The 62,621-nt window shown below is 39.7% G+C and overlaps 3 protein-coding genes across 3 annotated transcripts; 2 read left to right on the top strand and 1 right to left on the bottom strand.

Moving 5' to 3' along the window:
* Positions 1-18,894: 18,894 nt before the first annotated feature.
* Positions 18,895-21,964, top strand: LOC119242306 (mucosal pentraxin-like). The gene is made up of 2 exons (XM_037508034.1): positions 18,895-18,961; positions 21,369-21,964. Exons 1-2 carry the CDS (start codon positions 18,895-18,897, stop codon positions 21,962-21,964), a joined length of 663 nt encoding a protein of 220 aa, XP_037363931.1.
* A 1,778-nt stretch (positions 21,965-23,742) lies between these two features.
* LOC119242304 (olfactory receptor 10J1-like) lies at positions 23,743-60,690 on the bottom strand. Its single transcript, XM_037508033.1, has 3 exons — positions 60,671-60,690; positions 59,078-59,598; positions 23,743-24,683 (listed from the first exon to the last, which is right to left on the bottom strand). The coding sequence occupies exons 1-3, from the start codon at positions 60,688-60,690 to the stop codon at positions 23,743-23,745; spliced, it is 1,482 nt and encodes a 493-aa protein (XP_037363930.1).
* On the top strand, positions 44,232-49,769 carry FCER1A (Fc epsilon receptor Ia). Its single transcript, XM_037504475.2, has 4 exons — positions 44,232-44,318; positions 45,729-46,013; positions 47,756-48,013; positions 49,430-49,769. The coding sequence occupies exons 1-4, from the start codon at positions 44,264-44,266 to the stop codon at positions 49,615-49,617; spliced, it is 786 nt and encodes a 261-aa protein (XP_037360372.1). The 5' UTR covers positions 44,232-44,263; the 3' UTR covers positions 49,618-49,769.
* Positions 60,691-62,621: the final 1,931 nt, after the last annotated feature.

Genomic DNA, 62,621 nt, shown 5'->3' with positions numbered 1-62,621 from the left:
TCAACCCTTCTCGAATGTAATATGTTTACCAGCATGAACCAAAAGGACTAAGGAAGATTATACTAGGAAATGGGAGACTCAAAAATAACACAGTAGCATGGAAACCAGTACAGAGAGTTCTCAAAATTTCAAAACTAGAAATACCACATAGTTTACCTATTCCACTGTGGTTATCTATCTGAAGAATATGAAAACACTAATTTGAAGAGATATGTGCACCCTCTTCCTCTTGTTCATTTCAGTGTTAGTCACAATAGCCAAGAGTTGGAAACAAACTAAGTGCCCAAGGACTGATGACTGTGTAAAGAAGATGCAGTTATATACACAATGGAATATTATTCAGCTATAAAAAAGATGAAATCCTGCTATTTGCAATAACATGGACGGCCCAAAGGGCATTAAGCTTAGTGAACTAAATCAGACTGACAAAGACAAACACTGTATGATCTCAATTATATGTGGAAGATGAAGTAGCAAAACAAAGTGAAACAAAAACAAACCTTTAAATTCTGACAACAGAATGGCCATTACCAGAGGGAAAGTGGGGCAGGGGCACAGGTAAAATGGATAAGGGGGCTCATTTGTAAGGTAGAGGATGGAAACTAGAACTTTGGTGGTGATTTTAATGTGGTATAAATACAGATGTCGAAATATAAATCTTTATACCTGAAAACTTACATTATGTTGTAAATTGTTACCTCAATTTAAAAAATAACATAAAATAAGTACAGTAGATATTTTTACATACCGAAGGAGCTGGCTTATGGAGTAGCAAGTAATCAAAGGCCCAAATAATCCTCCAAATGTGTTTATAGGCCTGTAGCCTACAGCACCTAAGCCTGGTTTGGGGGATGCTAAAAGGAATCTAAACTATTAGTAAATAAGAAAGGCACACCTGAGAACTGTAATTGCTACACTGACTGCTTTTCAGACAATAGGGAAAGATCAATGAGCAGTCAATGGGCAAAGAGAATGATGAAACCATGAAGAGAAAAGTAGTAAGAAATAACCGATCCAGGTTATTGAAAACGAGCAAACATGTTTTTGCTAGGTAACAAACTGTCTGTTAATTTTATGGGATTTATTTCGGAGGAGGAAATGGCACTTGCTTAAGATATGCTGAGAAAGTCCTTCAACATACTAAATAATCATTTTTGCCATCTTTATTGTACTATAATGTGATCTGGAATTATTCTTCTATAATGATAATTTAATTTAACATTTTTTCCAAATGCCTACTGAGTTTGCTTAATGACATTCAGTCTCTCATGTCTCATGGTTAGCAATTATATTATTTTTATTATTCACTTCATTTAGTTACTATTTTATTTACTTTGGGAATTCTGTAGAATTCGCCTATTTTATTATTAGCTCTGTTCATGCACCACACAAGGAGTTTTAATATTATATATTTTTAAATTATCTTGATTTTATGCCAAGCTAATACAGAATACTAGGACATTATTTATAAAAGTAAGGATACAATGAACTCTCCTCCTGATTTAATAAGTGGGGTAAAGAGAAACATAGCAAAGGGTCAGTCAAAACCAAACCAGAAATAGGGGCCTCCCTGGTAGCCTAGGGGTTAAGTATCAGCGCTATCACCTCTGTGGCCTGAGTTCCATCCTGGTCAGAGAGGTGACCCACATGGCACAGTAGACCTCTCATGTCTCCCCCACTGCTTCCCTCAGCAGTGTATTTCAGTCCATCTGCCTGTTCTGCTCCCCACTCTGTCTCTGGTGAATCCTCTCACCCCCGCCACCCTTCCCACCTTTTGGCTTACACCCCAGTCCTTTTATGCAAAGAAACAAAACCCAGAAATACTCTTAACATCTGCCTGTAAAACTAGCCCAACTAGAGGGAGAGGGTGTCAGGGTGGAAGTGGTGGACTAAGGGGCCTAATGGAACATGGAGGAAGATTGTTGGGGGGCGCTGGTGTGAAAATATACACATGTACAGAGGTTTAAGTCTGTAACACGCAAGCAGATACAGTGATGTAAACCTACTTTACCTCAATAAACATAATGTGGGGAAGAAAAAAAAACAGCTAGCAAATACTCCCCTGGCCCCATTCATTTGCTTTGTTTTGCTTGAACTGGCAATGTAGGGGGGAGGGGTGGTGAAGCATTTTAGGGTTAGGAGTCAGTGCTCCAGGCTGGGGACCTGCCTCGGTGGCGGCCTCACACACCACCTGTAAGATCTTGAGCAAGATGCTTAAGCTTTGTGAGCAAATACGCCCTCCCTTGTAACCCTGAGGATAATCATACACACCTCAGAGAAATTAACAAACGCTCCAGACCTGGGGAAACCTCGTGAGTTTCCTGCTCCATTCCCTCTTCAATCCGCTGTCCCAGCGACGTGTGTGGTGTGGAACACAGTGCAAGTACATAAAAGCATGAGGCCAGAAGCCAGGCAGGAGGGAAGGTCATGTATTCTTTGGAACACATTAGTTATAAATGACAGAAATAAAACTGGAATTAGATAAGAAAAAGAGACAAGAATAAAAGGATGTAATTGTTCGTATAACTCAAAAATTCACAGTAGGCGAGGCTGGATCTGGAGGCTCAGAAGTCTTCCTCTAATCTCTTGGCTCTTATTCCTCCGTGTTGGGTTTTTTCTCCAGAAGGCATTCTCTAGTCTGTAACGAAAATAGCTGATGGCATTTCTATGCTTACGTGGCCCCTAGAGCTCATCATTTTGAAGTGAAGAAACGTCAGAGGTCATATCGGTCTCTGAAAAACCCTGTTCCTTCCGGGGCTGCTCTCCCTCTCCCATCCCTGAGCGGAGCAGTGGATCTGAGTGGGGAGGGCGACTCTCAGGGCATCACCTGCTCATCTTTGTAGGACTCTCCTCTCCCTCGTCCCTGTCTCTTCTAGTTACAGGTGGCATTTGAGGTAAAGCCCAGAAGGCAGCGTGTCTTTTCATCACCAATCCCCTGCTAATAAGTTCAATTGAATGTTTAAGACACTTGCTAGAGTCAGCAACACTGATTCTGGCACAGAGATTCCTGCCCAAAAGCCCCATAATTTAGGGAGGTTCACTTATGGTAAACACACCCCAAAATGAATTTATTAAAAAGCACACTGGTGCTCCTGCCTTAGGGCTCTGGTGTCCAGTGTTGCTCTAAGAACATGCATAGAACCCTGACATCTGCTCTAATACCCAGAACAATACTTCTCCATGCCTCTTGTCCTTTGTCCTCAAAATATAAAGCAACTGTGTCCAAATAACATTAAGTCCGTTGGTGGCAGCACTAGACGGTGGATGCCGCCTAGCAGGAGAGCAGGTTTGAATGGCAGGAGCTTCTAGGACAGAAAAAACAAATTAATTAACTTGTCAAATTTGTCCTCTTCAATAATATGAATGCAGTAAGTTCTTGTATAAAAGATGATCATTTCCCAGCAGTGCCCATTGTCCATTTCCTTCTTCTCTTTGCATTCCAATTTGCATTTCCACAGAGACTCCCTGAGTAGCACAGCTTACACATGCAGAAGAGAAATGCTTCTCAATGTTAAACAATTCACATTACTCTTTTTTTTAAGATTTATTTATTTATGCATACAAGAGCTGGGGTACAGGCCAGAGATATGGGGGGTGAGGGGATCCACTAGAGACAGAGTGGGGAACAGAACAGGCAGATTGACTGAAATACACTGCTGAGGGGAGCAGCGGGTGAGGCACATTACTCTTAAGTCTAGATATTTATAGCCAATATAACAGACACAGCACTGAAACCAAACACTGGCATATAAATAGACATTGAACTCTAGAATTGTGGATGGTATTAATTTTAAAAAGAGATTCAACATTATTTAAGTCAAGTTTTAAATATTAAATAAAACTTTCTGTTTAAAAATAGTTTTGAATTAAATTACTGATATTTATTAACTATAATTCATATTTGCCTTTTAATTTTGGCAGATTTAAATATTTTAGAAGAAAAATAACTTTTTTTTAAATAATAAATTTTATTTTTATATTCCCCATATATTTGCAACCCCCCCATTCTGACCCCAATCCCTCCCCTTCCGCCCCCCACTCCCCAAAAACTGTCTCTGGTTCATAGTTTTTTGTTGATTTTGATTTTCACTTTCTTATAGTTATTCATTTTTCTGGTCCCTTATTTAAGTTCTCTAGATTCCTGCTATGAGTAAGACCATCTTGTATTTTAGAAGAAAAATAACTTTACTGAAAACAAAATGATCTTGTTTGTAAAATCTATTCTTACTTAATTTCCAGTTTTTGGTGAAAGCCTGTTCAAATTTTGTACAGTTGAAAGACATTAAAAAATTCTTTAGATCAATGAGTACAAGTCAAAATGTGGTAGAAATAAAAAATTAAGAAATTTAAAAGTGTCAGCGTAAAAACGGATAAAGAAAATGTTGATACACTCATACTGGAATATTATTCAGCAATGACAAAGAGGGAATTTCTGCCTTTTACAACAACTTGCATGAATTTTGAGGGCATTATGCTAAGTGAAATAAGTCAAACAGAGAATGTCAATAAGTGTAGGATATCACTTACATATAGTATCCGAAAAGCCAAACTCAGAGGAGCAGATAATAATACCAGGGGCTGGGAGAGGGTAAGTGGGAGGATATTGGTCAAGGATACAAACTTCCAGCTTTAAGATGAGTGCATTCTGGGGAATCTAATTCCAGCATGGTAATAATAGCTAGCAATACTGAATTTTTACTTGAAAGTTATCAAAAAAAGTACATCTTATACGTTCCCACCACAAGAAAGAAATGGTAATGCGGTGGCACAATGGAGGTGTTAGCTAACACTATGGTGGTGATCATTTTGTAATATAGGTCACGTGTGCACCTTAAATTATAATGTTACATGTCAATAATAGCTTAATAAGACTCGGGGGAGTGCAGCAATTTGAGTTCATGAAAGAAAGAAGTTGATATAACCAAGATGAAAATGCATACATGTTGCAAAAATGAAAAATGATGTATGAGAAATATATAAAAAAATAAAAAAATAAAGAAGTTGGAAAGAAAGAAATGAGATGAACTATTTAGAGTTAAAAAGAAGTTGAACACTTTCCTGACATGCGCGACCCACATGAAATTTGTGATTTTATTACAAAATTTTATTAAAGATTTAATTATTCATGTAAATAATACACATGAATAAGAAAGCTATTCTCATCAAAACTGCAATTTGAACAGGTGAAATAAAATGCCTACCACTTCATATCCTTGACTAAATGAAAATCTAATTACTAGTACAAACAGTGAGAATGCAAAAGAGAATTACTCAAATCAAACTTACAATTTGGAAACATTAAATGTAATTTGAACTGCCCATTGGAAAGTGAATGATGAAGTTTGAGGAAGACTGAACCTCTTGAGCTTTATCAGATGAAAATCTTAGAATATGGCCATCATTTCCTTTCAATAACATGTATTTTTCAGCAAAACCAGAATTCAACTCAAATTGATGTGTCTGTACCAAAATTTTAACTTCAAATTCATAAGATTGTTTTTGGTGCAATACCAACTGCATAATTTAAATTTATCACTAGAAAACGTGTCCTCAATTGTGTTAATAGAAATGGCATCTTTGGAACAATTCAAATATTTCATACAATAATTTCTAGATCCCCTAAAGATTAAACATCTTCATGGAACACTTATCAGATTAGCCTTACAATCACCACTGGGTAGATGATGGTAATGTTACTAACTATTGTGAAAACAATTATAGTTAGGTTAAACAAGGTAAGATACTAGAAGAATTAAATGAAGCAATAGAAGATCCTTAAATTATCAATCATAATCTTAAGCAGGAAATAAAAATAAGTTTGTGGTATCCATAGTTATTTGTTAAGAACTGGTGCTTGGGCCTCCCCGGTGGCGCAGTGGTTGAGTGCTGGGTTGTGAAGCTGGCAACAGCCTATGCAGCGCCGGTTCGATCCCCGGCTGCTCCCCAGCCACCACAGGAGGGTCCCACATGGCGCACAGACCTCTCCTGCCTGCCGCCCGCTGCTCCCCTCAGCAGTGTACTTTGGTCCTTCTGCCTGCTCTGCTCCCTGCTCTGGCTCTGGTGAATTCTCTCACCCTCCCGCGCTTCTGACTGTACCCAGTGCTTGTATAAATAAATAAATAAATCTAAAAAAAAAAAAAAAAAGAACTGGTGCTTGCTATCACTATATATTAGCAAAATCTTATAAACAACATCACCAATATAAAATATTTTTAACAGAGTAAAGAAATATTTCTCATAATTTTAGAGAAAATGTTTTTCCTAAGTCGAAAGAAACATCATGTGAAATATTCAACAAACGTAATATTCCAACAGCACAAAAAATATTAAAAGGAAGTAAAGGCATTTCCATAACTGAGGAAAAGGTTCATATAAAAATTCTGAAATTAGGGCCTCCCCTTGTGGCGCAGCGGTTGAGCGCTGGGCTGTGAGCCTGCCCGCAGCCTCTGCAGCGCTGGTTCGTTCCCTGGCCTCCAGGGACACACACACACACACACACACACACACACACACACACACAAAATTCTGGAATTAATTTCTATACACACTATTTTAAGGCCATTAGAGATAAGGGTATAGTCTCAATTAAAGAAATAACTACATGTTGTTATTTTGGGCTTTCTTTGTAATATTCCAGCCCTAAACTTTTAAAAGAGCTTAAGTAATATTATACCAATTGAGATACTGCTTTAAGAGATAGCAAGAAATTGTAATATAAGCAATAGTAATTTATATGATGAAATCTAAATATTTTGCAATGTACCTTGTGGTAAAGATAATTTATTATGTTGTTTGCCCCATTGCGATGTTTAAACATAATAGGTAAAACCTACTTGTTCATTTTCAGTTAAATATTGTTTTAAACATTGTCTTGCCAGTCCCAGTTGCTAGTATCTTAGAAAAACAAATTTTTTAAAAAACTAATAAAAAACTAACTGAGAACCACAATAACTCAAGGAAAATTATCTAATTTGGTGTTGATTTCAACAAGACAAATATTTTGTGAAAATATCGATAAAAGAACATAATTAGTGATTTCTCTGAAATGAAGGCATGAAAACAAATTTCTTAAGAGAAACACATTTTATGAATTGTGTGTTCATTTCATTTCTTATCCAAAGATAACTAATCTATAAACTGAACCCCCAGACATATGCAGCTCTACATAATTTTGGACATCTTTGATATTTTGTCAGCTTTCAGTCATTTCAAAATCATAATTTCATACATATTTTTCAGTATCTAAATTTGTTTAGGTAAGATTTTAGAACCTATTTTTTTTACAATTTTTCATTTGACTTAGTGCTTTTCTATATTTAAATACATCATATGGACATCCACTCACTGTCACACAGCCACATCTGCTGGTTCATGTAACAGGGTTCTGGGTTGGCAGCTCTTGCTTTAAAAGAATTTCTCAACCCCAGCTCATAGTTAATGCAAAGTCCATGCCTGATCCATGATTTCCTGGCATTCTCAGAGGTGTACAGTCTCATATTCATCTGTCCCAGCATTAGTTCACTTCATAAATGGTTTGTGTCTAAGACACGCTGCCCATTTATTCATTCACCCCAGTGCAAAGTCCCCTTTTCTTCTACTCGTGGTGTGCATCAGACTTGACTAAGAGCTCAAGATGGCGGGAGGGCTAAACTGTACAGAAATCACTGTGCATTGCACACTTCCAATGAATGCTGGTCATCTCTGCCCTAGAAGTTGTTTAAGCCACATACCCCAAAAGATGCTTAAGTCGATGGTACCTAGATGGATTCATGGCTTCTCCATTTCTCTCTCATCTCCACCTCCTCATGCCCATCAACTCTGAATTCTTTTCAAACTATAATGCAGAACAAACCTCTCTACAGTTCCTCCTCTGAAACTTGGTTCCAGGTTTTAAGGGACCATCTATTACATTACAGCACACAAAAACACAGAGTCCCTGAGATTATCTTTAATAAGATCCACCTCCTCACCTTAGAAGGCAGCTTTTGTTTTAAGCAGCAGCATTCTTTCTTTTCAGTTTCACCACATGTAGTTTAATGGCAGCACAAGGATATAAACTTGCAACCTACCAGGACAGGGGGTGCAGCTGGTGGGTGTTATATCCTTTCAGAATCATGTAATAATTAGACTGATAGCTTATTTCTTTTTCTCTCTTTTTTAAAATTTATTTTTATTTATTTATTTTATATATATATATATATATATATATATATATATATTTTACAACATAGCCCCCTGTGCTCCTTCCTCCTTCCCTCCCCCTGGTCCCTTGCCTCCTCCTCCCCTGCAGGATATGTATAATTGTCTGTTGTTTTTGATAGCTAGTTTCAAGTGAATCCTCTTTGCAGCAGAAGAATGAACAAAGTTAAGTCAGATGTAGCACTGTGGACCTGAAAACAACTTTCATGGGCTTGTGGGAGTGGGGAAGAGCCAGTCCATGGGAGAAGGGTGAAAACTCACTGGTTGGGGAGACCTGCACAGGACTCAGCTCTGTAAAGGGAGGGAAGAGGAACTATAGTGCTGTGTCTGCTTCATAATAGAGACCTGAGCTCACCTGAGAAGAACCATTTCTCTCCTTCAGTCCCCTTGGCAGAGCCATCAGAGCTAAGAGGGTGGAAGGAGCAGGAGAAGGCGGATAAGACACAGTCTCACACCAGGGGACACAAACCCACTAACAGACTGGCTTCCATAGGTTATAAGTGCTCCTCTCCCCACCTCACCACTGGATCCATGGGGCTACAACATGGCAGTGAGTTATAATAAAAAGAGCGGCTTCTGAGGAGGAGTTCTCAGGGAATCCCAAAGTCTATACAAAAACAACGCTACGGGAAGAATTTGAAGTTTTCGGTACCTTCAGATATGGCAAACATCACACACACTCATAATTAACATAAAACATCACTTTAAATGCTTACATATCTCAGTTTTCATTATCCAATATATCTTGTCTAGTACTCAACTGAAAATTACAAAGTATGTTAAAAGGCAAGATAAAAACATAGTCTGAAGAGACAAAACACAAATACAAAGGAGGCTCATGTATAACATAATCTTTGAAATTATCAGACAGGATTTAAAATAATTAATGGTGATGCATTAAGAGCGCTAGTAGAAGCCATAAACAAAGTTAAAAGACAGGTGTGAAAGCGAGAAAACATTTGCAAACTATATTATATGGAAAGGAGCTAATACCCAACATATATAAAGAACTCATACAACTCAACAGCAAGAAAAATAAACAAATAAATAATTAAATAATTCAAACAATCCAATTTTAAAAATGAGCAGAAGGCATACAGAGGCCAGCAGGTACATGAAGAGATGCTAAACATCACTTAAAACCACAGAGCTATTACCTCACACCTGCTGAATGGCTGTTACCATGCAGACAGCAGATACTAGGTGTTGGTAAAGATGTATATGAGCTTGCTGATAATCACCAAAATCACAATTCTTTAAAGTAAATACCAATAAAATTGTACTTTATTTAAATTTAAAACTTCTACTATTTAAAAAGCTACAATTAAGAGAATGGGGCAAAAAATCCATATATTGAGGAAAAGTGATTGCAAAGCACATATCTGATGTAGGGATTGTATGCAAAATACACAGGAAGTTCTTAAAACTCTACAATAAGTAATCAAAACCTTCTTATAGGGGAAAATATATCTGAACCTTTCCTCTAGCAAACGCAGTGGAACACACTTCCCTCATTAAGTGTGGGCTAAGCAAGTGACCTCCCTCCAAAGACCAGATTTGTAAAGAAAGGGTGAACAAAGAAGTGCATTTCACCCTAAAAAAAAGAAGTGATTTTACTTTGGAGAAACTTGACAAATGCTATCTCGTCCAGGTGACCAAGGTCAACTCAAGAGCAGTGTGTCTGGAAATGATGAGAATGACATTTTCCTCTGAGGCCTTACCTTCCAAAATGCATAACCCCAGTCCAATCAGAAAAACATCAGACATATTTAAACAGAGACAGTTTGCAAAATATCTGACCAATACACCTCACAACTGCCAAGGTCATAAAAAAGAAGAAAGTTTGAAAAAAATGTCACTGCCCAGAGGCATCTGAGGAGACACGATGACTAAATATAATGAAGTGACCTATATAGGATCTGTAAAAAGAAAAAGAATAGGAAGTAAACCACATAAATCTGAGTGGAGTGCAGCCTTTGCTAACAATGATGTGTCAATTATGATTCATTAATTGTGACAAATGTACCTACTGATGTAAGCTGTCAGGAGCAAGGGAGACTGACTCCAGGTATATGGAAACTCTGTACCATCTTCCCAATTTTTCTGTAAATGTAAACCGGTTCTAAAATGTTTTAATTACTGAAGAAAGAAAAAGACCCAGCGTAGCTTTGAGGGTGGGACATCGAATAAAAAAGGGTGAAATGCACTGTGATGTTCATTTTATTGGATGTACTCTGTGGTGTGCTCACCTCAGGGACATCGGTGGTCAGCAGGCTGGGTGTTTTTGTTGTGAAGTGGGGCTATGAAGTCTAAACAGCTGAACCCAGGAATCAGATGGAGCTATTTGAGGCTTATCTTCGGAAAATTTCTCTGGAAATTTCTGTCTTATCAAAAAATCTCAGTTGCTAAAACTGTGGCCTGGATTTTCTCAGACATCTCTGCCTGGAACCCTAATTTTAGTTTGGTTGATGTCTCTTGATTGCACTAAGAAATGTGGGGGATGCATCGAGACCAGAGAATAGCTGGTCCTATGTGCATGCTATGCCCCAGAAGAAAGGCTCCCTTGGTCCTTTACTGGACAACCTCAGCTCAGCAATGGCACCTCGGGCTCCTTGGTCATGTTTTCTCATTCCCAACCATGCAAAGCTCTTACTAGTAAACTCCAACAAGGTTATTATATTAGTTTTCTGACTCTATTGTAAGCAATCATCACAATCTTAGTGACTTCAAACAGCAGAAATTTATTCTGTCACCAATGTGTAGGTGAAAAAAATCTAGAATCCAGGTGCTTGCCATGGTGTGTCCCCCCTTCTTTACTTCTCCCCTGTATCCCTTGAATGTGGCAGCATAACCACAGTCTCCATGCTGTCTTCACGGAACTCCCACAGAGTGTGTCTCTCTTCTCTTGTTCTGTCTTGGGTAAGGACACTCGTGTTTAGATTTAGAATCCACCTTAATGCAGGATGAGTCTCATCCAGAAAAGCTCACCTAACTGTATCCACAAAACCCCTTATGAGGCACTCTGTGAGGTTCTGTAAAGGTGGGCCTTAACCTTGGATCCAGGGGGGCTGCCTGTTGAAGGCCACCACGTTTTTTCCTATATTGCAAAGAATTTTTTACCTTCTGTCAGGTGTCCTGGCTTCATCGCAGGTCAGCATTCATCACTTTTGCTTAGAATTACTTCAATTAAGTTGGGGACTTTTGTTCCGAAGGCTTTCATTTCTTTTTTAAAAAATGAGATTGTGAGTTATTTAAAAAATAATTCATTCCAGCACAAACCATAACCTTTAAAAAAATATGCCATTCTGGGAAAAAATAATAAAAGGGACCCTTTCTAAAGGTAATAAACTAAAGATATGAATCTGATAAGCAGCCTATCTAAAATATGCCACCAGCACTTAAGATCTAACTTGTTTTATAAACGTGATATCTATATTACACTCTCTTGTAAACAGTAATTAATATACTCCTCTGATAAGCATGCTATCTATATTACGTTCTCTGCTAACTCTTCTGATAAGCATGCCATATTTATTATAGTACCGGCACTTAGTATCTAACGCATCTTATCAATGTAAACAAACAGAAGGGAACTCCCAGTAAAATAAAACCAGCTACTTCAGACAATTGGAGCTGCTTCATCTTAACTGCAAACCCAAATAAGACAATGTTTATTTAACTGCAATTCCTGTAAATTTTGCTCTAACAGATGGGAAGTCATCAGCAATGTGTTTGTCAGCCTACTCCAACCTCATTTTGAATAGTTCCTGACCCTTATGCTCCCCGCCCCCAAAAGTCAAAGAACTCATTGGAAACAAAATATTATGTAGGCATTTTTGGATAGTTGGAAAAAGTAGTTGTCTCTACAGAGTATGCTACTCTACGAAGGGGAGTTGGGGCAAGGGCCATCAATGATTAGGACTTAATTATAATGAGGACTCAAGGATCAAGGTAAAAGAGAAAGTCCTATTGACAGTAACCAAGAACACTTTTAGGGAAGGAACAAAGTCAATACTTGTAAATGACAATGGCAACTAGGGTATAAATAGAGTTAGTAAAATCATCTCTATGGTCATCTCTATAATCGATGACCAAGATCACAGACCAACCCTGAAAGGAAAATAAAACAAATGTGGGTTTCCTATTAAAAAAGAAAGGAAGAGGGCCTCCCTGGTGGCGCAGGCAGTTGAGAGCCACACCGTGAAGCTGTCTGCAGCCTCTGCAGTGTGGGTTCGATCTCTGCCAGCCAGCGAGAATCCCACATGGTGAAAAAGACCTCTACTGTCTCGCCCGCTGCTCCCCTCAACAGTGTATTTCGCCAGTCTGCCTGTTCTGTTCCCCACTCTGTCTCCAGTGAATCTTCTCACCCCACCCCCACACCTGTGGCCTGTATCCTGGTTCTTGTATAAAAATAAATAAATCTTAAAAAAAAAAAAAGAAAGTATGAAGGGAATTGATGTGTCCAGTCCCAAGAAGCTGGCCAGCATCGAAGACAGTGATTTGAAGTGTATAAAGAAATTACAAAGCCCACTTCTTGTCCAAAGTCACACAGAATGTGTTGGGAGAGCAGGACTTCAACCAAGGTTCAAGTATATCATACCTTCCATGGCCCTTTCTGCTTCTCTGTGGGGAAGTTTATTTCTGTCCTTCCCCCAAAGAAAACCAATTGGAGGCACACATGGAGTAAGGATTACAAGCTTCCCTGACCCCCGAGTGGTCGTTGGTTTCCCCTTAGTACCATAATAAACTAATCTCAATATTTACTAACATTCTGGCGTCAAATTCTTGCTGATTCTTTCACATACATAGCATTCCTAGATGTCAGTTAGAGTCCAACTGATTTTTGACATACACATAAAATTGTTTAAAATGGCTTGAAATTTACCATTCTACGCCTGATGTGGAGTCCCAAAACCTCTTACAAATTCTGCAAATTCACTAGGATTTCTGTTTTATGATTTTTTTAATTCTGATGTATTTTTTTCTCAATCTTTGCTATTTATTTAATCACTTTTAAACACCCAATATTCCATCACATCCCGTAACATTAATTCTGGTTTCTTGATTCTGTTAGATCTCCCTTGCCCTTCCTTTCTGTGTCTGCTGTCTTTCCTTGATTCCACATCAACATAGAAGAATCAGCACTGTTCTCTTATCTGCCACAAAGTAGCCCTCAGCCAGGTCCTTGTTGTTTTGTTTTGTGGCAGAGCTAATAACAGAAAGAGATGGAAAAAAGTGACACTATAGAAGCTCACAGGAAACTGTATAATATCTGATAACTCTAAAGATTAGCCAGTACTCGCCAGTCACGGCATTCTCCCTACACCTTTTCTCCATAGAACAACAGTATGGCTGCCAAATGGCTCAACCTCTACTGACAGCTCCTATTTGCAGAAGCTGCCCAAGTTCAGGACATTTCTTATGCACAGCAGCCATAAATCTCTGCTTATTTGTGTCTCACCAAACAATGGAGTGTCTAGGAAGGAAGAAAAAGTGGGAGCTCAATATTGTGACATAAATTGGCCTAAAAAGGTAGGTTGTAATGGAAAAGATCCCCTTGTTCCAGAGAGAAGGGACAAGTGGTCAAGGAAAGAAATTGCTTTTGGTGGCACCGTTTTCTGCCATTATGTTTAATTTGCGATATGTCACACCACGGAGTTCTGAAAGGAGTCTGAAATGAGATCCTAAAACTAGGATTTTCCATCAAATAAACCAGCTGACCTGAGTTCTCTAGACAGTCATCTAACAAGGGGAGGGGTCAGGCTTTGCCTGAATGAGAAAAATGGTTTCTTGTAAGAAATCTGTGCAAATGAGAGAGAAGTTTAGGTTTTACCAGCTTTCCAGCAAATCTACCTTTGTTCCTAAACAGAACCTTAATACTCTTCTGAGTTCAACTAAAGCTTAGCCAGGTCCATCAACATACCTAGAATAGAAAGGAGTCATACTTCCAACTGGCCTGAGCCAGGGCACCCAGAAGTTGCACTTATAGAAACTGTTGTGCCTGCAACCTTGACATTCACTCACTAAATGTATAAATTTATAATTGCTGTAGTTGAAGTATAGCTTAATAATATTAGTGCAAACTTCCTTCCGAGTTTACCTTACTTTTGAAAGTCTTATTTAGTGAACTTACTTGTTGAAAAATAATAACTTCATAATCTTTTTTTCAAATGTACAATGATCAGTAATTATTAAGCTTTTAGAAAATACTAGGCATAGCATTTCCTGTATTACCACTTTTAATCTCTATAATAACATTTCAAAAAGAATGTACTGTTTTTATTCTGTAAAATGTTTATATTTTACAGATCTAATGAGGCTGATTAGAATTTATATTTTTCCTGGAGTGTGGAGAATAGGTCATTTTCAAAACAAAGGGATCTGTCCTGACAGAGGTCAAATGTTGGTTCTTGTAATAGACTGTCCTTTGAGAACAAGAAATTCAGCATCTCCACAGGAACCCAGTTCATCTCTAGGATTCTGTGTGTATGAGTGAGAGTTCTTCCCCATCAGACTTTGTCCAGTTGAATGGGACTAAAAAGAAGAAGGCTAGCCCTTTCCAGTGTTGCCACAGTCATTTCTCCTGTGAGCAATCCTTTCCAAAGGTGTGCAAATTCCGTCCAGAATATCCATTCTCTAAGGAGAGAGCCCTTGTCTCAATCTGCACTGTGATTCCAGTGCCTGGTATAGTGCCCATATGGGGAGGAAATATCCTAAATCTGGTTACAGGGACACATCGGGGGAATCTAAGAGACATTCTACAATACTCTTCAAAATAGCATCTCAAGAACAAAAAGGAGGACTGGGGAGTTGTTCTGAATTTCAAAAGAAGCCTTGAGAGACATAGCAATAACATGCCAGGTGTAATCTAGGGTTTGCTTTGAACTTGAGAGATACAGTAACTCCCCTTGATCCATGATTTCACTTTTCATAGTTTCAATTATCTGTGGTCCAAGAATACTACAGTAAGATATTGGGTATTTGGGCCTGACAGAATGTCTCCTGCAAGAAGGGTGGTGAGAAAAAGGGCCCTTCTGCCATCTGTGAATGACCAGAGGTGACACCATCCGCATGATGAGCACATCAAAGGAGCAGGTTGAACACCCAGCGAGATCTAGAAATTTCCATGAAGGACATGGGCACTCCAGATGTGTCCATTGACACCACACTTTACAAAGTTGTCTAAGTCAAAGGAGTAAGGAATGCCCTATGCTGTATCCTTGTGTAGTAAGAAAATGTAATGAGGATGAAGTTTCACAAAAACAAGCTGTATATGTTGGTTACCTATGTACCTGTCACTTAGTTGAAAAATCTACAATGTGGATAAGAATTAACCATTGATTGTCAAAGTTTTAACACTACCCAAAAAGGGGGTATTTTGGTATTTTTAGAGAGGAAGAAAAAGAGACCACAATCATGTAACGTTTACTATAGTATATTATTACAATTGTTTTATTTTATTACTAGTTATTTTTGTTAATTTATTACTATAACTAATTTATAAATTAAACTGATAAATACACAAATATGTATGCAGTAAAAAGATGGTATATTTAGGATTTAGTATAATTCTTGGTTTTAGGCATTCACTGAGGGTCTTGGAGCAACTACCATTTTTCAAAACCTTTGGCATAAAGGTAAAGAATCTCAGCTATTTCACAGACTTGGGAAACTAAGAATATAAAACATTTTTCTCAATTATTACTTCCCAAGACAATGACAACTTTCTATTAAGAGCTACACAACTTTGAAGGAACTGTTAAGGATTTTGGGGGTTCCCTGGTCTCTATCACCCCTGGAGATAAATGTGGAGGCGAGTGGAAATGCTGAGGTCTGATCCAAGAGGGACATGAATCCCCAAGTAACTCCACTTGAGACTGAGTTCTTCCATAATCTCCAGACCAGTGAGTTGCAACATCTATATTATAAGCACAGACTTGGAATGAGCAAATAACCTAGGTGTGTGGTTGTGTGTCTTTTCTCTTCACTTCGCAGGGCTTTTTTGTTTATTCCCAGAAGGTGACTAGGGTGCACTTAGAGACCCAGATCCCAGGGTGACCAGGTTCCTGCTGTTCTCTCGTAGCACATCCTTGCACAATTCTGCTGAGCCTGGGGCAGGCATTCCTACCCCAGGGAGAATTCTATGGTTTATCAATTCTCTGAGTGTTAGCAGTCCCCAAGAACATTTCCTCCTCCTCCTCTTCTTCTCCAGGTATCTTTCTCAGGTAAGATTATGTTGAAAAATCACACCTGTATGTTGAGAATATTTTTTAAAGGTGCTAATAGAACCTCTTCAGCCATGTTATTGAGTCTGTGGTATATTATTTCTTTGCAAGTTTATATATTAGCACATATGTCTGTATTTATAAATATATAGTATGATTTTAAAGTTACTTCTGTATTCTATTTTTTAAATTGATCCATAGTGATTGCCAAGGAGTTAGCAATCTAATAAATATTCTATAGCACATCATGTCCTTAGTTTCCAAGTAAGTACTTGGAAGCTAAACAGGAGTATTTTTTTTTTAAAGGTGTGTGTGTGTTTAGACTTAAACATCAGAAACACAAATCAAAATTATCACAGAAATTTTTGTACTCTATTTCTGATTTAGTGAGTAGTTAAATTTCAATCTTCATTTTAATGCATTTATTTTTCTCCCCAAGTAAAATATGATCTATAAAATGTCATTCTTACTCTTTCCATAAATTATGTTCTTTTTCTTTTATAATGGTTTTAAAGTTAATTCAGTAATATGGAGTACTTATTCAATGTAAGTCAAGTTTGTTTTTTTAGATATATAACTAACACTATGCAGCTTTTAATTGTAATATAATGATCTAAAGTAACATTTTATGAAAATAGCTTGTTTGTTTTATATTATTCAAATTTAGAAAACCCAAATAAGGGAACAGGAGAAAAACAAATTTCAATAAAGTAAAAATCAAAATCAACAAGCAACTATAGACCAGAGACACACTACAGTGGGGGGTGGGTGGAGGAGAAGAGGAATTAGGGTCAGAAGAAGGGGGGTAGGAATTGTATGGGAAATATAACCAAAATAAAAATGCATACATTATGCAAAAATGAAAAATGATGTAAGAATTATATAAAATAAAATAATTTATAAAAAATAAATAAAAAAACAAAAGTGCTAAGAAAAATTATTTTTAAAATTCTTTAGAAAATTCTTAATGTTATAATACTACGGATGTAGTTTTAAATTTAAAAGAAAGAGAAATCAAGATTGATTTAGCCAATTTAAAATTACACAAATAGACCAAGATCTCAAAATTCGGGTCACCCCTTTCTGACTCATATGATTTCACTGTCCAGCAAGTGGCTAACTTGCTATTTATCACCCAGATATATGAAAAGAATCATTAAACCCAAATCATCAACCCACAGACTCATGAACTAAATGCATATTTTTTGTTTTAAAATCTGAATTTTGAAGTTTGTTGCATAACATAATTAAGTAGAAATATGCCTTTTATTGCTAACCACTAAGAGCCTTAACTTAGACAACTTCCGTTAGCTCTTCTCATCAACTAGAAATACCCCAATTAGTTCATTTCATAAGTAGATTTTGGACTTTTAATATAAAGTAATCATGGTGATAGATGCTGGAGATTAAATTTTAGGGAAAACATACATGACCCATATGTTCATAGATTTAAAAGTTTTATAATGTATGATGAGTAAAAAAAGTTACAATAACTTAAAAATAGTTGTTATTAGGGACAGAGAATAATATTCCAGGATAAAATGTTTATAAATTGTCAGGTTTGAAAACCATAGATTTAGTTTGTAGCATAGCTATACTGTTTCCAGATCCCAGGTACTATCCCAAGCTTTTCTGGGACGTGCTCAGTTTATAATCTTCAAAGTCACCTTCTCTGAGTTCCTAATCTCCTAGCTGATGTCCTGATCCCGGTAAAGGGCATCATCTTAACCTAACACCCAGAAATGACTTTATGGACAACCTGGCAACTTAATCAAATGCAGAGTTACCTCTCCATTTCTGCCATGGGCAAGGCAGTCTCCATTTCACTATTTTTTTCTTCAGAATTCTCACAATATTCTGGAAGAATGATTTATTATTACTATAATGTTAGAATTGTCTTGATGATAACCAAGATGAAAATGCATACATTGTGCAAAAATGAAAAATGATGCAAAAAAATATATTAAATAAATAAATAAAACGACAGGGTAAAAATGTAAATACTATTCATTTCACTATTTTAAAGCTATTGTCACTGGAATCAGGAAATGTCCTTAGTCTTGGGGTGACCCCAACCCCTACACACAAAGGAGGTGGCTCCAGCAGCAGTTGACAGGTGCACTCATCACACAGAACTAACAAGAAATGCCACAGCTTCTTATGCATATCAGGTTATTAGATGTCCCCTTAAGAAAACACAGAGACCCTTTGTGGGACATGAATAGTATGACTCAGTAGGAAACAGAGCCACTAAAAGAAAAAGAAGACCCTCCGACTGAAACAATAGCCCAAAAAGCAAACACATTTCTAAATAATATCTTGGTTTGGTTAATGTTTACCATTTATAACTTTGCCTTCTGCCGCTGGATCAGAGGCCATGCCCCCAAAACACAATATAAGCAGCCAACAGGGCACATCCCTCCATTGCTCCAGCTACCCTCTCACTGTTCCTGAAACCAAGAAGGACACAATGAAGACGCTTCTTCTGGGCACCCTGCTCCTGGCCTTTCTCTCAGAGGTGGCATCACTTCCAGGAGGTTGGTACTGAACTTCACTGGGAAAACCTTCCCTCCAAGTCCCCAGAGACATGGGGGACAGCACCCTCTATTGTTTTCTCTGATGCTGTTTAGAGGAAGATGTGGATGAGGAGCTAAGTAACTTATGGCTGCCCCAAAATTTAATACCCAAAACACTTGTTATCTCACACAGCTGTGATCAGGAGACAGAGAGACCCTCATACTTCCTGTGGTCGGGAACCACATGGCATCTCACAGTCCCTGGGAGAACTCAATTCCTGTGGGTCAGAACCAGGCAGTGTCTGAACTGGCTGATTCTGACTCAAGGTGTCTCACTGAATCAAGGCGGCCATTTCATGTGAAGGTTTGCCTGAGCAGGATCTGCCTCCATGCTCACTTGCCTGATGATTACCAGAACTCAGTTCTCATAGGTTGTTGGGGTGAGACCCTCCATTCCTCGCTGGCCTTTGGTCAGAAGCTTTTCTTGGTTCCTATTGCAAAGGAGCTGGCTTCTCCAAGAGAGAAGTGACCCATGTAGAGGGAAAGTGCCCTATACATAAGTAAGTCTCCCACATCTAATCTGAGGAGTCACAGTTCTGCAGTCATCTATTTGTTAGCAGCAAGTCAGCCTGCAATCAAGGAGAGAAGCATTATTTTCAGATATTTTTGAAATCAGCACAGATGCTGATGAGTAAGGCTGTGCCTGGCATAAGGAAGCCCCAGGGCTGGAGGAGGGAATCTGGCTTTGCTGATGACATGGAAACACCTCTCACCCAAGAGACTAAGAAGAATGTGAAGCATATATTAGAAAAATGGAAGCTATTACAGGGGCTGGTAGTTCATGTTCTGATCCTCCTCCATCCTTAGGCTGCACACGAGAGGAAATCATAGAAGGATCTTAGACTCTAAATGAGAGAACCAGTTTCTCCCAAACTTTGTGAAGTTGCTGAGCACTGATGCCCAGTTTCTTCATCTATGAAATGGGGATAGGAATAACTTCAATCTTACTAAGAGTTGTTATGGCCAGGTAAAGGTAAAGTGTACTTTATGAATGAGGCCAGGTAAATGTAAAGTGTACTTTATGATGTGTTAATGTTATGAAAAGTTAATTTTGATTGACAGCAAAAAGACTTTAATATTCTGGCAGCTCTTGCTTTTTCCTTTCTATTAATTCCATAAGGAAATATGGAATTTTCATCTTCTCAAGTTCAAGAAAATGCTTCCCTACCTTATCACTATCAGCAATAAGTTATTCAAAACACCATTCTGGCTAACCATGCTATTTCGTTCCAGGTTCATATACTGGCAAGATCACAAATCACACAGGAGAAGTCAATCACAGAATATAATTTACTTTCCCATCCTCCAAATTCTTGTTGGAGTGACTAAAACACTCTCTCTCTCTCTCTCTCTCTCTCTCTCTCTCTCTCTCTCTCTCTCTCTCTCTCTCTCTCTCTCTCTCTTTCTCTCTCTCTCCCTCCCTCCCTCTCTCCCTGTTGATATGCGTAATCTCTTCCTCTTGCCCTCTCCCATAAATGCTCTGTTCCAATTCTTTGTTCAGGGTGAGCATTTCTTAAGAAACCCTTGTATTTAAGAAAATAGGAATCCATGCTGTTTTTCCATTTCCTAGTATAAAGCAAAACTAACTCAATACAGGACTTCATACTGCTTGTAGGCTATGCCTCCCTTGATTCAGTTAGTCATTATGTTCTAATTTATTTCCAGACCATAATATTTGTTAGATTTGCTTTCCTGAGCAAGAAAAAACAGTTGATTTTCTAATGATCGAGGCGTCTTCTCTCAAGGGTCTTAACAGGAAGTAAATCAATGATAAGTAATTCCTTAATCCTTATGTTGCAGCCATGGGGAAGCAAGCCATGGAATCCGGGCCCTGAGCTGGCACTGAGCTCCAGAGGTGGAGCAGGGGCTGAGGGTGCTGGGAAGGGCCGTGGGGTTGGCACTCAGAGCTGCTGGACAGGAGTGGGAGCTGGGAGCTGAGGGTACGGGAAGGGCACGCTGTTCTTTCTACTCTGACTTTGCACTTTGACTGGGGCCCAGCATGGTTCCAGAAGAGCCATGGCAAGCATCTCTAACCTTAGCTCCTGGTTAGTCCTGGGGTCATCTGAGGACTGATCCTTGGTGGGAGCCTGTAGAGAGCCTCGCATGTTACCATTGATGAGTTCCAGTGTGTTTCATTTTCTGTGGCTGGGTTTGCTGTCCCGGCCAGATGAAATCTCTGGAGAAGACAGGACTGGGGGTTGAGACTGGGCATCTTTGCTCCCCTTTTCTAACAGGACAGCAGTAGTCAAACTTGCCTTTTAACACTAACCTTTGCTCCTCCAGTGCTGAGACACTGCGGGCACTCTGTGAACTTGAGACACACCCCGCAAGAACTGACAGAGTGTTTGTCATTGTCCCCACTCCACAGACTTGAGAGGGAAATCACTTATTTTCCCTCAAGAATCAACCACGGCCTACGTGTCCCTGATCCCCAAGGTAAAGAAGTCACTGAGTAACTTCACGCTGTGCATGAAAGCCTTCACAGACCTCAAGCGCACTTACAGCCTCTTCTCCTACAGCACCAGGTCTCGGGACAACGAGATTCTCCTCTTTGTTAACGCACCCGGAGTGTACATGCTGTACATTGCGAACTCTGCAGTCACGTTCAACGGCCCCCCGGTTGCGTATGCCCCAATTCATGTGTGTGTCAGCTGGGAATCAGCTTCTGGGATCGCTGAGCTGTGGGTGAACGGGAAACCCCTGGGGAGGAAGGGTGTGAGAAAGGGGTACATTTTGGGTGCTGAGGCCAAGATCTTCCTGGGGCAGGAGCAGGATTCCTTTGGGGGAGGGTTTGACGCCAAACAATCCTTTGTTGGGGAGATATGGGAGGTGTCCTTGTGGGACAAGATTTTTTACCTGAAGAACATGTGTGCCTACTGCCCCAGTGGCAACTTGCTGACCTGGCACAACCTGATTCATAGAGATTATGGCTACGTGGTGACCAAGCCCAGGGTGTGGGCTTAGGACGCCCTCTCCTGAGACATGATTTGTGTTTTCTGATAATCATTCCCACCTTCTCTTTGAAATTAAATGCAATGGCTCATTTTTTGTTTCCTGGCTCTGTTAAGATCACGTAAATGACATTTCAGAAGGACAAGGGCCGGCCAAGCCATAGTCTACATTATTCCTTGTTGCAAACATTACTTTGGGTGAATTGCTCCGTCATTTTCTGCAGTATCAGACCGTAGGAACACACTGTTTTCAGCATGAATGCCACGTCATATAGTGCTGTGCAGCAGTGGGGAGCTCGGGTGCGACAGTCTTTTCAGGAATGGGGTGCTGTCATCAACTGGATCCCCAAAGAGAATCTTAAAAGGATTTTTTTCAGAGCAGGGAGGTAGGAGTGCATCCCTTGCACCTAGCCCAGACAAGATTTGGAGGCATTCAGGGAACCCAGATAAACAAGGCATTCACCCAGGGCGGGGAGGGAGGGGACCCTCTCCACACTCACTCTTGGGTTGTTCTCCTGGAGCAGCTGCTCTGAGGAGGCACCACCTTCATTCTCCTGGTGCTCCATAATGAGACGATTTCCTACTTGGCCCTTCTGCCATTAGGGTTTTCCAGGTACTTTGTTTGACAAACACTTTCAAGGCATTTCAACAGGCACATTTGGACAGGAGTGGGGGGTGGGTGGGAGATGTGGATTACATGCTATTGTTTTTTACGTGAACCCTTTATAAACTGGAAGATATTTAGCCAGCTCTGCCTTTTTTTTTTTTTCCCTCCTGACCAAATAATCCTAAAATCTTAAACCTTTCTCATAAATCATTAAAATTGTCCCCTCTAGAAGGTAATAACAATATGAATTGGGAGCCTCCCAGGCTCTTATTTAGACAAGTGTTTAGACTTAGAGTTTCAATCAGGCACCTAACTGTTCACGGAAGACGAGTCCATCAATGTGGATGAAGAGGGCAAAGGCCCAGGAGCAGCGCAGGCCCCACAGAGGTGTAATGGAAACCAGCAGCAGCTCACGTCCAGCTTTCAGACAGCAAGCATTAGTTGGAAAGGAGTGAGGATGCCAGTAAACAAATTTAATTTCAAAATTGATCTATCCTTTCACATGTGTACACAGTGCACCCTATTCATTACCCAGGAAAAGCACAGACACCTGCCCAGAATTGGGCAGCTGGATGGGACAAGTCACTTGCCAGCCTTGCGTGGAGGAGACCTGTGGGAGATGCAGGCCTAAGGTGAGCTGCAACAAAATTGGAAAATAATGTCATGGGTCTCCAAGGCAGGTGACAGTGTTTGAAGCGGCTAGAATTTCCGTGGGGTGTTTCTCCCGGTTTGCTACTCTTCCTGCTGCTCAAAGGAGAAAGTGGTGATCAGGCAAAGGTGGTTTTGACTGTGTTCCTAGCCTATCCTGGACACCACCCATGCTCTGTTTGAAGTTTTAGAGCTCCATTTGCACCTGACATTTAGGTTGATCTTTCAACACATTACTTTCACTTCTCTGCCATCAAAAGCTGATGATAATCAGCCACCCTCCTACTTACTTCCCTCCCTAGCCTTCCACCATGTGAGCAGTGTCTGCCCATTCCCCAGGTGGTAACCTATGAGACAGATGGAAGGTTATAGTAGAATGATGGTAAAAACAAATTTAAGTTAAGGAAACTCTTAAGTTTTTAGTGCTACCTTGCCACCAAATCCTGCGGCTTTCTCTAGGTAGATGATGAAATATTTTGAGATTACAAAATACCCAGAGAATAATGGGATATATATAGGTCAAACTGTCCAAAATCCTAGACGAGAGATTTCTTGCCAATAGCACGATAGAGGGCATCCTTGACCTCCTTGTTCCTTAGGGTGTACACCACCGGATTTAGCAGGGGTGTGATGACCGTATAGGTCACTGAGATGAGCTGGTCCTGATCCCTGGCGTTCTCTGACTTGGGCTTGAGGTAGGCGATGGAGGCACAGCCGTAGTGGATGATGACTACAGTGAGGTGGGAGGCGCAGGTGGCAAAGGCCTTCTTCCGGCCCTCAGCCGAGGCGATCTTGAGGATGGTGCAGATGATGAGGACATAGGAGATGAAAACCAGGCCCATGGGCACCACAATAACCAGTGAGCTGATGATAAAACTAATTATGTCATGCACAGTGGTATCAGCACAGGACAGTTTCATCACAGGTCGGAGGTCACAAAAATAATGAGCCACCTCTCTGTCACAGAAGGGCAGTCTGAATATACTGGAAATCTGAATTACGGCCACCAGCAGCCCAATGCTGCAGGCAGCCCCCACCAGCTGGGTGCACATGCTCTTGTTCATGATGAGCGTGTACCTCAGGGGGTTGCAGATGGCCATGTAGCGGTCATACCCCATCACTGTGAGCAGGAAGCAGTTGTTGATGGCCAGCATAATGAAGAAGAACATCTGGGTGGCACAGCCAGCCAAGGAGATGGGCTGATCCATGCCGGCAAGGCTGGAGAGCATGCGTGGTATGATGACGAGTGTATACAAGGTCTCTGAAGCAGACAGCATGCTGAGGAAAAAGTACATGGGGGTGTGGAGGTGATGGTCAATGCTGATGATAGTCACTATGATGATGTTGCCAGCCAGGGTTAAAATGTACAGTGTAAGGAACATGACAAAGAGGGTGAGCTGGTGCTCACGGAAGCTTGAGAAACCCTGGAAAACAAACTCACTCACCACGGTGACATTCTCTCTCCTCATTGGAAAATCTCAGAGCCCTCAGGCATCAGACAGAATGTGTCAGTCCTGGGTGCTTTGCTCAGGAGGTCTCTGGAGGAATACCTGCCCCGTATTGTCTCAGGTTGATGGGACTGCTCTTCCCCTGTGGGTAAAAGACAGAAAGACACACTAAAGAAACAACTTCAGTAGAGATTTATTTATAAAGGGAGAATAAATGGGGATAAGATCAGGTAGAAGGTAAGACCCCTGGGCAAGCTAAGAGGCTTCCTGGTGAGTCAAGACACAGGTATTGGGTCTCCCTGGTGGTGCAAGGGGTTAAGACACAGCATTATGAAGCTATCTGTAGCCACTGCAGCACGAGTTTGATCCCTGGTCAGGGAGCTAATCACATGGCATAGTAGACCTCTCCTGTCTCGCCCACTGCTCCCCTCAGCAGTGTAATTCAGTCAATCTGCCTGTTCTGTTCCCCACTCTGTCTCTGGTGAATCCTCTCCCTCCCCCACCCCCCACACCTCTGGCCTGTACCCCAGTTCTTGTATGCATAAATAAATAAATCTTAAAAAAAAAAAAGACACAGGTACTAGGGGAACATGGAGGCCAAAGACCAGGAGATGCCTAGTTATATTTGAAAAGAATTTCCTCATAGTTTGCAGTTTGAGATTTTTGTTTACCTAAACCAAATTTGCCAACTTCTTCCACTTCATTTAAGTCACACAATTTTGAGCATTTCCTTAAAGATCTTTCCTTCTCAGTTGCCAAGAAAGATCTGGTGTTTGCTTTCTCCTGTTCCACTTGTCTGCATGAAACCTTTTCACAAACCATTTGTAGCTTTGACCTGACTGTCCCTCTCCCTACATTGTTTTTGTTTTTTATTTTTTTTTTTTGTATTTTTGAAAAATTGTGCTCCTCTCTGTCTTCAATACTGAAGTTTCTCTTAAAGTCTCCTCTTGCTCAAAGTCTTCTCAAGAGAAATTGGGTAGCTAGCTGGGTGGGACAAGTTACTTGCCAACCTGTGTGTAGAGGAGACCTGTGGGGGAGGCAGGCTTAAGGTGAGCTGCCAACAAAATTGGAAAATAATGTCATGGGTCTCCAAGGCAGGTGACAGTGTTTGGAGCTGCTAAGATTTCTCTGGGGTGTTTCTCCTGGTTTGTTACTCTTCCTGCTGCTCAAAGGAGAAAGTGGTGATGGGGCAAAGGTGGCTGTGACTGTGTTTCCAGCTCATCTGGGACAACACCCATACACTCTTTGGAGTTGTAGAGCTCCATTCACACCTGACAGTTAGGCTGATCTTTCGACCCATCACTTCCCACTTCTCTGCCCTCAACAAGCTGGTGACTACCACATACCCTCCTGCTTGTTATTCCTCCGAAGTGTTCAGTTGCTAAGTGTGTTTCTGTGATTAGTTCTCATGACCTGTGTGCATGTGTGAGTTTTCTAGCATGTGCTTAGATGTAAATTTTCACAGTAGTTGGACTCACTGCTGACTCTGAACTTTGGATATCTCCAAGGAGAGCAGTTTGTGAGGTTCTCCTCTACTTCCTATCTCAACGGTTATTGGGGGTCAGAAAGCTCTCATCTCCAGGAAATTTAGCCATAATAATTATTCTTTGTGGCACTTTTTCATTTACGAAGAGTTTTCACATATATTATTCAATAGTATAAAACCCCATATATTAGTTAATTATCATCCACTTGAAGGTGAGGACACTAAGGTTTTGAACATTTCCTTAAAGATCTTTCCTTCTTGGGCCTCCCCTGGTGATGCAGGCGGTTGAGCGCAGTGCTGTGAAGCTGTCCACAGCCTCTGCAGCACCGATTCGATTCCGGCCAGGCAGCAAGGGTCCCACATGGTGCGGACAGTCCTCTTCTATTGTGCCCACTGCTCCCCTCAGCAGTGTATTTCGTCATTCTGCCTGTTCTGCTCCCCGCTCTGTCTCTGGTGAATCCTCTCACCCTCCTGCGAATCTGGCCTGGACCCCAGATCTTGTATAAATAAATAAATAAATCTTTAAAATAAATAAATAGATCTTTCCTTCTGAGTTGCCAAGAAAGATCTAGTGTTTGCTTTCTCCTGTTCCACTTTGTCCAAAATTAATGTCCTAGCTCTAACCTTTGAATTTGAAGCCAGTGTGGTTTATCCTGTACCACAACTGCCTGAGAAGCAATGTGAGCACAAAACAGATGAGAAAGATGACACCTTTTTAGGTTAACATTAATTTGTTCATGTATTTGTCTTGTAATTATGTCATTAATTAATTGATGCATTTTCTTCACTGTGGGGATGAGATTACAATGAAAAAACTGGAAAATATTGGGAAAATTGGATATATTTTTGATGTGCATATCAAGAGAAGTAGATGGAATATTAGCATACTAGTGACAATACACATCCATTCTCCTTGATTTAATATTCCAACTTCCAATTATTTATTTAAGGAACTAATCAGAGGTATGTATCAGATATATGTGTAAAAGGATTTTATGATATTGTTTATAATAGTGAAGATCAAAAATGAATAAGGGGATGATTGAATAAATTATAACATTTATCTAATGGGACCTATGATAGGTAGATAGATGAGAACCATAAATTTGTAAAAAGCAAAGAAAAGAAAAATGTGGAATAAGCAAAGTAAAGGAACATGTTCATAGCATACCATTTAAAAGGCTGGCAGTAAATAAATGTTAAATAGATTTTTTTTCTGGGTGGTGAGTGAAGACTCTTCAATTATTGATCTCTTTATATTGCTGGACAACCAGATTTTCTTCTCACTTACAAACACAAAAGCAAAATTTCCAAGTTTTCTCCCAAATGGAACTGTATAATAAGTCTGCAGGATTGATTGAGAGGAAATGGTGAACACAGTAGGTTATTTCCCATGGAGAAAGGAAAGTTGACTGCGTGATTTAAGATCTCCTTACAGTATGAACAAGCACTTTCAGAAACTTGAGCACCCACAGGCCAGATCCTTGGAGAACTAACCACAGTGTTTAAAGAAAGGTTGCAGTTGATGAAAAGAAGACCTTTCTGAATGGTGCTGGAGGTAGAGTGTGGCAAGTGAGGTCTCATCTTGATGCCAAATTTAAGGAAACACCAAAAGAGTTCCATAGTCAAGACAAATAGAATTTAAGACAATATTTTTTCTAAAAAAGTAATCCAAAAATCCAGAAAGAACAATATATTAAAATTTTAAATAAAGATAGTATCAATTCTGACCATTCTTACAGTGAGTTACATATTCTTGAATGGGGGCAGATTTTAGAATTTATTTGCTATAGATTTTGAAGAACAGAAAAATATAAAATGTTTTCATAATACAGAAAAAAATCTAGAGCAAAATAGGTGTTCATTTTCCTTGGAGTTGTATTGATAGGTCAATCCTTAACCTTCCTGTTTCACTTAGATTCAAGATATACTACTGAGCAAGATAAAACTCCAATCTTTTGCAACTGGAAAATCAGTCCTACCTACACTAAAAGAATTGAAAAAAAATGAATAAGCAAGGTTAGCTATAGAAGAGAGAAAGTTGGATTGAGCTCAAGCTCAATTCCTATAGTTCCATCTTCTCTCTTCTCATACCTCAGAATCTATCTGAAGAGTGACCCCACTGGGACCAGAAGGTTATTTAGGGCAGAGACAATATAGCAGTCTCCTTCTGTGGAACCACATCACCATGGAGAGCAACACTACCCCAATTTTGGTCCCTTAGATTCTGGAATTTTTAGCTAAAAATCTCCCACCCTAAAAAAAAAGTGAAAAAAAAAATCCTTCAAGAGAAATCATTTCCTTGCCAATCTGAGACAAGGGGTGAATTTTATCCACTTTACTGCTCAATTTTCCCAGATGGAAACACGCTGGGAAGTCTCATGGACTCTGTAGGTAGCTTTAAGTCCTTCAAATAAAACTGATTCACAAGACCTTACAGTGAGGAGGTAATTTTAAAAGACAGCATTCCTCACAAATCATCCCCAAAATTCTGCTCCACTGCTTCCAATGATTGGAAATTCATTATCTTTCAAGTCAGCATCCCCTGCCCTTTTTTTAAAGATGCTGTTCACTTTTAAAAAAATAAAATTAGACTTTTCAGATTATAAAATGCTTAAAGGAAAAAAAATCTGTACAGAAGGGTATAAATAAAAAAGTTAGCCTTTCCCTCTTCCCTTTCTCTGGTCCAGAGGTAATCATGATTTATGGGGTTTTTTTAAATTTATTTCCATCTAGGATATATTTGTGTACAACTTAGCACATTTACATATAATTTTAATTCTATGTAGTTAATTTTAATTCTATGTAGTATTTACATATAATTTTAATTCTGTGTAGTTTAATTCAAGTGGAATTAAACTGCATATACCAATTCACAACTGTTTTTTTAGTTTCATTTAATATTATATCTTGAATATTTTTTGTCACAGTACTTAATATTTTCTTATAAATGCAAAAACAAAAATTCTAAGTCTTCTCCAAAATAGAACTGTACAGTAAGTCAGTCTGGGAACTATTAAGTACTGTAGCTCTATCTCACGCTTCAGTCCCATACACGCCAACCCATTATATAGATCCATATAGATATACTATCACCAATTCCATTGCCGAATGATCTTAAGAAAAACCATTATTCTTTATTGTCTCTGTATCTGTCTCTCTGCAACTTACCACCTCCCCACATTATCTAAACACTTATTCCCTTTCAACCAAAATATTTGAGCACCTTGATCATGGTTATGATAAATTTTATGTTCTGGAGTCCATTAGCACAGCCAGATGAGCATGAAGAAATATAATTGTCAATGGACATTTGAATCAATACAACCAGAGAGGGAAAATAGTAAGATTTTGGAAAACACACAAGTGAATACAAGATTTCTCACTTGTATTCACTTGTATTCACTTGTGCCCACAGCCACTCACCACTTCTGACCTTGGCAACCAGAAAGAGTGCAGGCACTTCCCAGGCAGTGATTTTCACATGGGATTGAAGAGACTGATGTAGGGGAAGGATGGAAGTAAAGTACCCTGTGTTCATGGGGCATGTACTGAATCCCATAGGGCAAAGAGGTCTCAGCTGTCTAATATCAGAGATAAGTTCAAATTATTGCTGTGCTTCCTGAGGCTGGCTGGGGGCCCTGCTTCCATAGTCTTGAGAGGTGGCCCAGGAGAAAAAAAATGCAGCATCTTAAGCTTCAGGTTTCAGGAGTTTGGGATATTTATTTTCCCCAAGAGGAGCACATCCCTCTGCCCCAAGTCTCCTGGGGTCATGCCTTGCAAAGCTCCTCCAGGGTACAAAGGTGGGGAAGATGACACCCAGAGTGGGTCTCGAGGGCTTCATTAGGAACTGGAGAAGCAGATGAGGAACTCTCTTTTCTTTATTCACTGACTGTCTCAGACTGTTGGTGTTTCAGAAGCTAACACTGCTTTGAGTTTCAGTCAAGTAAATCATATGCATGCTGGATATACCTAGGAAGGAAAGACTACATCTTAGTTTCTTGGGATTAGAGATGCAGCCAACTTCCTGAAACTTACTCAAAAAATAATATCAGAACTAGCAAGAGGTTAGAGGGGCCAGGATTGCTCTTTTCCAGCTTCAGTCTTTAGTCACCTTCATCGTCTCACTGGACACACATCTCAGCTTCTCTCCCATTTAGGGAGATCCCTCTCCCAAGCTTGGAAAGGGAAGAAGACACCTTCAGACCCATCCCTCATGTCCCATTGGTTCCTTCTCATCCTTATGGAGAGTCAAAAAGTCACACATACATCTTTACTCCAGAACATCTAATATCTGGCTCAGCACTGCCCTCCCCATCAAGGTGGTCTCTGTGTCCATGAAAGATGCTTGAAGAGCTCTTTAAATCTATCCCATAACCGGGATTGTCATAAAGATCTTCAACCCAGACTAGGAATTTTCTTTCCAAAATAATCCTATAAACACTAAAACATCTTGGTAACGAGGTTTCCAATATCTTTTCAACTCATATGCAAGAGTTTACATACATTTCCACCTATGTTTATGGCAAAAATGGGATGATTATTATTTTTGTAGCCTTCATCGTTTTTAATAATATGAAATCTTGCTATATGAACACTTTAATATTCAGTTTGTTTTTTTCCTCTTAACAGCGCATTGTGAATCTTTCCCATATTTGTAAACTTTTTCCTACATTGTCACTTTTAGAGCAATGCCTGCCTTCTCTCGTGGCTATTCTCTATGCTATATTGCAGCATGGCTTGTCTGAATCAAAGTTCAAATGAACACCACACATTGTATTTAGTGGTTAAATTTTCAAATTATTTTTTAGTCTTGACCAGGGTTTCTCAACAGTGGCAGCCCTGACTGCACTTTGCTGTGTGTGGGGGAATGAGGGTGAGCCTTAGGTTACAAGATGTTTTGCAGTGCCTCTGGTCCCTAACAACTAGCGACTGGTAGCATCTCCCCTCCCCCACTTTACTGGAGACAATCAAAAATGTCTCTAATATTGCCAAATATTTCCAGGGGTGACTGGGGGTGGTATGGGTTGGGGGGATGGCAGAATTTATTCTCTGAGCAATATTGGTCTAAAGCATTCTGTTATCCCTCACCCTACTGTCACTGCATTGACTTGTTTAAAACCCAAGTCAATTTCTTAGTTTCTGGATATCTATTTACTCATTGTATCATTTCATTTGTTCTTCTATATCCTGCATTTCCTATATACTGGAAGTTAGTTCTAAAGGTTTAATTAGATTCAAGTTCAGCTTATTAAATTAGTCATGTGTTGCTTAAGGACATTCCTGTCAATGATGGAACTCATATTTAATTATGGTCTAGGTGTGCAGTAGGCTGTAGCACCTAGGGCTGTATACTTACACTCTTTGACATTCACTCAATGACAAAATTTCCTAAGATATTTCTCATAATGCACATATCCTTGTTGTCAAGTGACTGTATGTTACTGTATAACTGCTTATTAACTATATAGACTATAAATCATATTATGCTGGGCTAATTTTGATAATTTTGCATTGAATCAAATAGAGCTGTTAAATAAAAATAGAAGATACTCAGTTAAATCTGAATGTTAGAAAAATAACAGTTTCAGGATAAGTATATCTCAAATATTGCATGGGACACAGTTATACTAAAAAATGATTTATTGATTATCTAAAATTAAAATCAACTAGATTTCCTGTATCTTACCAGGCAACTCCAACTAAGAAGCATGCAGCAACTGGTTACCCCACTATAAGCAATGCTAATTGATCAGTGTTGCAAGTGGTCATGGCTTGATGCTCTATTCCAATTGGTACTATCAACCTTTTATCCTTTTTATCATTTCATCTCTTGGTATATTTTGTGTAAGTCCGTTTTTATTAGGAATTGCAAAAAACTGTTTTTCTAATCATGTCATCGCTACTTTTATTTGACTGAGTTTTGCACAGCAGTTTCTTACATCAATTAAGATGAGGAGGCAACTTAGAAATGGGTAGAGTCAGAATTTAAACGTGGGTCCTCTAATTCTGAGTCTAGCATGCATTCTGTTACGTCGAGGGAAAAACACTGCTCGCTTTTGCCTTGTTGATGAACCATGACTACAAATAGTGATAACCCAGCAAGTCTATGCCAGTCATTAGAGTGACACAAGATGGCAGAAATATAGCACAAGGTGGTAATGGAGCATGGAAAATGAAACAAACTGATTCTCCAGTCTGAAAAAGATAAAAGCTCTAGAATAAGGGTTAAAAGAAAAAAGTATACATAATTAAAGAATCTGTGTCTTTATTCCAATTGCCTTTCATTCTGGCCACAAATTCTCAGTAACACATTTCAGAATAACCCACACAGTCACATTTGTAGCCATGGACGTGTGTTCGAGAACAAATGGCTGTATTTTCTGAAAGGACTAGTGTTTTCATTCACCAAGTGACTGTGAAAGGTCAAAGGAGATGCCCTCTTTTTCAGACATGTAGTCGGGAGGAGGGGTATCTGCAGATTAGAAGCACTAGGCAGCCGGAGGAATTTTCACCTTCCTTTTCATTTATTGACTTTGTTATACTGTATTTCCAGTTAATTAAATTGATAGTTAAATACCCTGTGATTAGAATAGTAGGAAGAGGATTAGAAGGCCATATCATTCCTGTATTTTGCATTACTCAATAGGATTGCCAGGCCATCAGTCATAGTAGAAATATTCTTTGATATATTATAGATAATATTCTAATTACCAGAGGAATTAATTGAAGAGTATGTCTTCAGGTGCTAGTTTTTTCTATGAAAAGGCAAGATTGATGGTTCTCATGGAAGACAAACAATTGGAGATAAGGCTTTGTCAGGCAGGCCTCCAGAGTCCTTCAAGAGATTTTTTTTAGAAAATTGCCTTGAAGGAAGAGAAGCATGATTTATTATGTCACAGCATCATGATAGAAATAATCAATGAGTTAATTGCTCATTTATAACTCTAATAAATATTTATCTAAACATTCCCTGTACTGCTAGGCACCAGGTAAAGAGCAATGAATCAAGCACATATTGTATGTGTTAAGGAGCGAGACAAGAAAAGATGCAATTTTCATATATTGTAATGCATACTTTGATAGGATAAGAATGGAGTAATGGAGGAACAATAGGTAACCTTCTGGCATGCATATTAATATATTAAATCACTTATATTCACTAGGAAGCAAAAATCACATGGAGATGACTGATCTGGAATACTTAACATTAAAAATGAATGAATTAGCCTTTTGCATTATCCTGTGAATTTGAGTAATGTTCTGGAGACTGGTCACCTTTGTGAGCTCACCATTGAGATCTGGGCTTGCATGACTGAAATACACACCCGGGACAAGGAAGGCTACACCAAGGTTTTCCTAATTACTAGAGCCACTGGATTTCATTAGGTTCTTCTACTTGGAAACTCTGCTGCATTCCACACTGTTAATCACTCTTTGCCATGAAACTGTCTTCTTGATTATGTGACCCCACTATCTCTGGGTGTTTCTACTAAAGCTTGCTGGGGGGGGTCATTTAGCATCTGGCGTGCATCTGTCATTCTGCTCTGCAGAGGGCATGTGAGAGTCACTTAATTTGGTGAATCAGTGAACCTGAGGTTTTTAAGAGAGGTTCTACTACGCTGTTATCACTTCAGTGTGTGATTAACCTAAATATCTAAATTAACCACCCACTCAGCCTTTATCACATTGCTGATTTAATTCTCTGTCTTGTTACTACCTGGTATGTTTCTGCTCATTTATTTGTTCATATCGTTATTGTATTTTCCCCCACATTGGATTATTTAGTCCTTAAGAGCACTTGGTCTTTCATCCTTTCCTCAATTCTAAATCTTCAGCCAAAACAAACAAACAACAGGAAGCTCATAATTTAGTTCTGTATCTACCAAGGATTAATTGCTTGGTTATAAAATTTGCATAAACCATGCTCCGCGGTTCAGACTTCTCAATCCCTAAAATGAAAGTGTTTAAAATGATTACCTGTAAGGTCCTTTCCTATTTTAAAATTGCATATTTTTCTCTACTCTGAAACAGAATAAAAACTGATCAGGAAACTGAAAATACCATCTCTTCTCCAAGTCACTTCTAACAAATGCCCCATAGTCTTCTTCAACCCTACCATCCTTCCAATACTCAGCTTTCAACTCCTTTCTTCCTTTGACTCCTACTTTCAAATCTATTACACCTCCTGTCATCTTTTTTTTTTTTTTTTACTTCTGCCAGCTCAGAGATGGGCCCATAGAAGACGACATTGCTCTATGTCCTGAACTATCAATGTGCAGGACAGACAGGAGCAGGAACACTCATCAGGCAGGCAGCGGGAGCCTCTGCTCTTTGGGGACCACCACAGGGCCAGCTTGTTGCAGGAACTTGTCTTCTTGAGACCCCACAGTCTTAGTTGCCAAAAAATGCTTGGACGTTGGAACTGCAGAGGGCTTTTGAGCTCAAGTCTTCCAACCTTTCCATTTCATAGACACAATGTCATCAAAGGAATGTTATCTCGTGAGACTATTTGAAGTTGCTCCTTTTTTTCAATAACTACAACTCTGACCCCCTGCCTGTTGGGCAGCCTACTTCCTTAATGACATCTTAGACAATTTCATTATCTTTTAATCACTTTGTGTTATTAAAACAATCCCACTGGAGTTATTAAACACAATCCCGTTTTTTTCAAAATCTAATTCTATGTTCTATTTGAGATGTTCTTCCTCTCCATCAACCCTCCCCTCCCCCACTTTGGCTTATGACTCCAACGACTTGATAGCTGTTGGGAAGTGAAAGGTGGCTGCCACACCACCCAACCCCCCTTCTCTTCCCAACACCAGCCCCTTCTTTATTGGGAGGAAACAGAATGGAGAATTGAAAGCAACTGTCCACAGTGTATTGTCTGCCTTGTTTTGTTGTAACTGTGCTTCTTGTACGTGACAGTGCCTCCTCCGGGGAGGGATGGTGGTGATGTCTCCTTTTTGTTAGTTGTTGCCATTTCCTTAGCAGCACGGATTGTTCCTCCTTGGTTTTCAGTTTCCCACAGTAGCTCTGTCACAGGAGCATGTCTGCAGCACGCTTACCTCTCATGGCCGGTCTGTCTACCTTGCCTTTCCTCAGCTCCCATGGTGGGCAGCCCACTCTTCAACATTTGGTTATTGGAGTTCCCATTGCCCAAAGAATGGCTCTTGGAGGGGGGAGGCAGAGGGCTAGACAAGGTGGTTTAGCCCCCTACCCATTGCCTTATGTTTTGCCCAATTAAAACAGGAGTGGCACTTTCTTAGTCTTTTGCCACACAAGATGGTGGCACTATTGGCTAACTTGTTGCACAAACTTTCAGGTCTGGTCTTTCTTTCCTGACTTTTCCTACAAATTTAACAGCAATAGGTGTTCTTTAAGAATAATGTTTCATAAACCTTCAGGGAAAAGGTAGCCGGGAGTTCGCAACTTGGAAGTGGAGGTAATGGCTCAGTGATTAGGTTGTGGGAAAATATGTTGGATGCCTGTCTTCCCCTTATTTAAGGGTCTGGTTATTCAATCCTCTATCCTTCAAGTCCTGGCCCTACATTCACTCTGTTGTATCTGCCATCTCATGAGAAGCAAAAATGGAACAGCAACTACTTCATAAGATTCTTGAGAGTAGTAATGGAGCTAAGGTTTCTGCTACAAAGTGCTCAGTAAGTGTTACAGTTGCTGTTGCTATTCTTACATTTTATCATTTTAGTTGGAATACAAAGTAGTGTCTCCATTTTTATTTCTGCCTGTGGAAATCAGGTTTTTGACAACTGAGAGGTGGGTAGCAGGAGCTCCCTTTTTATTTTTGCATCTTTGTATCTTACATGGTTCTCAGTGCATTGAGAGGCATACGGCAGGTGCTTCACAAGTTAAAGGTTACAAGGCGTGTAACCTTCTCTGATACAAGTCATGTTTCTGAAATGCAAATATTTCATCTCCTGTGGGTCAACCAAGGAATAATGTCAATATAATATTGATCTTAGTTCATACAAATTTTTCCTAGCATGTTTATATATATATATATATATATATATATATATATATATATATATATATATATATATATATATATTTTACTACCAATGTATAGCAATTGAACACACACCTAACCAGCACAGTGGAGCACAGAAGGAAGAGAGAACCCCTACAATGGCCCTCCACATCAAAAGTTTCTTCTTGGGTTGGTTTTACCAACATTTGTCTGGGGAGTGTTTATTGCTTGGTTTTCTCTGACCATGTGAATTTTCTACTTTTACCTCCTTCCATTGAACTACTTTACCTTTAAAGAAGATCAAGTCCTATGTCTCCTGCTGTTTTTTCATTTATTACCTATTTAACATCTTCTAAATGGCTTCATTTATTTAATAGAAATGCTAATATTTATGCTAGAGCTTTGGTTCTAAGTTTTGCATATTTTGCCACAATATTTTTTCCCAAGAAATGGCTATTTTAGTGTGTGCTTTTGCATAAGGCAAGAACTTTTAAAAATAAATGCATATGATGTTATAACAGAAACACCTGTGTTAAGTTCAAGAAAATGTTTGTGAAATGAGAGAAAACCATTTCTCTCTTTTGCCTATTCAACAATTAATCTTCAACTATTTAGTTTATCATCCCTCATGCTTTGTCTCTGCCTACTGAATCATTTCTACCAGCTGACAGGTGTTCTAGCATCTCCTATAAAGTGCAAACCCTCTCTTGACCCCACATCTTCTTCCATCACCGTCACATAGCAGAACTCAGAAAGTTGTCTACACTTCCTCACTTGTTGTCTCTACTTCCTCCCTTCCTATTCACAGTTTAGCCCACTTCAACCTGGCGACAACATAGCAATCCACTGAAAGTGCCATTAGGAAGTTCCCCCAAACTTGCTTATTACTAGATCCAGACAGTAAATTTATTCTCTTCACCTCTCAGCTGGATTCTATATAATCAACCATTTCATCTAGAGTTGCCCACTCTTCTCAGTTTTAAACATATGACAATGGTTCTCAAATTCATATCTCTAGCTCAGACATGTCTTCTGAACTCCCAATTCCTATAGCTGCCTATTTCTTATAAATACTTAGCTAGCACAAATACACTTCAAATGAAAGCCAACTAGAACACTTAACTTCATCCCTAAATCTTATACTTCCTCTGTGCTCACCATCTACCCAGTGAGCAAAGACAGAAACTTAGGAACCACATTTTATGATATACTCACCTTCTAGTTTGTCAGCAAGTTCTGTTAATCTATCTCCAAAATATATCTCAAACACATAAACTTTGCTTTACTTCCACTGCTACCTCTCTAGGCCAACCTATTATCATATTTTATTGTCTTCTAATCAAGGTTGAAATATCCGGAGTCAGAAGTTAATCTTGTCAACAACTTTTCTCCAGCATCAGATGTGTGTAGAATTGTAAGGAGAGAACTTAGCTCATTTCTATATCAAGTGACAATGGGAGTTCTCTCCTATAAGGAATAATGCAATAATGTAGAATACAAAATTATAAACAGGCCATGATGTTTTGGTCTTTTTGATGGAAATAAAGCAATTTAGAATTTATTGGAATTCCGGTGGTTGCAAGGCATACCTGTGGCAAAACTACAGACAATGAGAACATCTGGCTGGCCTTGCATCATCTAGGTACTCAGCTATCAACAAGAAAAAATAAATGCTGGTCAATGATGTTATAATAGATGTATAATGAGTTCTATTTCCAGTTTCTTTACAAAATGATATTACACCATCTGATGGAGAGAAGATCAAAGAGTATGAAACAGAGAATTAGAGTTGGGTATCTGCAGTCTATTCAATGCTATTTTTTCTAGATTTTATCATGGTTGTGCCACTTTTCAACTTTTATATTTTATAATGTATCACCATTTATTTTCTTATTCTAAAGAGTCATCCCATTACCTAATATTGCATAGTCATCAATTCAGTTTTTTAAGGAAGGTTCCCATATTGTGGAAGTTTCAGCACCTGACACTTGATCCATCTCTCCTATCTATACACACATGTTAGTCAAATCAATATAATTCCCAGTCTTAATATAAAGAAGAAATAAAATGCAATTTCTTTATAATAAATAATCCTCTATACCCAGGATGAATGTGACAGCTATAAATGCAACCTGATATGAGGCAGTGGAATTGGTGACACAAATTTCAGGAACTTTATGGAGAGCTATTGGAACTACTGGAGAGCTGATTTTGTGAAACAGTGAACAATTCAAGGACACTGTTCCAGGAAAAGCAAACAATGCAGTACTTTGTTTCCTGTAAAATCCAGTATATATGAAAAAGTACAAAATAAACTTTACATTTACTTGTCAGTCTGGTTCAAGGCTCAAATATTTATGAAGTGTCTGGCTGGACCTTCAAAAGTTGTACAGAAGTGGGACAATTTTCATTATGCAAAGCTGTCCTGGTTATCACAGGACATTTGGCTGCCAGCTAAATGTTAAAAATGTAAGCTGCACACCTGTCTCTGAAATAGGCAACAAGCAACAGCTCCTCACAGTCCAGTTAAAAACACATACAGACATACACACATACAGGGGCACACATACACACATACATACATGTGAGCACCCACACACTCAGCGAGTATGATCTAAGAGGTTTGGGTATCTCCCTGACTGTCCTCATTCTCAACCCCTGAAATACCCTGGTCACAGGACTGTTTGGGCAGGTCCTGAAGGATTAGGGCTTCAAAAGTTACCTATTAAAATGCAAATGTCCTTGGTCTGGCTGAGACCTCTTGTCCTTATCTGCTAACAGGCTAAAGGGATCCCTTTAGGAGAAGGCTTTTTCCATTTTTTAACTGTGTAATTCTGGAAGGAAGCATAAAATAGACCTGGCCTCCCACTGCATTTGGCTAGAGGGCTGACACTGTAAGAAGAGTTTTCTCTGTCTAGTACAGCTCCTTAAAAATGATCTCAGGACTCCCCAGAGCAGCCTCCACCCCTGCAGACCTGTGAGTGTAAAGGGGCTTCTGCTCCTTGCAGCACAGAAACTTAAAGGTTCCAAGCTGCAGCCTCAGGGCACCATTTTGCTTCTGGATTCCCAACACTGTGTCCTCAGGATGGCCCAGAGGATAGGAATGGAGTTGTTTCTCTTCTGCTCTCAAGTCTAAAGGCTCTTTACAAGTAATGATACTAACAGTAATAGTAATAGCATGCTTATCTGCTGACTCCATTCTAAGCCTTTGACTATATTAAATCACTTAATTCAACCACAGATACCTTGCCACCTCTGTTTTACCAGTGAGAACAAGGCACAGAGAGGTCCAGTGATTTGCCAAGAGCCACACAACCTATCAAGCCCTGGGCTGAGAATCAAACTCCTGTTCTTAACCCATCTTAGAATATCATAGTTAATAATTTATTTTAATTCTTTTCATTTTTATAATTTTATGTGATGACCTGGCATTAAAACAATTTTTTATACCATCGTAGCCCTGAGAATTATCCCCAGCAGACGTATCATTCTGTTGTCCTCATTTTGAAGGCAAGATTAGCCCCTATAACTACTGCATCTGCCAGAGGAGATGAAAGCAAGTCCAAGACTTTCTTGGTCTCTGGACTAGAACATTGTGCTTACAAGGTCAAGGTCATGATCAATTTGCCTGAGCCACCTTGGGTGCAGCTTATTCCCTACAAGAAGAGGGAAGAGGCCTGACTACAAGAAGAGGCCTCATCTGGAAAATGAGTGGCTGGTTGCATATCCCAAGACAGGCAGGTGATGTCTGATGCCCACGAGTCACATCATAAACAGGGTAAGTCATGCTTGGTCCGTGGCTCAGCCCTGAGGAATTTTAGGAGCCCTATCCAAGGATTTATTTGGGATTTTGTAGTTTTAGGGAATTCCCAAGAATTGTAATACGAATTAAGAAATCTTTTATCAGTCTATTGCATCCTTATCTATACCCAGAATATGGCCTTGACATAGACCCCTAAAACTTTTGACATGGCCTTGACCTAGACCCCTAAAACTTTTGAGCTTCCACTACTTTTTAAATTGACTATCTGATAGGACTTGACTATAAACAGTCTGTAGGAAATCAATCCTAAAGAATAGTATGGTTCCTTTTAATTTAAGTGATAGCATATTTTATTAAAATCAGTTGCTTGAAATGTATTTTGTAGCTAGTCTTCATTCATATCTTTCTCTGAAAAACTCCACTATTTCCCTTCCAAGTTAGAAAGAAGTTAGTTTCTTAAAAATGGCAAAGGATCATCTTTGGAATTATTTCCGGGAGTCTCTCTTGGGAGAAGAACCTCTGTCCACATCAAGGCTGAAGCTTGCATAGCCAGTCTCTGTCTCTCTCTGAGTGTCATTTACTTGGGGAGTACTGAGCATTTCCATTTATTTCTTTTGGATCCATCCAAAGCACGGAACCATTCATAAATTAAAAAATTTTAAAAATTTAAGAAATTTAAAATTTAAAAAGAAATTTAAAAAATGTATTAAACCACTGACTTTATTATGAAAATCCATGAGACCCCCATTTGGAGTTCTCTTTCCTAAGTGACTACCACTCAGGCAGCAGAAGGGAGGCCAGGTTCACTAGCCCTATGAATCTAAAGGAAAAAGACAATCATCTCTTGATAGCTCTCCTTTTAGGCATAGTTATGAAACATACTAATTTGCTAACAGCTCTACATGGCTGTGGATTGCAAAATCATCCCCTGCAATCAAGAAAAAGAAGTGTAAAAAAGGAAATTGCACTAGATCAATGATTTCTATTTGTGGATTATGGATCCCTAGAAAGCCAAGGAACTTTTGTGTGGAGACTTTGAATGCATGGACAGTCAAGTACAGTGTAGACTGAATGAACAGGAATACATTTTGCATTAAGAGGGTAGATCTTCAGCCATCTTTCCTGGGTTCAAACCCTAACTCTATAACTTAGTAGCTGTGTGTCCTTAGACTTGTCAGTTAACCCCTTTGTGCTTGGCTCCCTCACTCTATAACCACATTCAATTAGTGGGAGGAAGTGAGAAGACAGGATATTCTATATACTTAGCCTGGTCCCTAGACTTCATGCCAAGCAGCCTTGTCCCTGGTCCTTGAAGATCAGTAGGCACCTACATGCAAACAGACAGTTGCTTTTCTCTTTTATCATTTCACATCCAATTTTATCTGGCCACAGCCTGGTGGGGGAGAATCTAGAGAGGAAGAAGCAATAGATTGTCACTTCTGTCTGCTTCCCAGTTTTGGAGAACAAAAAGTAACAGACACCCTGTGGGTGATCCCTGTTCTGGCGGCATGACTCAAATCACAAAAGCTCTTCTACTTGGGCTCTAGCTGCAGGGACACCTTGCCATTCACAGACCCCGTGGTTCAAATGTGATCACATGAGCTTCTTTCTCCAGTGCCACAAAGTAAAATATAGGTTAAGGTTTCCAGGGACCAACAAAAGGTGAAAATTGGAAGATAGAATTGCTGTTGATGAGTGTTGAAGATGGAGACACAGATCAAAAGCTTGTGGTAAGAAGTGAGATTTAACATACTCTGTTGACCTTGGTGAGCTCAGGCCCTGCTATTGTGGGCTGGGGACAAGAAGCTGGCAGCACATTCTATCCAGATTGTAGATATAAAATTTGGAGAATTTTTTTTAAAAAAATAAGGTAAGTATGTGTGGAATCCAATTGACATATCAACCTGTTTTGCAAAGGGGAAGCTGAGCAATTGCTGAATCTCAGTATTTATTTGTTCCTTTTGAATGGTTTCTTTTTCTGGTTTTGTTCCTTTGGCTGCTATGAAATTAGGTATGGCTTCTTCTTTCTGATGTTGATGTTGCTGGTTTTGGTTGTTTTGTTTTAGAGGTGGATGGTTGGTTTTTTTGTTTTGTTTTGTTTTGTTTTTTAATGAATGGCTTTGGTTGACTCTACTAGTTCTTTGATGCCACTGTTACCAAAGCATTACCCTCATGTCAGTGCTGGCCACTGAAACAAAAGCTTTGGAATATGAACAAATGAAGTGTTTGACTGCAAAACATATAGTCACCGGCTAGGAAAACATATATTCATGGAGCTCCACACCCTCACCTACTCAGTAGGAGCTGTTGGGACAGTTGGAGACATGGAGACAATTTTAAATATTTGAGTCTTGGGACAGTGATTGTTTCTGAAGAACAATTGTATTCTAGCCTCACTGTCTAGGGAAAAAAAAAGAGTGTCCCATGAGTTACTTGGAAAGATTCACAAAAAGTGGTGAATTTCTCTGACACTTCCCAGATCTTAGTATTCAAGTATTGTCCTCTGACAACACCCCCAAAACTATATGTTCCCCACATCTCTCCTCTCCTTCCCTCCTTATCTTCATCAAACAATTTTTCTTGTGTTCTAGTCTTCCTTTATGTGCTTTCCTTCACAACATGAAGAGAGTGAGATCGTTTCCATAAAGCGTGCTGGCATATGATCTTAGTTATTGAATAAAGCATCCTATGTGAGCTGCCAGTTGCCTTGACCCAGTTGAAATGCATGTCTCTCCCAGTTGAAATGCATGTCTTTAATAAATAATAGCAGTTAAAGAGGGGAAGATGTATTTATTGGACATCATTTACATACCTGTGCTGTGTAATGCATTGACACATTTATTATTTTTTAAACTCTTATTAATATAGTAAAACAGTATTCTGAATATCATTATTATTCTACTTCACAGGGAAACCTTAATCATATAATTCTTAGGAATATCTGAATTCAGATCATTACACACAAGCAACTTTCACTTTTCAAAATAGCTTGTTGTTTTCTTAGAAGAGCTATCTCTAAAACCTTGGGACCAATCACTAATCTTTGTTATCTGAGAGTATTTATGAATCTTTTTAGCCCCATATTCTCTAAATCCATAGAAGCCAGCTTTGGTGAGATATGTATGTTCAATTCGATAGACTTGATTGAGGAAAAGCACGGTGTGATGACCTAGGCTCTTGCTTACTTTCCAGGGCCCTGCCCACTTCACAGTCTCGGCGCGGCTCATATACATACTGCATGTGGGGGAACAAACAAAAAACAAACAAAAAAACCTGGAAATGGCAAGCCACCATAAATCTCATGGCATTTATCATCTCCATTATTATAATCAATACCAAATCCCAGAAGAAGGTGACCTGCTTTGGCCTAGAGCTAAAAAACAGGAGAACTGAGCCCGGAACCTGGAAGGGGGCAACTGATGTGGGTGCAAAGGAGAAAGGCCATCATGCTGGAAAATTAGAAAGATGAACATGGACAGAAGCTCGGGAAGAAAATAAAACAAATAGGGCCGAGATGCCTGCAAGTTATGGTTTGTCATCTATTTCCTGTCTTGTGAGCCCTGTCAGGACCATGAGGAAAAGCAGAGGTCTTTGAAAATATCTCCAGTTTGGTCAGGTAGTGGAATCATTAGGGAATCAGATAAACAGATAAATTTGGATTTTTGGATTAGGGAATCAGATAAATCAGATAAATTTGGATTTTTTGAATGGATAGATCAGCAGGAAATTAGGCAACAAGAGGGTAGGGAGCTCTGATCAAAATTTATGCAGTTGCCAACTTATTCGTGGACATGAATAAACATGGTCATGATAAGGAGTTTTACTCTGGGGTTAGATTGTCAACGTTTGAATCTGCACTTAGCCGTTTAGTAGGTGGGACCACAGACGAGGTGCTTGAAGTCTCTGGGTACCAGTCTTCCTGTCTGCAAAATGTGGATGATGGCACTTACTTCACAGGGTTATTGAATGATTGAAATGAAATAGCAGCCATGTTTAGCACAGTGCCAGATGCATATCAGAATAATTAACTGCTGCTGTTTTCATCTACTCTCCCCTCCAAGTTGCAGATTAAAGAGTTACCCATGATGAACAATGTAAGAAAGCCCTGACTGTGTGCTAGGCCTGCGCCTCTCTCCCACCAGATTCCAGGTATGCATCCAGAGGTGGGAGGGGAAATCATAGAGCTGAATATCAATTTGCCCAGTTAGGCACCATCTGAAGATTATCTTCAGAGAAATAGACAAACCCAAGCATAACTGATGAGCTAATCAGATATGACACAGAACACGTTTCCTTCTCCTTTTTGGTTTCAAGTCTGCTTTAGGGTCCTGGACCTCTCCAGCCCAGTCGGCACCTGGGGCAAGAGGAGATGCCTCCCGTCATGTGCCCCTCTGTCCTGCTGAGGACCGCTCTGATGCTTTTCTGTGAGTAGAGGGTCAGACACCCCTCCTGGGGGGCAAGGTGGACCTCGGAGCCATGGGTGGGAGCATGGACAGGCTTGTGGGGACTTCTAGGCCATGTGTAAACTGTGGGCCATTTCCCAGGGACTCTGCAATGGAGATAAGCCGATTAGCAGCCGAGACTGGGCTGAGCAGTGCCTAAGATGAAGCCAAGTGGCAAGGCAGTTGCAGCTGCTCTGGCAGCTCCCAGAAAGAAGGAGGGAGGTCAAGGAAAGAGAGAAGCTCCATCTCCCCCTGGGTCAGGCTGCTGAGGAGTGGTTAACCCCCACAACCCCATGCTGTGCACCATCACCAATTTTAGATCCTGTCCTCAGGAGTAAAGGGACAGACACTAACTTCTCTCTGGGCTTTTGCAGCTCTGAACAGTGCAGAGCAGATGAGTCCCCTGTGCTTGCTCACACGCGTTTTGGTGTGTTTCTCTCCCTCTCTGCTTCCCCTCATCCCTTTGTCTGTTTTCTAATGACCCTGGACCTGCCCTCTCTGTCCAACCCACTTCTCATTTCCACCTGGCCATGTTGTCTTCTTTCCCTTCAAAATTTCTCACACACAATTGCATTCTCTTACCACCCCCATCTCTTTAAGGCAACGGTCTTGTCAGTCAAACATCTAAATGACTCAGTCTTTTGTCCATAATTGCCTTCAATTCTTGCATCATCACCATCATTGTTATTGCCATTTTATAGTTGAGGATGTGAGGTTAAGTGAGTTGTGAAAGTTCCACAGCTAACAAAGGGCTGGATTTTCACATCAGTCCCTTGGATACAGGTCTGGTTCTCTCCCGAAGGCATTCTCATACTCCTCGTCACCACAGAGCTGCTTGCTTCCTTGGTTTCTGTCCAAAGTCACTCTACATTTCTTGGTTTCTGAAAGCCTTCAAAAATCAGTCCTCTTGGTGCTTTTACCACCTTCCAGAATTGATACACTTTTTTCACTCCATATGTACTCACAATATATAATCATACAAATTTTAGGCTGGGAGATACCTTGCATTCATGTAGCCCAACACCTTTATTCATCTACTGTTCACTCATTCACCTGTTCCATAAGTATTTAAATGAACACTCACTACATACCAGTCTTTGCACCTGGAGAGAGATTGCTGTCCTCATTCACAGGGATTGAAACTGAAGTCAACAGGTATAGAATTATCCTCTGTCACATAGTAAATATGTTGGTTTGTTTGCTGGTAGCCTGTCTTGCATCCCTTCTTTCTACTCTGGGTTGGAACCACCACTCTTTCCTCCTTCCCTTAGTCTTTAGGAGCAGGACAGTTTCCTACCACCAGCAGTGAAGAAGAGAATGACGATTGATTGACTATTGTTTGTCTGCCCTTTGGGGCCTGGGCAGTTTTCAATGATTATTTTCCCCCTCTAGATATCTCTCTACAGTCTGATCTTTCTGAAGCTACTAGGAAATCTGAGGTATCCTTGTATCCCCCATGGAATAGAATATTTCGGGGAGAGAATGTGACTTTTACATGTTCTGGGGACGATACCCTCCAATCTGACTCCACCAGCTGGTTCTTCAATAACACCGATTTAAACGTGACAAGCTCAAGTTTTGACATTGTGAATGCTAATCACTTGAACAGTGGAGAATACAGATGTCAGAACAAAAATTTTAACCAAAGTAAACCTGTGTACCTACGTGTCTTCAGTGGTAAGTTTCAGAGTCATGGAAACAGATTCTTCATGGGAGTGTGGCCATCTGAAGGTGGGAATGCCAGTTACTCTGTGATTTAGGGCAGCAGGGTGGGATCTAAGGGCTCTCCCTGACAACCTGTCCCTCTCTTCTTCCAGTTCTACTCCTGTCTGCCCTTCTGCTTTCATTCAATATTTTACATTGGTCATCTCCCAATGTTATTCTACTACTCTATCCCACCTCTGTCTTTTCTACATAGTTGCAGATGTGTATGTATATACATACATATATATATAGTCAAAAGGAAGGTGGATGTATAAACATGCAAAGAACTGTGAATATGAAATAGGATCAAAAAGTTTAATTTTGAAATTTGCTCTGCATAATCCATGGGCCATGACCAGCATGTTAGGCTGTATTTTTCATTTTGAAAGATATCAGATATAGTCCTCATTTTCTCTATTTTTACTTAGAAAAAAATCTTATATTTACCTCATCTTTGTCATTCTTCCCCTGCCAACAATGAGCTCACATGCTTGGGCACATGGGGATCAATGCTTAATGAACAGAGTTATCATCCTATTTGTATGGCTAGGTCTTTGCTGTATTTTACTTTATATTTTAAATATAAAAATATTTTTAATTGTCAAAATGTTTCATATTTTCCTTTTATTATTTGTTTATGCATACAAGAACTGGGTTAGAGGCCAGAGGTGCAGGATTTGAGAAGATTCACCAGAAACAGAGTGGGGAATAGAACAGGTGGATTGACTGAAATACACTGCTGAGGGGAGCAGCAGGCAAGACAGGAGAGGTCTGCTGTGCCATGTGGGTTAGCTCCCTGGCCAGGGATCGAATTCAAGCTTAAGTGGCTGCAGATAGCTTCCTAGCGCTGCGACTCAACAACTTGTGCCACCAGGGAGGCCCCAAATTTTTCTCTTGAATGAAAAGGTGTTTTAATGTCCATATTCAAATTCCAAATACAAACGAATGCAACATAGAACTGCTTCTCCATTTTCTTGGAGTGGATTCTAGAAAAGTCCTCAAGGATTGTTCCTAAATAAAATACGCTTTTACAAATTAGCCATATTTTCATTCAAAATTCTCCTTTAGTGAATGTTTTCAACTCTTAAAATATTAGTCATAGAATCCAACTCATCTTTTACTGACTCATTATTGACAAATATTTGTTAACTACCTACCAACTCCCAGGTATTGTGTTAGACACTGAAGATATAAGGGAAAGACATGGTCTCTGGCCTTTTGAGGTTAATATCAAATGAGGAAGAGATGCTAAATAAATACACCAGCCATCAACTAAAATTTCAATTCATGTTCTGAGGAAGTTTTGAGGACAACTATGATTAATAGAATTAATGATTCCTACGAGGGAGAAAGGGGCATAAGAAACCTTCCTTTAGGCTGAGGCCCCCTCAGCAGAGGATGTTTTTTCTGTTTCATTGACTAATGCATTAAAAGGCCTGGGTTTCAGACCTTCCATGAAGGAGTTCAGCATGGCTGAGATCAGAGAGACATTAGGGGTCCAGACTTACTCTCAGGGGGAGAGAAGGTTTATCAACATAGAAGATAGGTTCTCAGTGTTTCATTTTGCATTTCCTTTCTAGCAAACTTATGACAAAAATATGGGCTAGTGATTCTTGACACACACACTCTATATGGCCTTTCATTATCTATCTATCTATATATCTATCCACCCATCCATTCATTCATTGTTAAACAACATAATGAATGCTCTTCAGACTGGTTGCTCCTTCAGGCCACTGCTGAGGAGGTGATAGAGGGTGATACCCTCTTCATCAGGTGTCATGGCTGGAAGAATTGGGAAGTCAAAAAGGTGACATACTACAAGGATGGCATAGCTCTCAAGTACTGGTATGAGAATCACAACATCTCCATTGCCAGCGCCACCATAGAAAACAGCGGCAACTACTCCTGCGTGGGAAGCATTTTGAAATTTCAGTATAATTCTAGTTCCCTCAAAATTACTGTAAAAAAAGGTGAGCTGAAAAGAAAGGTAAAGAGTCTGTAGCAGGGGAGAGGGGCCATCCGAGCCTGAAGTGGTTGCAGCTGGTAGAGTGGGGCAGCTGTGTAATCTTGGAAAGTTGGTTAGATTTACAATCAAGAGATGTGAATTGAAAATATCCCTCATCTCTGTCTTAGATCTTATTTGTTTAATGGTAATAGTAATACCTGCTCACATTATGGAATTTTATGAAGATTAAATGTGGTAGTATTTGTGAAATGGATTTGTAAAATGTTAAACACCATCCAAGCATAACAGATTGCAATTACCATTTTGATCTCAAAGTCATCTGTTGCTCCTGGGGAGAAGAGTTATGTTTATCAAATGGAAAGGGAGTTTCAAAGTGGAAAGAATGAAGAATATGAAGAATAGACTTGAGGAGTCTATTCCAGCCCAGGCAGGTGAGAAAGGAAACCGAATCTCTAGACTCCCTGCCTGTGTATCAGAGAAAACAGAAGGTATGATAAGAGAAGGGAGAGCAGATGGATTTCCTCTGGAGCCCGTGAGAGAGACTACTCCTTCCAACCTTCACATAAGAGAGGGAGCTTTCCAAATATTTGCCTTGCAAGGGGGAAGTTAGACTTTTTGCCTGGAAGATTTTAGTCAGACTAATATCTAAAAAAGCATGAGAACTGCAGCCAGTATTAAAGTCTAATGGCAGTTCTCTGTTAACTAATTTGAGACCTAAGCACCATTTAACTGTCTCTGGCTTCTAGTATTCTTATGTATAAAAAAAAAAAGATTTGGTTTACATACCATTAGAATCACTTAGGAACTTAAATATTGATGGCCCTCTCTAATCCCTAGAGATTCTGATTTAATGACTTGGAGTAGGGCCTGGCCATCAGTATTTTAAAAAGCTTTTCCAGGTAATGGAAATGTGCAGCTAGTATTGAGGGCCACTTGCCTACATGGTCTCAAGGGATTTCTGGCTGTGATTCATACAGTAATCATAAAAACTAGAATATTGCAAATTGAGTACCAGAATCACAAAATAGTAGAATTGTAGGCACCTTAAAGATGATCTTGTCCAATATCTTCACTTCATACAACAGGCAAGCAAGATATGATGACTGATTGCTAAATAAGTAAACTATGACTCCTTGCCATCATTTGTCTCCTTTCATCCCCAAATCATATGAGGAGATCGGTCTTAACCCTAATAAAGTGCTCCTCTTTTCTATGGCCTTCCCACTAGGGCACATTGGCTAGTCGTGTAGCAGTTAGACAGGGAAATATTCAGGATGCTCCAGGAACCCAAACTCAGGAACTCTGCTCCTAATCTCCTATTGTGCTGAAGCTGGAGGAGTAGGCTGGGCCCTACTCTTAGGGAGGATGATGGCCTGAATCTTCAGTCCCTAACGTGAGTTCTCTTTCTTATTGCATCCAGGTCCTCACCAAAACATCTACTGGCTACAGCTTCTTATCCCATTGTTGGTGGTGATTTTGTTTGCTGTGGACACAGTATTGTTTATCTTCACCCGGCAAGAGTTCAAATTTCTTTTGATGATTAAGAGCACCAGGAAAGGGGGCAGACCTATGAACCCACGTTATAAGTCAGACCCCAAAAAGAACTGACACCATGGTTTAAGACCCATTTGCAGCAGCAATTGCTCTCAGTCGTCAAACCCAGCTCAAAATGTACATTGAAAGGTCTGCACTCAAGGTTTTATACAACTGCTTAATTATCCAACCCAAACTGATTCAGTGGCATGTAATAGCTCAATAAACATCAGAGAAATGAATAAACAAATTCATTCATTTATTAGCATCTGTAAAAGAGAAGTGCAATTAGAACAAAATAAGCATGAAATCACGTAATATGAAGCTTCTAAGTATTCGAGGCTTGCTAGTTTCTTTTTTGCTTCTAGAGGCAGAACCATGAAGTTCTAGGTTAGAAATGTCCCCTTTTGACTCCTGTAAGCATGAGCTAGGAATGAGAAGCTGTGGCAAGATGCTGTGAGGTTGATGCCACCTTATGCTCTTTCAGCAATTCTGTGAGCTTCTTGTGCTTGGCAGACTCTGGGGAGGTCTTGAGCTGTGTGATTCTGGGGATGAGGCTTGAGGAAGCCACTGTAATTATTTTGCCCTCAAATAGCTCTTAAACTTGTACCTTGAAAGGCCCTGCAGTCATCCCCAAACTAGAGACACTTGGGGAAATTCTAGTGTGTAGGAAGAACTTTCATCCCTAACATCACTGAAGAGATCTCAGCACAGAATGGAGACCTTTTGGTGTGTTGAATCCCTTTCATTTTATGTCCTAACAAATCCATCAGAGGCCCAGGCTTCTCCCATGGAGTGAATGGCAGTAAGATTCAGACTCTTTTAAAGCCATTCTCAGAACGAGACTAAGCCACACATAAGGAGACACAGATCCAAGTACTGGCTTTTGTTTTCTAGGCTTGAAGTTTGGGAAAGAATTATTCCTCCCAGGTCTTAGTATTTTATTTGTGAAATATGAATGATAATAGTCAGCCTGTCTACCTGCTAATGTTCTTCTGAAAATCCAGCAGGAGACTATATCTGGAAGTTCTCTGTAAATACAAGGATGTATAAAAAATTAGAGACTTCTAGCAAGTTCAAGACCCATTCTTTGCTCCCCTCACCTCTGCCCATGGAAACAGTCACACCAGGCCTTGGGGAGGGCAGTGGGGAGGGAAGCAGCATGTTATTAGTGTAGAATCTGAGTTCACAAGGTCAATATGAGATTGGGACACCTATGGTTTACCTATGTTCTACAACTTAGTGAACTTAGTGTACCTAAGGAAGAAGTGCACCTGGGCAGGGGAAAGTCACAAATATCCATGAGACTACTATGACTGTTTTTCTGCAAAGGATGTCTTTGGCACATAAAGCAAAGAGGGAATTACTAGAGATTTATTTTTAACAGGTATCTGGAATGAAATTCCTGGGAATTTTACAGGGAATACACAGTGATGTAAAAGATATAAATAAAAAATAAAATTAATTCATAAATTAAAAAAAGAAAATCCTTAATACTTATCTACTTTTTTTTTTTTTTTTTTTTTTTTTTAAATATTAAATTTTATTTTTATATTCCCCCATACAATTGCAAACGCCCCATTCTGACCCCAATCCTTCCCCTCCCGCCCCCCACCCCAAAAAGTGTCTCTGGTTCATAGTTTTTGTTGATTTTGATTTTCACTTTCTTATATTCATTTTCCTGGTCCCTTATTTAAGTTTTCTAGATTCCTGCTATGAGTGAGACCATCCGGTATTTTTCTTTTCTTTTTGGCTTATTTCGCTGAGCATGATCCCTTCCAGTGCCATCCATGTTGCTGCAAATTGCATGTGTTTATCTTTTTTGAATGCTGAGTAATATTCCATGGTATATATGTACCACATCTTCTTGATCCAGTCATCTATTTTTGGGCATTTGGGTTGTTTCCAAAGCTTAGCTATTGTAAACAGTGCTGCTATAAACATAGGAGTGCAGGTGCTCTTTGGAATTGATGTTTCTGTGTCCTTTGGGTAAATACCTAGGAGTGGAATTGCTGGATCATATGGAAGCTCTATGTTTAGTAGGTCCAGAAATCTCCACACAGCTCTCCATAGTGGTTGGACCAGTTTGCACTCCCACCAACAGTGCACAAGAGTTCCTTTTTCTCCACATCCTCGCCAACATTTGTTGTTGCTAGTTTTTTTAATATGTGCCATTCTCACTGGTGTGAGATGGTATCTCATGGTAGTTTTGATTTGCATTTCCCTGATTACAAGTGATGTTGAACATTTTTTCATATGTCTGTTGGCCATTTGCATTTCCTCTTCAGAGAAGTTTCTTTTTAGCTCTTCTGCCCATTTTTTGACTGGATTATATTCTTTGTTGTTGCTGAGTCTCATCAGCTCTTTGCAGATTTTTGTGATCAGTCCTTTATCATTAGTGTTGGGTGCAAAAATGTTCTCCCAGTTGGTGGGGTTTCTCTTTGTTTTTGTTATTGTCTCTTTTGCTGTGCAGAAGCTCTTTAATTTGATGTAGTCCCAGCTGTTGATCTTTCTCTTCACTATCACTGCTTTGGGTGATGTGTCTGTAAAGATGTCTTTGATGTGCAAATCCCGTAGTGTTTCGCCTATATTTCCTTCTATGTATTTTATGGTTTCAGGTCTTATGTCTAGTTCTTTAATCCATTTTGAGTTGATTTTTGTGTATGGTGTGAGGTAGTGGTCAAGCTTCATTCTTTTGCATGTAGCGACCCAGTTTTCCCAGCACCATTTATTGAACAAACTTTCTTTGCTCCAATGCATAGTCTTTGCTCCTTTGTCAAAGATTAGTTGACCATAAATCTGTGGGTTTATTTCTGGACTTTCTATTCGATTCCATTGGTCTGTATGTCTGTTCTTGTTCCAATACCATGCAGTTTTGATGATTATGGCTTTGTAGTATAGTTTGAAGTCTGGGAGTGTGATGCCTCCATTTCCTTCTTTTTTTTTCAGGAGAGCTTTGGCTATTCGGGGTTTTTGGTGATTCCATATGAATTTCATCAATAATTGTTCTATTTCTTTGAAGAATGCCATTGAGATTTTGATTGGAATAGCATTGAATCTGTATATTGCTTTTGGTAGGATGGCCATTTTAATAATGTTTATTCTTCCAATCCATGAGCAGGGGATGTCTTTCCATTTCTTTGTGTCTTCTTCTATTTCTTTTAACAGTGTTTTATAGTTTTCTTTGTATAGGTCCTTTACCTCTTTTGTTAGATTTATTCCCAAATATTTGATTTTTTTTGTTTCGATAATAAAAGGGGTGGTTTTTTTGATTTCTTCTTCTTCAGATTTATTGTTTGTGTATAGGAAGGCTACTGACTTTTGCGTGTTGATTTTGTATCCTGCCACTTTACTGAATTGATTGATGAGTTGAATTAGTTTTTCTGTGGAGTTTTTGGGGTTCTCTATGTATATTATCATATCATCTGCAAATAGTGATAGTTTGACTTCTTCTTTTCCTATTTGGATTCCTTGGATGTCTTTCTCTTGTCTTATTTTCTTGTCTCTGGCTAGGACTTCCAGTATTATATTGAAAAGCAGTGGTGAGAGTGGACATCCTTGTCTTGTTCCAGATCTTAATGGAATTGCTTTCAGCTTTTCACCATTGAGAATGATACTGGCTGTTGGCTTGTCATAGATGGCCTTTATGATGTTGAGGTATGTTCCTTGTATCCCAAGAATTTCAAGGGCTTTTATCATGAATGGGTGTTGCACTTTGTCGAAAGCTTTCTCAGCATCTATTGATATTATCATATGGTTTTTATATTTCTTTTTGTTGATGTGTTGGATAACGTTGATTGATTTTCGGATGTTAAACCATCCTTGTGCCCCTGGAATGAATCCAACTTGGTCGTGGTGAATTATCTTATGGATACATTGTTGGATTCTGATAGCTAAAATTTTATTGAGGATTTTTGCATCAGTGTTCATTAGGGAGATTGGCCTATAGTTTTCCTTTTTTGTGTTGTCCTTATTCGGTTTTGGTATTAGTGTAATATTGGCTTCATAGAACGTGTTTGGTATTGTCCCTTCCTTCTCAATTTTTTGGAAGAGTTTGTGAAGGATAGGCACTAATTCGTCTCTGAATGTTTGGTAGAATTCATTTGTAAATCCATCAGGTCCTGGGCTTTTGTTTTTGGGGAGGTTTTTAATTACCATTTCAATTTCGCTCCTTGTAATTGGTCTGTTTAGGTGTTCTATTTCTTCTTTATCTAGCTTTGGGTGATTGTAGAGTTGTAGGAATTTGTCCATCTCCTCTAGATTGTTGAACTTGTTTCCATATAACTGTTCATAGTAGTTACTGATTATTCTTTTGATTTCTGCTGTGTCCGTTGTGATTTCTCCTCTTTCATTTATGATTCTGTGTATTTGTGCTTTCTCCCTTTTTTCCTTTGTGAGCCTGGCTAGGGGTTTGTCTATTTTATTTATTTTTTCAAAGAACCAGCTCTTGGTTTCATTGATCTTTTGGATTGTTTTTTTAGTTTCAATTTCATTTATTTCTGCTTTGGTTTTTATTATTTCTTTTCTTCTACTGGTTTTGGGGTTTTTTTGTTGTTCTTTTTCTAGATCTTTGAGCTTCGAGATTAGGTTGTTTCTTTGAGTTCTTTCTTGTTTTTTGATGTGAGCTTCTATTGCTATATATTTTCCTCTTATTACTGCTTTTGCTGCATCCCATACATTTAGGATATTGGTGTCCTCCTTGTCATTCAATTCAAAGAATTTTTTAATTTCTTCTTTGATCTCCTCGTTAGTCCAGTGGTCTTCCAGTAGTGTGGCTTTTAATCTCCATGAGGTAGGATAGTTCCTTGCCTTCTTTTTATGATTTATTTCTAGTTTGATGCCTTCGTGGTCAGAAAAGATGGTTGGTATGATTTCAATCTTGGTGTATCTGTTGATGTTTGTCTTGTGCCCCAGTATGTGATCGATCCTGGAGAATGATCCATGTGCGCTTGAGAAAAATGTGTACTCCGTTTTTTTTGGGTTTAGTGTTCTATAGATGTCTGTTAAGCCCAAATGCTCTAGGTCCTTATTTAGAGCTTTAGTTTCTTTACTTATTTTTTGTCTTGTTGATCTATCCATTGTTGATAGTGGTGTGTTGAAGTCTCCCACTACATATGTGTTTTCTCTGATGTCTGTTTTCAGAGAGGACAACAGTTGTCTGATATATTTTGGTGCTCTTTCGTTTGGTGAGTATATGTTAATGAGTGTTATTTCTTCTTGAAGTATTGTCCCCTTAATCATAATGTAGTGACCATTGGGGTCTCTTTTTATTTTTTTGAGTTTGAAGTCTGTTTTATCTGATATAAGTATAGCTGTTCCTGCTTTCTTTTTTGGCCCATTTGCTTGCAGGATTGTTTTCCATCCTTTGACTTTGAGCCTATTTTTATCTTTTGTAGCTAAATGTGTTTCCTGGAGACAGCAAAAGGTTGGGTTTTGTTTCTTAATCCAGGCTGCAACTCTGTGTCTTTTTATTGAAGAGTTTAGTCCATTTACATTTAGAGTTAATATTGATATGTTAGCATCTGTATTTGCCATTATGTTTGTCTTTCCTTTGATTTTATTTATTTATTCTTTTAATAACTTTTTTTTTTTTTTGGTCTTCTTTCGTTGTTATTCGTCCCTCTGAGGTTCTGGCTTTAGGATTCCTTGTAGTACTTTGAAAAAAAATCATTTTGGAGAGGTAAAATTGACCAGATTCCCAGAGAATAGCCTTGTCATTCAGTATCATATAATAATAGGCCTAGTGAGTAGAGAAGAGATGTCTCCAGCAACAACGAGCCAGGGAAGGTCCTCATAGGGGTGTGTGGTCTCACCCCTGCCCTAGAGAAAAGACAGGTGGTCGGTTCTAGATTACAGCTTTGATACCACAGCCTTGCCACAACATCTGTGAACACATCTTGTTTCACTGTTCCATACATAGTATTTGATGCAGCAAGAAAAGAATGAGTCACTTACTTCTTTATTGGGTCAAATGAACTAGAGTTAAATAAAACGAGAGCTATTTGTATGAATGGAAGTCCACCCTTGATCAGCCTCGAACGCATCTTCTGGGGGATTTTCTGGGTGCTTGAGTATCATCATTCTCCTTCACCTCCCCCTGACCCCTTACTCCAAGATTGTGAGAGCTATGGATGGAGCAGGAACCTGAAAGTGTTCAAACTGCTATTAACTAGCTGTGTGACTGGGGCATGTGACTACCTGCAGTGAGATTCCATTTCTTCTTTGTAGAAGGAATTGATGGACATGGTGGTCTCTAAGTTCCCTTCACTGTGTGCCTATACACACCTGAATTTCAGGTTTGTCTCAGACTTGTGTCTACCATCGATTTATATCTATTTTCTTCCTGGTATTCATACATCTGTCCCATAGGGAATGTAGAACACACAGTTAGGCCTAGAATGTTTCATGCCCCCCGCAAATATGGCATTTATAAAGGAGTTTTAAAAATTTTAATGTACGTGAAATACTTTTACTCTATGCCAGAGAAGGAGTATGTATGTTAATTGGAATAGACAACTGGAATAGAAATAATTCCCCCAGTTTACCCTTGGGGTCTCCTCTATTCCTTCAAACCTCTTACCAAATTGCTCTAGGGCAGTTCGCAGAGCAGATTTTCTCTCCTGTAACTGCTGTTCCAAACTGACTTTCACAAATCATCACGAACTCCAGTAGTTGGGGGTTGTTTTACTTGGTAATCAAGCCATAGCTCCCTACTAGTGGCCAATGGAAGACAAGTTTCCCTAACAATCTCAAAAGTGGAAGCTCAGAAAAAATCCACCTTGTTAGTATGTTGGGGGGTTGAGAACTTGAACAAAGGCTTGACTCTTTCTGTTCTCATCAAAAGAAAATGAGACAGTAAGCCACACTCTTGAACACAGCAATGGGAGCTTTATGTTGAAAGTGGCAGACACATTTGGCCTGGGTCCTGAGCAACCTCGGAGAACGGTACTGATTTCCTGTCTTGGGTCATCTGCTCTGCTCACAATAGTTGGAACCCAGCCCCTGGCCCCATCTGGGCCTCCAATTCTCATGATATTTCCACTACAAATTTTTACTAATGTGCCAGGATCACTGTCAAGTTCACTTGTACTTATCACTTATACTCCCACACTCTTTTCCTTCTTGAAAACTGAATGACATATGTTCACTTTTAGTCCTTCCTGTTATTTGCAATCTTTTAAATATCACTGAGAGTGGTCAGAAACCTCTCTGCAAGGTAAGGGCATCAGGCTATAATAAAATTGAAATTGCTCTAAGAGTTTTGAAGACAAAGAAACGGTTCCGAGAAAAATTCTAATTTTTTATTTTTTAACCAATTTCCAAGGAGTTAACACTGCACTGCTGCCAATTAAATTGAGTCACAGTAAATATTGTTCAATTAATAGATGAAATTATTTGTTTAACTAAAATATAGGAGCCAGAAACCTTCTGCCTTCACTAGAAAATATCAAGGCCGAAAATTTGGTGTCTTCACTTACCAATTGCTGTGTCAGAAATGCGAGCCTGAAATATTGCCGGTTTTGGGGTCTCTAGGAGACAGACTGAACAGAGATGTGAGGTAACAAGTTTATGAGGGAGTGGGCTCAGCATCAGTATCTGGGGGACGAGAAGGAAGTGGAAGTGGGCAGAAGTTGAAATGTGATGTAGTCACAGAAAAACTTCATACCATCTCATAGGTGAGACCCAGAGCTGGGAGATCCCTTCACAGTCACCTCCTATTTTGATGATGGAGAGTCTTTATCCTGACATACACTCATCATGGAGGCTGTCTGCCCTTGGATGGGTGGGGCTTTGAGGAGGGACTCAGCAAGAGCTGTCAGCCCAAGACAGCATGACATTGCCCACCGCCTTTACCTAGCTTGTTATCTAGATTAAGCAGAACTACTAAGCAACGATTTTTATGAATTTTTTTTACTACCCTCACAGAAATGAACTGGTGCTATCATTTCTAGGAATCTGGACATGAGGGCAAAAATATCTTTTATCTCTGCTCTGTCCTTTTAAAAATGAAACATATTAACTTGCTTAGAAGATTTGATTGTCTGCACTTATTGGTCTTACCCACAGCAACCAGCAGACTGAAGACGCTCTCCCAGGTGGTGCATTGTTTGCAGGGTTACCCCAAGGATCAACAGGACTCTGGGCACTGTGGGAGCTGTGTTTGAGGCTCAGGCTGGAAGGCTGAGGTTGGGGAAGGGCGGGGGGGCTCCTTGCACCAGAGCTTCTGCTTGCACCTGGCATTCTCAGAAATGAAATGTTGTTTTTAACATTTTTCATGGTTTGAAGTTCTTAGGCGTTCTAAGAAGAAATTTCTGAAGATTAATCTCCAGAGGCTTAGGAGCTTACTGGAAACTTTCTTATATAAGTCAAGCTTCAGACTTCTGCTCATTAGTACATATGTTTAGACGTTGTAGTAAAGTGCTTACATTTTTAACACTATTTCAAAGAGTTTAGGGTCTACTCTGCCAAAGGAACTATAACTGGCTATTCCTGGCTCCTCCCAACCTCCATCCTTTTTCTTGGGTGAGTCACTCTAGCATGTTCCACTGCACAATTGGAGTTTTCTTACCCAGTCATGTCGAGACCATCACATCTCTAAGAGTAGATTACAAGAGAGGCTCTAATGTCCCCAGAAAAGTATATGCATGTGGGTCTATTCACATACTTACTAGAGAGTTTGCACAAATTGCTCTGACACCCTTAATAATAAAAAAGTGTCTCTCCAAGTTGGTTTCCAAACCCTTTGTTAAATTTTTAGACCCTGCTGAACTTTGTGCCTTCAATGAGTTGTGTAACTAACACATTCTCGGGTGTGTAGCTGTGTACATGTGTGAGATGGAACATGGATATGGGCGATCCAGACAGCGTACACCCTCCCCTACATTCTTAAGTATATGTCTAGCCATTGGTCTTCTCTCTGTAGTAGGGCATGGGGAACCACTATTAGCTCAAGTGGAAGCCTCCAGTTTCATACCCATCATCTTAATTTATTCTTCCCGATGCCGTACTTATAGACATTGTTGAAACAGCAATAAAAATCAACATGTAGTTATAAAATCAAAGAAAACGCCTCCAACAAACTTGCCTCATTAGTCGGAGAGGGGCTTCCGTCCCACAGCTCTACACAGGGCGTCCTTGACCTCCTTGTTCCTCAAGCTGTACACCACAGGGTTCAGCAGGGGGGTGATGACCGTGTAGGTCACTGAGATGAGCCTGTCCTGAGCCAGGGAACTCTGGGACTTGGGCTTCAGGTAGACAATGGAGGCGCAGCCATAGTGGATGATGACCACAGTGAGGTGGGAAGCGCAGGTGGCAAAGGCCTTCTTCCGGCCCTCGGCGGAGGCGATCTTGAGGATTGTGGAGATGATGAGTACATAGGAGATGAAGACCAGGCCCATGGGTAAGACAAGAACACAGACACTGACAACAAAGGTGATGATCTCATTGACAGTGGTGTCTCTGCAGGCCAGTTTCAGCAAGGGTCTCACGTCACAGAAGAAGTGAGAGATGACAAAGTCATTGCAGAAGGGCAGGCCAAATACAGATGTTACCTGGACGATGGCCATGCCCAGGCCAATTCCCAGTGACCCACATGCCAACTGGACACAGGTGTCTTTATCCATGATGACTGAGTACCTCAGGGGTTTACAGATGGCCACATAGCGATCATATCCCATGACCGTGAGTAGGAAGCAGTTGTTGATACCAAAAGTGAGATAGAAGAAGAGCTGAGCAGCACAGCTGCGGATAGCAATAGGCTGGTAGGGATTCAGGAGGCCAGCAAGCATACGGGGGATGATGGCCACAGTGTAGCAGGTCTCAGAGAGGGACAGGATGCTTAGGAAAAAGTACATGGGGATATGGAGGTGCCGGTCTAGGCGAATGATGGTCACAATGATGACATTGCCAGCGAGAGTCAGCAGGTACAATGTTAGAAAGACAATGAAGAAGATAAGCCTGTGCTGTCTCCCAAAGCTGGAGAAACCTTCAAAGAGGAACTCAAGCACAACCGTGGAGTTTGACTTTGACAGTGAAGAAGGTCTAGGTCTAAAATAGCTAGGCAAAGGGAAGAAAGGTATGGTGAGTCAACAGGAAAAAGGAGGCTGGACCAAGATCTTCACTACAGGGTGTGTCCTCCTCTGGGCAGATTGTGAACTTCAAGGTCCATCAGTATTCAGCTGTTGGTCAATTGCTCAGGGACGTCACATTTGCCCACCATTTTTTGGTGTAGAAGAGTGACCCCAGCATCCTACATTTGGGAGCAGAGATCTGAGAAATCTGAGGGAAAGTAGAGACAAAGTAAAGGACATATTTGTAGAAATAATTACCCAGCCATTGAAGAGGTAAGTCCAGGGTAAGAAAGAAACACAGCTCTCTAGTTCTTCTTCTAATTCTCTGGATTTAGGTTGCTGAAGATCCAATGAGAAGAGTGACCTAGGTGAAGGATAAAAGATACACGAGCTAGTGTTTTTTCAACACTCAGAACTCACTGTCATACCAAGTGCCTCTGAGGGTATAGGATGATTTCTCCCTCAGCACGCACAGTCTTGCTTTTTTCCCCTCAGCCCCACACTTAAAATCCACTGTGATTGTGAAAGACTAGAAAGGAGAGCACTTCTACTAGATATTCCTTTTGTAGACCCTATACCAAATATCTTCTAAGATCATGAAAAAGGGGTTGATAAGACTCTGCAGATATTAGCTTAGCTCCTTGAATTCTAGCCGAAAGCAGCAAGAGGATGGAATAAATCTGAGGCTTTCCCTTGAAATAAGGAATAGGTTTTCCTAACGTGAAAGCAAAGATAAAATATATTTCATCAGAGAAGGGCCAGATGTTCTATTTTTTACTTCAGTTTTGCATATTCCAAATTGTGAGGGGATAGAAATGAGCTTACTCCATGTGAACTCAAAATTAGAGACTGTACTGGGGTAGATTTAACCTTGTCTCTTAAACCCACATCTACTCCTGATAAATCCCACCAGGGATAACCAATACCTCCACACAGAAAGTTAAGAATCATCCTAATTACCTCCTTTTTCTTTTCTACACTAAAAATAATGCTTCCTGAAATGCTCTCCTTTCTGTCCTGGCCTCTTGATGCTTTCTCCAACTTCTTACTACCATTACCATGCTTTGTACTGACACATGGTCCCCTAACTAACCTCCCTCATTAAGACTGACCTTAGTCCAAGTCTTCCTCCTGAATGTTGTCATAGCATTTAATTAAAAATCCTGCTAATGGGGCCTTTCTATATAAATTCCTTTCAATTTTAAGCATGATATTTACTACCTATGTTGTAAATTGATTATAGTAATATTTCATAGAGTTTCCATGAGTAATAAAAGGGTTAAAGTATTTGAAGCATTTGACATAGCCCTTGACATATAGGAAGGCTTTATTAAATAGTGAGTTTATAAGTAGTTATTCCTTCTTATTTTCCTCCAATGAACCAGTTCAAATATCTAAGAGATACAGGGTAAAGGCAAGAGACTTCAGTTGAGCATTCTAAAGTTCGGAAACAAGATGTAATTATCCTAGCCTTGGTTTTGAAAATGTCATCATTTCCCTTCCAACTATTCACAGGTACTTTTTATGCTCTTTTAAAAATCATTCTTGAATTGGATTGACCAGAACTACTTACACGATCCCAACATGGGGTGGATTAGATGGAATAAGGTCTTCAGTTTTGCTTCTAATCCACCCCCCCTTGAAGATGCCCAACATTTTACTTCTCCTAGATCACAGCAGTCCATCCTGAGAATATATATAGGGGCAATCTCAGTGACATCTAGATTGCCTCCTGGGTTATAATTGATAGTTTGGAACTCATCTCTATAAATCACAGTTTTCATCACACTTAAACACTTGAATTGAAGCTCATCCAGGTTAATCTTATAATTCAATTCCACTTTCTTGGCTAGAAGGTCTTACTCACACCTGTAGCCTAGAATATTTCTCTTTCTTTCTTCTTCCAGACCATTTGTCAGCCCTAAATTCAAAGACCAGCTTTAAAACACTCCATGCTGGCACCATTTTGGGGGAGACCATACTAGAACAGTCAGAATAAACGAGGTGCAGAATGGGGTGGGGAAATGAAAACACTGACAAGAGAAGGATTCTCATCATTAATAGGGTTTAGAAAATATAGGTGAGGAAGGGAAGAGCAGAAACAAAAAGCAGGGAAGGTACAGATAGTCAAACCCTCAAAAGTCAGATAGTGTCTTTGACTTTGGAGCTCTTATTAACATTTCTTTTTTTCATATAAATGTCAATAAATTAGAAAGTTAAAGTTCACCCTTGGCCAATCATGGATAAGGAAACTATCTACATTTTTTCTCAAGGAAGAGAACTTATTTATCTTATTGCCCCTGATTTTGTTAGTTGCCTGTGAATAATAAAATTTTGCTTCAAATTCAAATAAAATCACTTCTTTGGTTACTCAATGCGCTGAGAAGTCATAAAGTATCAGAATGGTGCTAGTGCTATGAGAACAAAGATGACTAAGAAATGGCCCTTGCCCTCAGGGAGCTTAGATTTTTGCCCTGCACTTTGAATGGGACCCAGTGAAAGGCATCTGAAGTCGGACAACCCTTCTCTCTACATGACTTTACACATCCATATTGACAAAATCTTAGAAGTCACAATCTTCTCTGTGAGGGATCAGATTCCCCCTTCTATAGGGTGTCATTTTCTGTATGATAACTGAGCAGATTCTATAATAAGCATCCCTATCCTAGCAGATAAGGAGGTGAAACTCACCGAGTATTCTCCTTGGCTCTTCCAGGGAGCTGTTCTCACACCTCAGAGTCCCATCCTTCACTGGAAGTTGACTGCCTACAATAACAGATAGGGTTCTTAACTAATAATTATAAACATGTTTCCCAGATTTTTGTCAATTCCCTTCTTCAAACTATTTAAAACCCATTAGTTACTGGAGTGTAGATTATTTGATTTAAACGAGCTATTTTACTAAATAGTCTATCTGAAGGTCACTAAAATCATACCAAGCAGAGCTATGGTTTAATGGGAATTCCCCCTTTGCTGTCAAAGCTTTAGATCCCACCCAGAATATGACAA

Source organism: Talpa occidentalis, unplaced genomic scaffold (assembly GCF_014898055.3).
Source record: "Talpa occidentalis isolate TD23 unplaced genomic scaffold, MPIMG_talOcc4v2.1 talOcc4.12, whole genome shotgun sequence".
Lineage (NCBI taxonomy): Eukaryota > Metazoa > Chordata > Mammalia > Eulipotyphla > Talpidae > Talpa > Talpa occidentalis.
This window is presented reverse-complemented; position numbering and strand designations above follow the sequence as displayed.

Excerpts from the sequence above, each read along its gene's own strand:
- LOC119242306 (XM_037508034.1), top strand. The coding sequence starts at position 18,895 with ATGAAGACGCTTCTTCTGGGCACCCTGCTCCTGGCCTTTCTCTCAGAG. Across the intron at positions 18,962-21,368 it reads GGTGGCATCACTTCCAGGAG|ACTTGAGAGGGAAATCACTT; the intron begins GTTGGTACTGAA and ends CCCACTCCACAG.
- FCER1A (XM_037504475.2), top strand. The coding sequence starts at position 44,264 with ATGCCTCCCGTCATGTGCCCCTCTGTCCTGCTGAGGACCGCTCTGATG. Across the intron at positions 44,319-45,728 it reads GACCGCTCTGATGCTTTTCT|ATATCTCTCTACAGTCTGAT; the intron begins GTGAGTAGAGGG and ends TTCCCCCTCTAG. Across the intron at positions 48,014-49,429 it reads CAAAATTACTGTAAAAAAAG|GTCCTCACCAAAACATCTAC; the intron begins GTGAGCTGAAAA and ends TATTGCATCCAG.
- LOC119242304 (XM_037508033.1), bottom strand. The coding sequence starts at position 60,690 with ATGTGTCAGTACAAAGCATG. Across the intron at positions 59,599-60,670 it reads ATGTGTCAGTACAAAGCATG|CTATTTTAGACCTAGACCTT; the intron begins GTAATGGTAGTA and ends CCCTTTGCCTAG. Across the intron at positions 24,684-59,077 it reads CCAGGTAACATCTGTATTTG|ATTTTCCAATGAGGAGAGAG; the intron begins GCCTGCCCTTCT and ends GAGGGCTCTGAG.